Source organism: Sminthopsis crassicaudata, chromosome 3, assembly GCF_048593235.1.
Source record: "Sminthopsis crassicaudata isolate SCR6 chromosome 3, ASM4859323v1, whole genome shotgun sequence".
NCBI classification, from domain to species: domain Eukaryota; kingdom Metazoa; phylum Chordata; class Mammalia; order Dasyuromorphia; family Dasyuridae; genus Sminthopsis; species Sminthopsis crassicaudata.
Window position 1 is genome coordinate 450167642 of NC_133619.1, and position 72089 is coordinate 450239730.

Consider the following 72089-nt stretch of genomic DNA (forward strand, 5'->3'; position numbering starts at 1 on the left):
TGGGCTTGTATCCCAAAGAGATCATTGAAAAGAGTAAAGGACTCACATGTGCAAAAATGTTTGTAGACTTTTTTGTAGTGACAAGGAACTGGAAATTTGGTGCATGTCATTCAGTAGGAGAATGGATGAGTAAGTTATGGTATATGAATGTTATAGAATATTATTGTTCTGTAAGAAACAACCAGCAGGATGATTTCAGAGAAATCTGAAGAGACTTATGTGAACTGATGCTGAGTGAAATGAGTAAAACCAGGAGAGCATTGAACACAACTTCAAGATTATATGATGATCAATTTTGTTGAACACGACTTTTCAACAGTGAATTGGTTCAGGCTAGTTCCAATGGACCTGTGGTGGAGAGAGCCATTTGTACTCAGAGAGAGGTTCATAAGGTCTGAGTATGGATCACAACATAGTATTTTCACTTTGTTGTTGTTGTTTGCTTACCTTTTGTTTTCTTTCTCATTTTTTTTCCTTTTTGATTTTGTTTTTCTTGTTCAGCATGATAATTGTGGCAATATATATAGAAGAATTGCACTTGTTTAACATATATTGTATTACTTGACATCTAGGGGAGGAGTGGGGAAAGAGAGGGAGAAAAAGTTTTGCAAGAGTGAATGTTGAAAACTATATATGCATATATTTTGAAAATAAAAAACTTAAAAAAAAGAAGTCTGTTAAGAAGATCAAATAAGATAATGTATGTACTTTCCAAACCTTAAAAAAAGTCCATGTAACACATTGAACATAGTGCTGGCCTGAATTAAAATCTAAGTTACATACTTTCTAGCTATGTGACATTAGGTAAGTCACTTAATCTTGGTTTGCCTCAGTCTTATCAACTGTAAAATGGGGATAATAGTGGCACCTAATGATTTTGATTATATTAAGTTTAAAAGTTTTTGCACAAACAAAACTAATACAGACAAGATTAGAAGGGAAGCAATAAACTGGGAAGACATTTTTATATTCAAGGATTCTGATAAAGGCCTCATTTCTAAAATATAGAGAGATTTACCTGAATTTATAAGAATTCAAGCTATTCTCTAATTGACAAATGGTCAAGGGATATGAACAATTTTCATATGAAGAAACTGAAACCAGCACTAGTCATATAAAAAGATGCTCTAAATCATTATTGATCAGAGAAATGCAAATTAAGACAACTTTGAGATAGCATTATATACCTCTCAGATTGGCTAAGATGACAGGAAAAGATAATGATGAATGTTGGAGGGTATAGGGAAAAACCAGGACACTAATATATTGTTGTTGGAATTGTGAACAGATCCAACCTTCTGGAGAGCAGTTTGGAACTATGCCCAAAGAGTTATCAAACTATGCATACCCTTTAATCCAGCAGTATTTCTACTGGGCTTATATCCCAAAGAGATCTTAAAGAAGGGAAAGGGACCCACGTGTGCAAAAAACTTGCAGTGGCAAGAAACTGGAAATTGAGTGGATGCCCATCAGTTGGAGAATGATTGAATAAATTATGGCAAATGAATGCTATGGAATATTATTGTTCTATAAGAAAAAATAAGCAGTATGATTTCAGAGAGGTCTGGAGAGACTTGCATGAACTGATGCTAACTGTAATGAGCAGAACCAGGACATCATTGTACTTATCTATAGCAATATTAAACAATGATCAATTCTGATGGAGTTACTCTGTTAATGAGATGATTCAGACCAGTTCCAATGGTCTTGTGATTAAAAAAAAAGCCATCTATACTCAGAGAGAGGACTATGGGAACTGAGTATGATTCACAACATAGCATTCTCACTCTTTTTGTTGTTGTTTGCTTGTATTTTATTTCCTTCATCATCTTCTTTTCTGGTTTGATTTGATTTTTCTTGTACAGCAAGATAATTATATAAATATGTATGGATATGTTGGATTTAACACATATTTCTGACATGTTTAACATATATTGGACTACTAGCCATCTAGGGGAGGAAGGTGGGAGAAGGGGGAAAAACTGGAACACAAGATTTTGCAAGGGCTAATGTTGCAGAATTATCGATATATGTCTTTTTGAAAAATAAAAAAGCTTTAATTAAAAAAAAAGAAATCTAGATCAAACTTTTCCAACTCATTAAGCACCTGCCATTCTTCCTAAAACATGGTGCTCTTATGGCACCTGATATTCATTGTTAGCGTGGAAATTAATCTAAAAAACTCATTTATATTAAAGTGTAAAGAATGTATGTAATCTTTTTCAGGAGTGTTTTAAAAGAGAATAGTAGAAGTGTTTGGCACAACAGATATATAATTAAAAGGGAAAACATTTTTGAGCAAATGTCTTCCTAAAGTCTTCAAATCATACAAGTATAGAAGACCACATCTTCTCTTTACATGTAAACTTGGTTATGATCTAGGCATTATCCTAGATGTTAAAGATATAAACACAAACCATGAAAAAAAAATCTCTTTTCTGGATATTCTCTCCTGAGACATCAAAGCTTGGCTCCATAACTGAGTGGAAATTCTTAAGCTGCTAAAAATTTCTTGTTTGCTCTCTCATCTCCCATGCTCTACCTACTTGTCATGATTTTAACGGGATTTCCTTATTAGTCACACATTATGCATATTATGATATCTCATAGAGTCTGACCCCTTCTCAGTTGTGTATATATATGTGTGTGTGTGTATATATATATATATATATGTATGTATATATATACATATATGTATTTCACAGAAGAAAGGCATGTGAGATTTCATAATGCCTGAATCTTATCATTTATGTTTATTAGCCTTCTTCAATCTAACTGTATTTTTTTTTAAGATTTCAAATGCCTGATTTAGGAGTTCTGCCTTAAAAAGCATACAATTCATATTCAGTTAATTAATGTGTTAATTTTTACTTAGAATGTATTTTCCCTCAAATAAAATACTTTGGGGTACTTATCAGTATAGTATGAATCCCTTCTAATCAAAAAGACTAATCAAGGACCACTTGGCAGGTGGAAGATCATTGTTTTTACAAGCTTCCTAGGATTCTTCTAACTTTTTACTCTTTTTACTCAGTAAATAATGATAGAAATAGGGGAATTTCAACTGCAAAACAAAAACTCTACCAAGGATCCTCTTCTCTCTGCTTTAAATTGTACAAAAAGACACAAATTATTGTTCAAATTTCTTTCTTAAGAAAATGAGCTAGGGGCAGGATAGCACAAGCCAATACAGATGGCACATTTAATATTACAGGACTTGTTCAGAGGACCCTCTGTTTTTGTACATAGGTACAAAAAGCACCATACTTACAGAGTTGGTAAACATTTACAATTCATAAAGTGGTCTTTTAAAAAATTTCACTTAAGAAAGTGAGTGCTTAAAGCTTGTTCCTAAAAATATAAAACAAATCAACAAACAAAACGCACATGGCTTCTATTTACATTATAGATACTTGCCTTAGCAGTGACCCTATTTTCAGGCCACTTAGTGCATGCAAAATATTGAATGAGTTGTAATTGAGTAGAATGTGTCTCATGCCCTAAGTAGAGGATAAGAATAGAAGAATGGGAAAAGATAGCCAAATGTTTCACTTCTTACTTCTGGAATTACAATTATTTTCAATCACTAAGTTGACACTTGATGAATTGTGATTGGCAGGTTTTTTGCTCATGTTCCATGGAATTATAGTCCCTTCCAAATGGTATGTTTTTTGACCCACTGAGAACAAAAAATAAATAAATAAACAGAAACAGCATTTTCCAGTTTTGCTTTGCTATCTGCAGTTTCTAACACTGCTTGTGGTTTCTTCAGTTTTTCCCGCTAGCTACCAAGTCCTGGTAAGATTGAAATTGAAACTGTTTGAAGTGAGTACAAGGGATAATGTTGTAAAAAATTACCCATGCATATGTACTGTCAAAAAATTGTAATTAAAAATTAATAAAAAAGGAAATTGAAACTGTTTACAAAATATTTCATCATCTCTTTTCTATAATTATTTTATAATTATTTTTTATGTCTTTTTCCTCTGGTACAACCTTTAACCACTCCATCCTTTTATAATAGTCACTCAAGAACTTCATCCAAAAACATCCAAATATCATACTAAATTAATTTAAAAAGAAATAGTTAAGTGTGAAAGTCAGTATAGCACAAATATTTTACATAAGAAATGGCAATAAAGTATTTAGTTCCATTATTCCTTTTAAGGAGAATAGCTAACTAATTTTATAAAAATCTAGATACTGCATATGTATAGATTTTTACTATCTAGTATTTTAAAACCTCACTTGTGGTCTTTTTGAAATATAGGAACTATTATATACATCATAATCTTTTTTATTGTTGTTGTTCTGAGTTTCCATTAACCAGAGATATATGTGTGCCCTCATCAGAGAAGGTGCTGTGCTTTATTAGCAAAGCAGAATTGAATTATCTTAGAAGAAATGCAAGATGCACAAAGTTAGAGAAGCCACTCCAAATGTTCCTAGGGACTATTTTTATCTGATCTGTGGCAGAGCATTCTGAGCTTCTAATATTCTGATCAGCCAAAGTCAGACACACTGTAACTCGATTCTAGCATAGTGATGTCATTTTGGTCTTGTTTGAGAATGAAAGACAACAGTTAAATCACAATGCAGTACAATATAATATTTATTCAAATTTCTCATTATTATAGTAGAGCTATTTACCAATCCATATTCAGACATGATATACTCTAAGAATCTGTGTAGATCATTAGGGAACCACTTACTCTAAGACAACACTAATTAATGGTAGTCTAGCACTTGTAAGTATTAATTCTTTCTAGTGTTTGAGCTATACCTATGGAATATATCACACTGATAAAGTTAAATTTTATTTGGGAGAATTAGTCAAAATTATTATGATAACCATTTTCAGTATTTTACTGCTATAAGCTTTATAATATCTTGAATTGAGACTCAAAAATCTTCTTTTTTTTTAGCCTTTTAAGATATTTTTAAGGTTGAGTTATCAACATTAACAATTAATGAATGAGTATTTTAACAATATCAAGGAAGATACATAGTCTTGTGTTGTGGGATAATTTTGTTTGCCAGAGGTTAAGAAATGAATTCTTAATAGTGCTATCTAGGTTTCTTGCTGTGCTCTCAGGAATGACTTTATGTAATTGATTAAATAAAATGAAATCCATTACACACTACTGTTTTATTCTATTCATATCCTGATTAAATGCTGCCAATGTTTACTGTAATAGTCATATTCCTTGGGATAACTTAGAGAAAAACTCAGAATTTCCAATATATTTGCAATTGGAAGTTCTAAGTTAGATGTTGGAAGGATATTCTTTTTTTTTTTTTTAATTTCTTAGAGACATTTATTTAACATTTAATTTTTATTAAAAAATTGCCATAACAAATGTCCAAAAGATCTTCAAAACTACCTTACCACTAGATGCCTGATCTCTTAGCCAAATGGAGAGATGTGTTAGTCAAGAAAGTATAATACTAGTTTAAAATTTGTATTCTCATTTGTAAAATATTATGTAAGTGGATGATGGAAGATCATCTCAAAACTTAAGAAGCAATAGAGGACAAAACAAAATAGAAAGGATTGAACTTATGATTTCATAGGGATAAGGCGTTCCTGGATGAGAAAATCTCTAATAATACATGCTGGCAAAATCTTTGTATCTTATTTTTTTTTACTTTATTTTTTTATTAATTTTATAATTATAACATTTTTTGACAGTACATATGCATGGGTAATTTTTTACAACATTATCCCTTGTACTCTCTTCTGTTCTGAATTTTCCCCTCCTTCCCTCTACCCCCTCCCCTAGATGGCAGGCAGTCCCATACATATTAAATATCTTATAGTATATCCTAGATACAATTTATGTGTGCAGAAACTAATTTCTTGTTGCACAGGAAAAATTGGATTCAGAAGGTAAAAATAACCTGGAAAGAAAAACAAAAATGCAAACACTTTACACTCATTTCCCAGTGTTCCTTCTCTGGGTGTAGCTGATTCTGTCCATCATTGATCTATTGGAACTGAATTAGATCTACTCTTTGTTGAAGATATCCACTTCCATCAGAAACATCCTCATACAATATCGTTGTTGAAGTATATAATGATCTCCTGGTTCAGTTCATTTCACTCAGCCTCAGTTGATGTAAGTCTCTCCAAGCCTCTCTGTATTCATCCTGTTGGTCACTTCTTACAGAACAATAATATTCCGTAACATTCATATACCATAATTTATCCAACCATTCTCCAATTGATGGGCATCCATTCATTTTCCAGTTTCTAGCCACTACAAAAAGGGCTGCCACAAACATTTTGGCACACACAGGTCCCTTTCCCCTCTTTAGTTTTTCTTTGGGATATAAGCCCAGTAGTAGCACTGCTGGATCAAAGGGTATGCACAGTTTGATAACTTTTTGGGCATAATTGTTGGAAAGATATTCTAACTAGAAATGTTATATTTGATCTCAATTAGCCATCTATACTATCATGACCAGGTGATGGAACATAGTTTTAGTTTTCTTTTTTTTTTCTGGTGATATTATTAGGGATTAACTCATGGATTCACAATAGATATCTTTGCAACTGGTAAAGGAACTAATCTTCATGGCAACCAATCAGGTTACTGAGAGGTAAGTATGAGGATAATAGAACAGCACCAAACACTCTTATCTCAACCAAATTTAGGCATTAGTAATTAGGAACATTAAAAAAAAACACACACACAAAAAAAAACAAAAAACAAAAACAAAAAAACACTGTTACTGAATCTCACATCATAAAAGAGGAAATAAGTAGGAGAAATTGAAATTGTTTTACTATAATAGTGAATTTAACTACCTATCGTGTGGGGTAAGTAGTAAGTGGGAAATGAAAGGAGAAACTATAGGATCGTCTTTCTAGTCCAACATAATACATTCGACCAATAGAAAAGGGATAAGGATAGAACTATGTAAGAGAGGTAAGCTGGGATAGAATCATGGACTCAGTATTCAGAGATCTTAGCTGGCGCATTGTACTAGTTTGTTCCAAGCAAATCATAGACTCAACTCAAAGCTTCTACTAATAGCCAGGATTTACCAAAAGTTCTGAGTTTGACCACACATTCACACTCAGTCCCTCTCTTTCCCCCCTCCATTTTCACCCACTCAAAAATTTCCAAACTTTTTCTTAGGCCAATAGTCTAATAGTGCCTCGACTCAGTGCCCAGGCATTCAAAGCAGACCAACAATACAAAAGATTCTCAGAGCTGACCATAGACTAAGCTAGCAGTTTGTGCCTGGAGCTCAAACTTAATTTGGGAAGCATACAGAACACATCATGGAATAAGTTAACCTACCCAGTAAAGTGGTGCAGTGTATGGCTCTCCAGAGAAAATTCATTATTTGGAAGAATGACTAAACCAAAATGGGAAAATAGCCATTGTGAGACTAGTGATCCCCAAGACACAAACTCAGAGGAGAATACTTTCATAATCCCTATGAGCAAAGCTTTAAAGAAAACATAGCTTCCCCTCAAGATCAATTAGAATTATTAGAAGAAATGATTCAATGATTTAAAAATAATATTATAGACAAAATTAGAATAATAGAATAACAAAGTTGGAATAAAAATGAGACCTCTGGAAAAGACTTGGAACAAGAATTAATGAGTTGGCATAAGAAATACAAAACCTTATCTAAGCAACACACACAATGAAAATTAGAATGAAGAAAATGGAAGTCAAAAACTCAATAAGATAATGGGAAATATTTTTAAAAGTCAAAATATTGGGAAAAAAGAAGAAATGTAAGATTTTTTTATATCAAAAATAACTGACCTAGAAAACAGATCAAAGATGGAAAAGTTAAGAATCATTGGATTACGTGAAAGTGGTAACAAAATAAAGAGCCCATACATTATATCCCAAGAAATAATGAATCAAAACTGCCCAGATCTCTTAGAACTAGAGAATAGAAAGAATCTATTGGTCACCTCTTTATATATTCAAATGAACATTTGAAAAAGATTTTAAGTATAAAGGATTTTCACACTAATTGGAAGGTGGATGTCAGTGGAAAGTAATAGAGAGATCAAATAAGATGGGGAAAGGGGCAAGGCTGGCATTGATTTTTTGCTATGTTTTGATGGCTTAAATGGAGAAATGAATGGCATGAAGATTCATTAGAGAATTTATTTTTAAAGGAAAATCATAAATTGATAGGATTACTTACTTATACTTCATTTGAAAACTATAATCTGTATCCTTCCAATGAACCAATTTGCTTGTAAATGTAATAAGAAATGTTTTCTTTGATAGATTCCTGAATTTATGGCTGCATTCCATCTAGTCACCCTGCCCATTTCTTCAGGTCAGTTGACTAAACTTTTGTTATTCATCCATCCCTCCATCCTAAGTAAGACAACTAGGGGCACAGTGGATCAAAAGAGTTATGTTTGATTTACTAACTAATTAGTAAATCAAACATTTTAAAACTAGTCACATTAAAATATCAACTAGCAACAATGACTTCTATAACAAAATGTGGTCAAGCTAGGCAAATAGAAGCCAACTGAGGCATGAAGCAGGAAGAACTGATTTCAATTCCATCCCCAGACACTTAGTAGTCATGTGACCTTAGCTAAGTCATTTAAACTTTTGTTTAGGTCAGGTCCTCAATTTTAAATAGGGATGATATTGCACAAACCTCACAGGTAAAATCCAATGAAAATAATATTTATAATGCAACAATAAATATTTATTTCCTTTCCTTTTCTTCCCTTCCTCCTCCTTCCATTCCTTATTCCTCCCTTCCACCTCTTAGAATTTACCCTTCTTTTTCCCATTAGGGTATCTATGAATGTATGAGCTACATTCCCAAAATCAAAAACGGGAGAATGATAGAAATTATCTTGTTTGACAACAATGGGATAAGTAAAAATAATATTCTTGGGAAGATGGAAGTCTTTTTTTCTCCCCCCCCTCCCATCCCCAAACTTCCAGTAATGCATGTCCACCAACCACAGATTTTCTCAGGTCATTTCATACTATTTAGTTCATCTGAAATAGTGTTTTATTTGGCTTCAGTTACCTGATCTGCAGATCTCTTTTTCAACAAAATTGCAATGAAATACAAAAGCTATTCCAAATACTGCAAGGAAGAATAATTCACTGGAAACAGTACTTATAAAAAGAGATCAGAAAAACCAGTGGGATTTTTATTTTGTCAAAACCTTGTTAGTCATGTTTTGGTTTTGGATTTACAGTCTATGGAGTATTTTATGCTTCTCAAATTTCTTATGCTCACTTGTGACTCTCAAACCTAATAGAAATCTCCTTTTCCCCTTCAAGTAATACTTGTCTGCTTCTAGAGCTACCAAGGGAATACTTAATTTTTTTTCCAAACCAGCCTGAGTGGTACAAAAAAAATAGAGCAAATAGGAACCATAAAAAAAAAAATTGTCCAAATAATAGTTCAAAAAATCTAAAAAGCGTGTTGTTAAAAAAAAAAAAAGAGTATCTCAAAACTCACTATTTACATAATCAAACCCAGTTTCAAAATTGGTTTACTATAAACAGTATGTACTTGGATAATACATAATCATCCAATTTCACTTTAATCCAAAGCTTCAACCTTCTCTTCTTTTAAACCTTTTTAACCCATGTTTTGATTTTTTTCTTTTAACTAAATGGCTAGGTTTGAATTTCATTTCATTCTTGGCTTAGTTTTTCTTCTAGAGCAGAAATTCTTAACTTTTTTATATCATGGATCCCTTAGAAATTCCTATAGGCTGATAAAACCTGTTGATCCCTAATCAAAATAATGGGCTTTTAAAAATATCATAATTGAATAAAATGCTTAATTTCAGTTAGGGGTTACTGAAACTAAAGATGTCTTTTTCCTATTCAATCTTCCTAACATCTATCTGTGAACTACAACATAAGAACACTTGCTCAAGAGGAAGCACAGTCTATGAAAAATCCTATGCTACCTCCCTACCATCATTCCTTTCAAAAAGAAGAAACATCAAATACAATGAATAATTACAAATCAGTTTTGAATGACACAACTTAAAAAAGTGAATTTTAAAAGTATCATAGGTACAATAAATGTACCAAGTACAAAGCATATATCCATAGCATATCCTCCTGTCAGTCTTCCCAAAAGGCAATGGAAAGATATATGATAGGTATAAGTAGGCTGCAACCCATTACCAACTTCAAAAGAAATAGAATAAAAGATGCCATCTGAGAAATCTATGCCCAGCAACAAAGGTAGGCCAGCCACATGGAGGGAGCAAAGGATATATAGTAAATGGATAGCTCATATGCTACACTAGTCTCCACACAATGTCAAGAGCCATGGAAGAAGGGCTCTAGCATATTGAGTGCATCTCCTGTGGAGAATTTACAGGAACACATGGATAAGAGTAGTATAGGATATGACTTCATACAGCCTAGATGAATTATGATTTGTACTTCTGGATGGATGAAATTACAGATCTGACAAAGTAAAGAGAATTATAGTCTCTCCTAAGTATATATAGCTCCTAAGTATAGGAGCAAGTTGTTTCAATGTTGAGATGAATAAAGACATGTTTAATACCTTTATACAGTCATGTGTACCTTAATTTCCTAAAAATATATAACATTATAGAATCATAGTTTGAAAATTAGAAAGTACTCAAAGGCTAGTTTATCCAACTCCTTCAAATAATAGATGAAGAAACTGAAGTCCAAGGAGTATAAATGCCTTTCTAAAGGTTACAAATAGAGTAGGAAACATAACAGAGCAGAATAATCAATATGGTTTACTAAAACCTTCAGACTCAGAGTGAATCTGCTATTTCTTTTTGTATCACTTAACAGTACATGCCACAAGTTTCTTCACACAACAAGGGCTCAATCAATGCTCAAAGATCACTTGCTGAGTATATTCCCTTAACAGTAGGAAAATTGTACAGCAATTTTGATAAATTATTTAAAGAATTAAAAAAATTAATATTTGATCCCTTTTTACTTTTCTTTCCCTTTTTATGTCATGCTTATTTCTGGGTATGTTCATTCACTGAGATTTCCCTTGTTATGAAAAAAGCAATACAATTTGACACAGCAATTATGACTAATATGTGTATTATTCCATAACTATAATTCCTTACCTCTCCAGACAAAGAAGAAATCCATATTTTCTCAACTTGGTTTGATAACAACTAAAGTTGTGTTTGTTTTTTTTAATTACACAATTTGGTATTTGTTTCATTTACTTTGCTGCAGCCATTTTGTATATATTTTTTCCTTTTCCTCCTAATTTCATTAAGCACTAGTTCAGACAATTCTTCTTATACTTCTCTGAAATCCTATTTATTTCTTGATAAGCCACAATAATATTCCATTCATGTTCAAAAATGTAAGCCATTTCATAATTAATAGATTCATGTTGTTTCTAGTTTAAATAGTCTTTGTGTAGTCTACCTAGAGAAAAGCAGCCTTTACCTTTCTATATAAAGCCACGACACACCTCTGTCTGTCTCTGTCTCTGTCTCTGTTTCTACTTCTCTTCTCTCCTCTCCTCTCCTCTCTTTCTCTCTCTCTCTCTCTCTCTCTCTCTCTCTCTCTCTCTCTCTCTCTCTCTCTCTCTCTCTCTCTCTCTCTCTCTCTCTCTCTCTCTCTGTTGTCTCTGTCTATCTGCTATCTGTCTCTTTAAAGGTATGCAATTTGGGGCTTTTTTTTTGTCTTTTAGAATATTTGAAGTTTTCAAGTCCCAGAAAATATTACCTATCACATTACCAGAGTATTCAGAGAGGACTAGCACCATTTATGTAAAGGCCTGTTGAGCTGTTTACAAAGCTGTTCATTCATTTGCTGTCAAATTGTTACCTAACTCTCACCTGTAGCTCTAAGAGGCTATACCACATCCCAACTAAAACCACCTCCCCAAATAAGCCAAATCAGGTTGAGGGTAACCAAAAGTCCTCAAACCATTGGTAAGTTGGGGGAAGTTTTACTCAAGCATGTAAAGACTTTCTCTTGTAGATTGAGCAGATAGTAACAATTTGTTCCTGTGGCCTTGAAAGTGGCTGAAGCAAGCCACATGAAGTGATTAAAGCTTGATCAGCAATCAATGATATCAAGGTTATCCACTACATCCCAGATCATTGCTAATCAGCCTGAGCTTTTGTCTTTTTTTTATTAATTTTATAATTATAATTTTTTGACAGTACATATGCATAGGTAATTTTTACGACATTGTTCCTTATACTCACTTCTGTTCCGAATTTTCCCCCCCCTTCCCTCCACTCTCTCCCCTAGATGACAGGCAGTTCCATACATGTTAAATGTGTTATAGTATATCCTAGATACAATATATGTGTGCAGAACTGAATTTCTTGTTGCACAGGAAGAATTGTATTCAGAAGATAAAAATTACCTGTGAAGAAAGATAAAAGTGTGAAGATGACAGGAACAAATAACGATGAATGTTGGAAGGGCTGTGGGAAAACTGGGACACTGATGCATTGTTGGTGGAGTTGTGAAAGAATCCAACCATTCTGGAGAGCAATCTGGAACTATGCCCAAAAAGTTATCAAAATGTGCATACTCTATGACCCAGCCGTACTACTACTGGGCTTATATCCCAAGGAAATACTAAAGAAGGGAAAGGGACCTGTATGTGCCAAAATGTTTGTGGCAGCCCTTTTCATAGTGGCTAGAAACTGGAAAATGAATGGATGTCCATCAATTGAAGAATGGTTGGGTAAATTATGGTATATGAATGTTATGGAATATTATTGCTCTGTAAGAAATGACCAACAGAAGGAATACAGAGAGGCTTGGAGAGACATCAACTGATGCTGAGTGAAACGAGCAGAACTAGGGGATCATTACACACTTCAACAATGATACTGTATGAGGATATATTCTGATGGAAGTGGATATCTTCAACATAGAGAAGAGCTAATCCAATTCCAATTGATCAAGGATGGACAGAATCAGCTACATCCAGAAAAGGAACACTGGGAAATGAGTGTAAACTGTGAGCATTATTTTTTTGTTTTTTGTTTTGTTTTGTTTTGTTTTGTTTTGTTTTGTTTCTCTTCCCAGATTATTTTTACCTTGCTAATACAATCCTTCCTTTGCAACAACAACAACAACAAAATTCGGTTCTACACATATATACCTAGGATATACTATAAGATATTTAATATGTATGGGAATGCCTGCCATCTAGGGGAGGGGGTAGAGGGAAGGAGGGGAAAATTCAGAACAGAAGAGTACAAGGGATAATGTTGTAAAAAAAAAATTACCTATGCATATGTACTGTCAAAGAAAATGTTATAATTATAAAAATTACTAAAAATAAATAAATAAATAAATAAATAAGGAAAAAAAAAAAGAAAGATAAAAGTGTGTAAACAGTTTACACTCATTTCCCATTGTTCCTTCTCTGGGTGTAGCTGATTTTGTCTATCATTGATCAGCTGGAACTGAATTAGATCTTTTCTTTGTTGAAGATATCCACTTCCATCAGAATACATCTTCACATAGTATCATTGTTGAAGTGTATAATAACCTCCTGGTTTTGCTCATTTCACTCAGCATCAGTTCATGCAAGTCTCTTCAAGCTTTTCTGTATTCATCCTGCTGGTCATTTCTTACAGAAAAAATAATATTCCATAACATTCATATACCATAATTTACCCAACCCTTCTCCAATTGATGGGCATCCATTCATTTTCCAGTTTCTAGCCACTACAAAAAGGGCTGACACAAACATTTTGGCACATACAGGTCCCTTTCTATTTCTTTGGGATATAAGCCCAGTAGTAGCACTACTGGATCAAACGGTATGCATAGTTTGAGAACTTTTTGGGCATAATTCCAGATTGCTCTCCAGAATGGTTGAATTCTTTCACAACTTCACCAACAATGCATCAGTGTCCCAGTTTTCCCACAGCCCCTCCAACATTCATCATTATTTTTTCCTGTCATCTTAGCCTATCTGACAGGAGTCTAGTGGTATTTCAGAGTTGTCTTAATTTGCATTTCTCTAATCAACAGTGATTTGGAACACTCTTTCATATGAATGGAAATAGTTTCAATTTCATCATCTGAAAATTGTCTGTTCATATCCTTTGATCATTTATCAATTGGAGAATGGCTTGATTTCTTATAAATTAGAGTCAGTTGTCTATATATTTTGGAAATGAGGCCTTTATCAGAGCCTTTAACTGTAAAAATATTTTCCCAATTTGTTACTTTCCTTCTAATCTTGTTTGCATTAGTTTTGTTTGTACAAAAGCTTTTTTAATTTGATATAATCAAAATTTTCTATTTTGTGATCAATAATGATATCTAGTTCTCCTTTGGTCATGAATTCCTTCCTCCTCCACAAGTCTGAGAGGTAAACTATCCTATGTTCCTCTAATCTATTTATGATCTCATTCTTTATGCCTAAATCATGGACCCATTTTGATCTTATCCTGATATATGGTGTTAAGTGTGGGTCCATATCTAATTTCTGCCATACTAATTTCCAGTTTTCCCAGCAGTTTTTGTCAAATAATGAATTCTTATCCCAAAAGTTGGGATCTTTGGGTTTGTCAAACAGTAGATTGCTATAGTTGTACACTATTTTGTCCTGTGAACCTAACTTATTCCACTGATCAACTAGTCTATTTCTTAGCCAATACCAAATGGTTTTGGTGACTGCTGCTTTATAATATAGCTTTAGATCAGGTACAGCTAGGCCACCTTCACTTGATTTTTTTTTTTCATTAATTCCCTTGAAATTCTCGACCTTTTGTTCTTCCATATGAATTTTGTTATTTTTTCTAGATCATTAAAATAGTTTCTTGGGAGTTTGGTTGGTATAGCACTAAATAAATAGATTAGTTTAGGGAGTATTGTCATTTTATTATATTCGCTCGGCCTATCCAAGAGGAATTAATGTCTTTCCAATTATTCCTGACTTTTCTTTTGTAGATAGATTCCCAAATATTTTATACTATCGATATTTGTTTTGGAATTTCTCTTTGTATCTCTTGCTGTTGGATTTTGTTGGTGATGTATAAAAATGCTGAGGATTTATGTGAATTTGTTTTGTATCCTGCAATTGTGCTAAAGTTGTAGATTATTTCTAATAACTTTTTTATTAGAATCTCTGGGGTTCTCTAAGTATACCATCATATCATCTGCAAAGAGTGATAGTTTGATTTCCTCATTACCTCATTCCTTTAATCTCTTTCTCGACTCTTATTGCAGAGGCTAGCATTTCTAATTCGATATTGAATAGTAATGGTGATAGTGAGCAACCTTGTTTCATTCCATCTTATTGGGAAAGGTTCCAGTTTATCCCCATTACATATGATGCTTACTGATAGTTTTAAATATATGCTCCTGACTTGAGCTTTTGTCTGGTCACTGTACTTGGATGACTCAGGAAGAGTGAGGCTGACAATTTTGTGCATCTCTGCTTACTTAAATCCAATTCACAAAAAAGTCAAGGCATCATCCTGTGATGTCAATGATCCTCTTTGAGAAAAAACAAACAAACAAACAAACAAAAAAAAACATTGGGTAGGAGATCTCTTTCTTTATCCTCTCCCTTTTCCTCCCCTCTCTCTTTCTCTATTTCTTTCTTTGTGTCTCTGTCTGTCTTTCTGTCTCCCCCACCCCCACATTCACCCATCCCCAAAGGTAGTGCAGGACTTTTAGGACTTGAAATCTACTTCAGAGCTTCTAAAAGACAGCACAGCCAGAATTGCTTACCTTTAAATTGTCATGATTCTATCCTTTTATCTTCACCTTTCTCAAGAAATCCTTATTTTTTTCTAGACAATTTGACTAGTTGTTAATAAAATCCCCCCCCACTAGGCCTCACAAATCATTTTGTATTTTTCTAATGTATTTGCTATGAATTATGATTATTTGTGTCTCTATCATATCTCCCTTCTTGAACAGTCCATAAGGGCAAGATCTCTATGTTCTTTAAAGTTTCTGTCTCTACCCTGAACCACCATTCTACACACAGTTGATATTTGACAAAGATTTGTTGAGTTGAATAACCATTAAACTAGCATTCAATTAACATTATGACCAAAAGTCTTAAAGAGGTTTTTGCATAGCAAAATTTCAGTTTGCTTCCTATCCTGAAATCTGATTATAGTCTTGTCTTCATTTGTACTTCATTTTGTAGAATTAGATTACCTATTTATAATATCTATAATCTATAATTAGATTACCTATCTATAATATCTATCAATAATATAATATAGATATTACCTATCTATAATTGTCACAGCTTAGGAAATTACTCTTAATAGCATTTGGTGTAATAATTAGCTCTGTCAACCTAGAAAAATCGCATAAGCTATCTCTAACCCTCAGTTTTCTCATCTGTAAAATGGGGAGAGTAATACTACCTACTTCCTAAAACCGTAATGAGGAGCAGATGAGATAATGTGTTTTAAATATTTTTTAAACTCTAAAGTATCATTTAAATGTTGGCTGTTGTTATTTGTTATTTTTATCATTATTTCTCTTATTTGTAGATATGAATACATATTACCTACAATTATAAAGAATGTTTTTAGGGGCAGCTAGGTGGTGCAGTGGATAGGGCACCAGCTTTGAATTTAGGAGAACCCGAGTTCAAATCTGGTCTCAGACACTTAACACTTCCTAGCTGTGTGACCCTGGGCAAGTCACTTAACCCCAGCTTCAAAAAAAATAATAAGAAGAAGAATAAATAAGAATAACACTTCATAAATGACTGAAATGATCATATTTTAACTGGAAATTTATCTCTAATATGGAATGTCTTGAGGTAATTACACATTTTACTATATGTCTCAATTTGATTGTTTCTTCTTAAGAGAAATTTTTAATTCCTTTTGCATAAAAATATAATTAGACCTTAAGAAATAAAGCAATGAAAATCTTAAATAAGATATTAGCAAAAAGACTTCAGAAAATCATCTCCAAGATAATACACTATGATCAAGTAGGATTTATTCCAGGAATGCAGGGCTGGTTTAATATTAGGAAAACTATTAATATAATTGACCATATTAATAATCAAATTAATAAGAACCATATGATCATCTCAATAGATGCAGAAAAAGCATTTGACAAAATCCAACATCCATTCCTACTAAAAACTCTTGAGAGTATAGGAATAAATGGATTATTCCTTAGAATAATCAGGAGTATATATTTAAGACCGTCAGTAAGCATAATATGCAATAGAAATAAACTGCAACCTTTCCCAGTAAGATCAGGAGTGAAACAAGGTTGCCCACTATCACCATTACTATTCAATATAGTACTAGAAACGCTAGCCTCGGCAATAAGAGCCGAGAAAGAGATTCAAGGAATTAGAGTAGGAAATGAGGAAATTAAACTATCACTTTTTGCAGATGACATGATGGTATACTTAGAGAACCCCAAAGACTCTGCTAAAAAGCTACTAGAAATAATTCAAAATTTCAGCAAAGTGGCAGGATACAAAATAAATCCACATAAATCCTCGGCATTTTTATATATCACTAACAAAATGCAACAGCAAGAGATACAAAGAGAAATTCCATTCCAAACAAATGTTGAGAGTATAAAATATTTGGGAATCCATCTACCAAAGAAAAGTCAGGAATTATATGAGAAAAATTACAAAACACTTGCCACAAAAATAAAATCAGATTTAAATAATTGGAAAGACATTCAGTGCTCTTGGATAGGCCGAGCGAATATAATAAAGATGACAATACTCCCCAAACTAATCTATTTATTTAGTGCTATACCAATCAGACTCCCAAGAAACTATTTTAATGACCTAGAAAAAATAACAACAAAATTCATATGGAAGAATAAAAGGTCAAGAATTGCAAGGGAACTAATGAAAAAAAAACTCAGAGGAAGGTGGTCTAAGTGTACCTGATCTAAAGCTATATTATATAGCAGCAGTCACCAAAACCATTTGGTATTGGCTACGAAATAGACCGGTAGATCAGTGGAACAGATTAGATACAAAGGACAAAAAAGGGTACATCTATAGCAATCTAATCTTTGACAAACCCAAAGATTCCAACATTAGGGATAAAAATTCATTATTCGGAAAAAACTGTTGGGAAAACTGGAAATTAGTATGGCAGAAATTAGATATGGATCCACACTTAACACCATATACCAAGATAAGATCAAAATGGGTCCATGATTTAGGCATAAAGAGGGAGATAATAAATAGATTAGAGGAACAGAGGATAATCTACCTCTCAGACTTGTGGAGGAGGAAGGAATTTATGACCAGAGGAGAACTAGAGATCATTATTGATCACAAAATAGAAGATTTTGATTACATCAAACTAAAAAGTTTCTGTACAAATAATACTAATGCAAACAAGATTAGAAGGGAAGTAACAAATTGGGAAAATATTTTTAAAAACAAAGGTTCTGACAAAGGTCTCATTTCCAAAATATATAGAGAACTGACCATAATTTATAAGAAACCGAACCATTCTCCAATTGATAAATGGTCAAAGGATATGAACAGACAATTCTCAGAGGAAGAAATTGAAACTATATCCACTCACATGAAAGAGTGTTCCAAATCACTACTGATCAGAGAAATGCAAATTAAGACCACTCTGAGATACCACTACACACCTGTCAGATTGGCTAAGATGACAGGAACAAATAATGACAAATGTTGGAGGGGATGTGGGGAAATTGGGACACTAATACATTGCTGGTGGAGTTGTGAAAGAATCCAGCCATTCTGGAGAGCAATCTGGAATTATGCCCAAAAAGTTATCAAACTGTGCATACCCTTTGACCCAGCAGCGCTACTACTGGGATTATATCCCAAAGAAATACTAAAGAGCGGAAAGAGACATATATGTGCCAAAATGTTTGTGGCAGCTCTTTTTGTTGTAGCTAGAAACTGGAAGATGAATGGATGTCCATCAGTTGGAGAATGGTTGGGTAAATTGTGGTATATGAAAGTTATGGAATATTATTGCTCGGTAAGAAATGACCAGCAGGAGGAATACAGAGAGGGTTGGAGAGACTTAAATCAACTGATACTGAGTGAAATGAGCAGAACCAGAAGATCACTGTATACTTCAACAACAATACTGTATGAGGATGTATTCTGATGGAAGTGGAAATCTTCAACATAAAGAAGATCCAACTCACTTCCAGTTGATCAATGATGGACAGAGGTAGATACACCCAGAGAAGAAACACTGGGAGGGGAATGTAAATTGTTAGCACTAATATCTGTCTGCCCAGGTTGCATGTACCTTCGGATTCTAATGTTTATTGTGCAACAAGAAAATGATACTCACACACATATATTGTACTTAGACTATATTGTAACACATGTAAAATGTATGGTATTGCCTGTCGTCGGGGGGAGGGAATAGAGGGAGGGGGGGTAATTTGGAAAAATGAATACAAGGGATAATATTATAAAATATATATATATATATATATAAAAAAAAGAAATAAAGCAATGAAGTTTATGTAATTAAAATTTTGAAGTTTTTAATTATGCTTCTATATTTCAAAAAAGCAAATCATTTTCGTTAATTCCATGAGGAGAAAAATTACACTGTTACATTGGGAAAAGCCACATGTTCTCCATCCATCCAACCACTTTACAAAAGCAGTTGAAGGCTGAAAACATATGTAGCCTTCAAAAAGGAAATTGGCCCACCTTATTTTTCTTTAATATAAGATGTTTAGGGAGAAACAGAATGAATTTAGAATAAGGCATCTGGAAGGAAAGTATTTTTGTGCATATTTCCTCAGTTGTGACAGGTGCTCAGTCACATGCCTTATTTCTATAGCTACTCATGAATCTTTTAATTTATCTAATCCCAGGAATTATACTATCTCCTCTTGGCAATTTTCAAGTAATAGGAAGTGATCATTGCATTTCCTACTAAGGAGACACACTGTAATGATCTGTTTTGATATGTTATTTGATTTGTTATATTTTAGAACATAAATTGAAGAGGGTGTTTTAGAATCTAAATTACCAATTTTGTGTTTCAAATAATGTTCTATGTTTTATTTGGTAAATATTTTTCTTGCTGTTTTTCCTTCTGGGACTTCTTTTTTATTTAAATTTCACAGAGGACTATTTCTTTCTACTTAAAAAATTCTTTGGTCTTTAGCATAGACATAGCCAATAAAACCGAAATGTTCAGATCAGAAACAATAAAACAGAAATGTTCAGAAATGCTATCAAGGAGGCATTTATGATTCTCAGTACATAATGACATCACAAGACAAGCCCTTTCACATATGTTGTGACTTAAGATCATCATTAATTTATATTCTTTACTGAAGAAAAGCCATAAGAACACACCCAATATAGAGAAATATAAACACAAATACTGAGAGTTAATTCACAGGCTCCTAAATGTCCCAAAACTTCAGATCTCTTCTTAGAACTGCGCTCTCCCACATGAGATTCAGCCAGATAGCATTATACAGAGATAAGCTTTATATGGCTAGTTTAAGAGGTAGAGAGAAGTTGGTGCTCCCATCAGGGTTATTGCTAATAGTTATTGCCTTCCTGTTCTGCCAATCAATTACTCTACCTTCCATAATGTGGTAGCATTCAGATTCCATTATTTGAGGAACATTGTGAGAAGAAAATCTGTAAGGCTTTTTTTTCCTATTGCCAGTCACTAATCTAGGTCACTTGGAGGTATGCCCTTGATATAGCCAGCAGTCTGTTGTCATCCTTGTTGACCTTATTGCCTCCAGTCTTAGAGTCAATCTATTCTATACACAGATATAAAAATGAACTTTTTCTGAAGTTTAATCATTTCTCTGCTCAAAGACTATCCAGGTTCCATTTATGTCTTTCAATAATTCCAGTTTCTTCATCTTTTGTTTCAGAATTTCTACTCCTCAAGCTTATCTAAATATGAAAACACTTTATCTATAAATAAACTATACAAAATAATACCCTGCTTGTTACAACAACTGAGGTGATACAATATCATTTTGTTTCTCTCAATCTCTTCCTCTCTCTGTATGCTTAGAATCAGACCCTTGCTTAGTGAGCAGAAATACCTTGCCCAACATTCTATCTCCAGTAGAAGCATGAAAACACTGCTCAAAATTATAGGACCCATGAAGCTTTTCTGTGAACCTGGGTCCATCCCCACCAAAATGTTATTTACTTTAGAGAGAATTTAATTACATTAAAGAAAATAATATGCATAAGTGAGGAAGTTGGTCTTTAAAAGACCTAATAATAGAAAAGAAATCTGATAACGAGGTGTTAAACTAACTATTAAAATGTGGCAAGACCAGGTGATCTCTTTATGAGGTTTGAATAAGTCCCTAGGGTGAATCAGGAAAACAATTGCCCAAAGATGAAGAAGGATAAGTTGCCCCTCCAGATAACCTAGAAAAATCAGTAGAGTTAGTCCAGGAGAGATTCAAGAAAAGAATCCTGGGTGGATGGGGAGAAGATATGTAGAACTGAAGAAAAAGAAGCATTGAGAAACCATGAGGAGTTGGGAAAGAGAAAGTATGGAAAGATAAAGCTTTAAAAGAATTAAGGCCAGCGCTCCAGAAGTAAGAATTAATGAGCTGATAGGTAAGAGTAAATGGTCTCTGGAGACTGATGCTCTCTTGCTTAAATCCTTTTGGTATATCAAGCCCCAAACCAAAAATCTTATATTCCCTTGTTCCCCTTTGTATCTCTTACAGAAGTCTAAAGGCTTTTCTTCTGGGCATGGGGAAATTTTAGGACTTTTATTTGTTTTAAATAAGTACTTTGTGTTCATATTCTATATTAAACAGGCCATAGATAGTCTGAATTTACTTATTGGAAATAAAAAGGCAATTAAGTATTCCAAAAGAATAAAGAGATATAGATTTAAGACTCAGTTCCATCTCTACTTGGGGGCTGGAAGCTTTAAAAAAAAATAAAAGTGTGCATCTTTTGATAGAATTATTCAGGAAAGAAGAGAAATATCTTGAAAAATTGAAAAAAGGGGCAACTAAGAGTGGCTGACTAATCCAACTTCATCATGACTACATATACATATCAAAATATAAGGGATTTCCTATTACTGGTGGAGGCTCAGGGGCTTTAGAGAGGCCCATCTGAGGATCCACAATGGGGTGGGGCACCCCAGGGCCATCAATCAGCAAAGCCACAAGAGAGAGGCTGCTGTTGGGTCAAAAGCAATGAGCCTCAAGGAACAAATGAAAAACTATTTATTGAAAACTTTTTATGATGGCATAATCCTTCAAAACATGTCTGTGTTCACTCTAACTATTTGATCTTTAGTATGGTTGAGTGAGGTGAAGTGGTCACATGCAATGTATTAATAGATTTAAGTATTTTATTTAGTCCTTGATGTATAATTAATTATATTATGTACATTTTTTTACCAACTTTTCCATGACATTTCAACATGTTTTATATTCAAGGTCAATTATTTGAATTAGATTAGTCGTTATAACCTATATTAGAGCAAAAGTAAAAATTTATATATATGGAAAGTGACAAACATAAACTAAGTCCCATGTACATTTAAGTAAAAATACTTCTCAAGTGAGATTATCATTTAAAATACTGAACTGAAAAACATTGTTCAATTCTTTTTATATGATGGCAATTTGATTTATTAGCCCATCATGCCTCAGTGAGTCCTCCACCTCTAGAGGTAAATGTTGAGAACCCTTGTTATTCAGGCTTGTTTCATATCCCTTGAGCATTTTATCAATAAATAATTCTGGTTTGTTAAATAAAAAAAAATTAAGGGATTTAAGTAATTCTGTTCTTTAAAAAATGGTTCCTTTTTTGAAAAAATCAATAAAAGTGATAAAGAGTTAATGATAGTGTTATGCCACAGTTCTTTTTTATTGTCCTGACTCAGTTTCCCTAATTATTTTGACCCAGTCCTAACTCAGTTTCTCTGCTTCAGTTTATAATCATCAGCTCGAAGCTCAGTCCTGCAAAACCTTTCTTCCCTTTTTATCAGAATATTTGATAAGGACAAAAAATCTTATGTTTTAGAATATAAGAATGCCTCTCCCCATCCCAAGCTATCAGAATGTTAGATACTGTCTTATCAAGATGCCTCTCCCCCTCTCCTAGGTTCTTTCCCCCATTAGGTCATCCCTCTCTGGAGGCTCACCCCACCCTGGCAGAGTCCTGTTCCCACTCTTACTACCCTGACTCTGCCCCCCTGCCTCGCTCCACTCCCTGAGTCTGAGCCACATGTATATAGATCATTGAGAAATCACATCATTTGCTGGATTCTTGGAGATGACAGTCTCATTCAGCCCTGGGACCAAACCATGGATCCATTTGGTCCCAGTAAATCTCTCCCATTTAATAAATTATTAAATACTCTCTATTCTCTATCTTGCCTCAGTTTCTTTGGCATTACAATAGGAACACTAAAAAAGAAAAAAAAATCACAAGTTAAATTTCTGTGATATGATATAAAAATATCATTTTAAAAATCAAAGGAGAAATAAATAAAATTGAAATTAAATATTTTATTGAGCTATCAAGCAAAATAAATTTTAAATGAGTACAAAGTGGGTAAACCCATAAGTAATTTTATTTTTAGAAAGAGGAACCAAATTAATATAATCAATTTTTCAAAAAGTAAGAGGAATTGACATAAATTATTTTTTAAAAATTACTACACTCAATAATATGCCAATCAAACTGAGAATTTAAAGGAAGTAGACGAATAATTATCCTAATTAAGAAAACAGGAAATAAAGAGGTAACTAACTCATAATTCCAGAAAGATGAATTCAGTAAGTCATAAATGAAATAATAAAATGAAAGCAATCTTATAAAATTTTACTTTAATTTGGATAGTTTTATGACCAAATTCTATCAAATGTCTAAATATATTCTTATTCTAATCTTATTTTATATAAAATTTTTCAAATATAGATAAATAAACTTCTCATTTATTAAACTATTTCTATGGTATAAATATATTCTTGAAATCAATACCAGTTCTAGATTCCAATAAAAAAACTCTTAGCAAATATCACTATTAAATGTCAATGTAGAAATTATAAATGAAATTTTAGCAAAAAAATATAATATATTCATTTCCCTCTCACAATCTAGTTAGAAATATATTAAATATGCAAAGTTTTTCCATTACTAGGAAAACAAGTAATAAAAACAATCATATAAATAATCAAATGCACAATTGTTTTAATTGATATACTTCTTGAAAAAATAATATTCATTAATGTTAAAAAAAATCTAAAATCATATCTATATACATATATACGTAATGGTACTGCTTTAATATGTTCAAAAGTATTTAACAACTGAAAACTAATATTGTTTTAACAGTGAAATAAAAACAAAAAAACATAAGTTCAAAGTTGAAAAACGAATGTCTTCCTCACTCCACAATTATTTTACACATTTTTAGAAATGTCATTAATTGTAGTCAGAAAAAAAAGAAATAAATTGAGAGAATTATCACATTTGTGTAATCACAAATGAGATAAAATTATCTCTGCAAATACTGTTAATGGTTACTTAAGAAACCCTAAGGAATAAATAAAGATTAATTTTTAAAAATAGCTTTCACAAAGTATCAAGATAAAAGTAATCCCCCCCAAAATCACTAGAACTTTGATAGTAACAAAAACTATAAGGAAAAGATTAAAAGAAAAATTACATTCAAATAATTATGAAATACATGAATATTTAAGTTAACCTAATAAAACATATACTAGAATTACATTAACAAAACTGTCCAACAATCCTTATTGAATTAAGTGAAAAATAATAAGAAATATTCAATATTCATATTTAGGCAATTCCCATAAAATATGACATGCAATACTAAATTACTTTATAGATATACTGCTTTATCAACATAGGAGGTCCACCCAATATGTTTGAGGTCATCTTCTCAACTTTATACAAATATCAGTGAAATACAGGGATTTTTCATCATATATCCCTCAATCTTACTTAATGACTATGGCCTTTTTTTTTTTCCTATTTGGACATTTCTAAAGACATTCTTTAAATGAGACCAAAATGATAAAGTTCATATTGAAGAACAAATGATCAAGAGTTTCAGGGGAAATGTTGAAAAACAAAAAGAAATGAAAGTGGATTTGTGTTAGCATAGCTCAAACTATAAATTATTCATAGAAGTCTTATTGTATTAGGAGAAACCTAGAGGCAAATTATATGTCCATAATTAATGTGTGATAGAAATAATTCTAGTATGTAGGTATAATTGATCCAAGTTGTGCTATATGGAATTAGGAATATGCAGAATTTAGAGAAATATGGAAAAATTGCATATGCTAATACAGAGTGAAGTTAAGAACCAGAAGAATAAAGTAAACAATGACTCTAATAATGGAAACAAAAAGACATAATGATCAACATCATTTCTGTAGAAGAGTAGGAAATTATATTTGCTGAATGTTATATATGTTGTCAGATATAGTAAATTTGTTAATTTTGCCTAACAGGTCTTTTTTTTTGTTATAATTGAGAATTCTATGGGATTTGGTATACAATGACAAAGATTGTATAAACACAAAAAGAATCAATTAAACTTGGAAAGCTGGAGAAGTGATAAAGTTTAGGAGTAGAATATTATCTTAATCTATTAGTCCCAATTATTGCATTAAATAAATATTTTTACTGAACGTTTTTAAGAGAAGGTCTAATGAGGATGGGCAGCAAATATATATATATATATATATATATATATATATATATATATATATATATATATATATATATATATATATATATATATATATATTATTGAAAAGATTAATGTAGCAAAACAGAATATACTGTTTTTAGTCAAACTTTGGAATTAGAGCAGACTGCATGGAATGGAAAAGTAATAAAATGCTGATAGAAGGAAGGAAATTCTAGGAGGTAAGAAAATGCAGGCAATAATACTAGACAACTCTTTCCAAATATTTGGCAGTGAAAAAAGGAGAGAGGGTATTGGTTGATGTTCCATTCCATTTTAGTTGTTTAGAGATTGAAGAGAAGTCTGACTGATTTCTTCAAACATGAGACTTTTTATAGTACAATTTAACTTACTAAAGGGAAGGCTGGAGGTTTGTTCATACAAAACCCAATTGGGATAACAGAAGCTTGGACAAGAGAAGAATATAACCAGAGGCACAAGTGAATCTCATTTTTTATTCCTGAATATTATTTTCAAACATACATTTTTTGCTATCCTTCTGTATGCCCACTTTTGCATTGAAGTTATTAAATATTACTGTATATACATATTGAATTAAAATGAATGGTTTTGAATTCTTAGAGGAAATTTATTTCATTCTCTGCTATAAACTGCAGTCTTCATGGTGGTGTTTTTGGAAATACCATGAACACTATAAGATGACATGGCCAAGTGTCCCATGCAAAAATGTTCTTTTTCTCTTTGGAAACATGATAAAACTATTTTAATGATGAACAAACAAATGAAATCATTGTTATTAAGTCCCTACCTTGTATAAGGCCTTGTGCGAAGTTGCAGAAAGTTTAATATAGGCAAGCAAGATAGTCCTTGCCCTAAATAATCTTGAATTTAAATAGGGGAAGAAGACACCTATAATGAACTAGATCAGGAAAACAGGGAGCAAAGTAATATGCTTTGGGAAGGGCCAAAAAAGTCATGTGGCAGTTTGGTTCTGTACAAGGTTAAGTGAGAATTCACCTATCAGAATCCAAGTTGTCATCAGTAGGAATACAAATTCCACTGGGAAGAAGACAATGAACTTCCATCACTTCCTTAAATTGCTTCTCTAAGGAGAACTCACAAGACATCCTTCTATTTAAATGTAACCTTTTTATTTTTAGTTTCATTTATAGTGGAATTTTTTTTTCAAAAAAATAAGTCTCCAAAATGAGAAATCTACATAATTCATCAAATGCATATCTTAAATCATATTCATACTAGAATATCATCATTTATTTCACCATGATCATAATTTAATACCAGAAGTAAATAAATTATATGTATACACATATTTTTAAAAATGATTCTTTCCCCTTAATGATATATCTGTGCTTTTGTTAGCTGGACAAGAACTTTACATCTATAGTACTTATGGACAAATTTATTATAGATGATTTCAAAAAAAAAAAGTGATACATTTGTGTGCGTGTATGTCTCTGTGTTGTGTGGTGTGTATGTATGTGTGTGTGTGTGTGTGTGTGTTGTGTGTGTGTGAAATCTTACCCTCTGATGCCTTTTCCTCTACTCTACCACTATCACTTGGGATTCTTTCAAGAAAACTAGTATTCCTGGTGTGAGAACTAATAAACTCAAGTAGAAAGTACTTGATTCACCCAATTCTCATCTGTGACTCTAAGGAGATGTATAATATGCAGTGGCCAAAACCTAGCAAACCACATTAGCAGATGGGACTAAATTAGGTAAAGGGGATAAAGGGTCTCAAATCCTTTAGTGGGTTAGGGGGGAGTCTACACCAAGAAGGTAGATGAGAACAATCTGTTCCAGTAGCCATGAAGACAGCTGAAGCAGGTACTGTGGAGCATGTACACCTTGGTTAGATATCAAGGATGCTAAGATTATGCACTCCATTTTAGCTATTGCCATTTATCTTGACTTTTGTCTTGTCTAAACTTTGATAACTCTGGAAGAGAGTTTGACAATTTTGGGCAACTCTGCTTCACTTAAATCCAATTTATGTGTGAATCAAAAGAGATTAATCTTACCATTTTACCATTTTTATCCATTTTAAAGTGCTATTGTGACAGGCAAGTGCAGGTGCAGACACATGGGAGCTATAGTCACAACCTGGCACACAGATGGCCCAGGCCAGAGAGTCGTCTTCTCACTGGGCTGAAGTGATATTGGGATTCAGCGCTCTCTTGGCTGAGTGAGCAATTTTTTGAAGAGCAACACTGCTCCTGGCATGAAAAAAGGGCTAAAAAAGGTGACCTAAACGTTGCTTGCTTCTCCCAACCCTGACCTGTTTACTGTGGCAGGTGGGGCTTCTAATCTGTAGTCAAAACGCAAAAACAATGTATAAAAACTTTTGCAGAAATAATTCTACTATCCATCATATATGGAATGTGTGCATAATAATGGGATGACGTGAAATCCAGTAGAGTTGAAAGGTGGACAGCTCTTAGAGCAGAGAACTCAGCAGATATTTTATCCAAGTAGCAGTCCTGAGTGAAACAAGGAAGAAAAATGAAGGCTACCTAATCAAAGCTGGAGCTGGATAAACATTTTTTTTTTTTTTTTTCTGAAGTGGCTGCAATGAAAGGAGCACCATGAAGCTGGTGTTGATTTTGCAATAAAAAATAATCTAGTCAAGAAATTTACATATCTACTAAAAGGAGTAAATAATAGGATCATGTCCATGTGATTACCATTTGCAGGAAAGTACCACATTACCATCATTGGGGTATGAATTTCCACCATGACAAATCCTGATGACATGAAAGAAACATTTTTATGAAGACTTGGAGATACTTTCATTAATGCGCTGAAAAAGCACAAGCTTATATAATTCTAAGGGACTTTAACATATTAGGCAAAAACTACCAGATATAATAGGAAATCCTTAGGAGGAATGGAGTTCATAACAGTCATAGCAATGGTCACTTACTACAGAAGACTTGTGCATTTCAAGACTTTCTCATCACCAATACTCTCTTTCATTTACCTAATTGCAATAAAACTTTGTGGATGTAAGGAGAAAAGACAGACAAGTTATGAGAATGACCAAGGCATTATATAGTGCAGAATGCTGGACTGATCATAAACTTATCCTTCTCAAGCCAAGTGTTTTGCATTCAACAAAAGTAGTGGCCTCAAGGCAAGATGACTACCAGAAAACAATGTCAAGCAGAACAGTTTATTGCTAACTTGGAGGGAAAGCTGAACCAACACACAATTGGCAACAGTGGAGCAGCTTTCACAGATATGGTGTACAACACTGCATTTAATAATCTGGACCAGAAAACTCACAAATATTAATATTTGCTTGATGAAAATGATGGAGAAATTCAGAAACGGCTAAACAAAAATATGGAAATTCCAAAGGGTGGCTCACCGTCTTTTAAAATTCAATGTTTAACTCCATCAAAAGTAAAAAGCAAACAAAGCTTAGAGAGATGCAGGATTCTTTGATCAGTAAGAAGGAAGATGAAATTCAGTTTTATGCTGATAAAAACATCCAAAAAAACTTTTATGATGCCCTGAAGTATATTTATGAGCCAAAGAAGACCCATGGCACATTTCAACTTCTCAGTGCTGTTAGAGTCACATTGATTAGTGATAAGTTTATGATTATGGAGACACAGGCTGAGCACTTCCAAAGTGTTCTTAACATATCATCATCAATTGTTACTGAAGCCATTGACCATAAAGCTCAGGTTGAAATCATTCCCTGTTTAGCCAAAGTCCCAACTGAAGAGATTTTGAATAGCTTTCGGTTTTCTTTATGTTGCAAAACACTTCGTGCTTATCATATTCCAGCTGAGGTTTATGGGTGGGGATCCACTGTTTATACAAAAACTAGCTAAAATCTTCTGAGGTATGTGACAAGAGAGAGTGATTCCCTAGGAGTTCAAGGAAACCTTCACTATTTGTTTCTATAAAAGAAAAGTAAATAGTTCAACCTGTGACAATTGTTGGGAAATGGTGGTGGTATCCCTCTTACTTATTACTAATAAGTCCTTCTTCATAGACTGATCCTTCACCTGGAAGATTGTATTCTACCTGAGAGCAAGTGTGGCTTCAGAAAGGGCTGCAGAATGATTAAAATGGTGTTTATTGCCTGACCACCCCAGGAGAAATGCCAGGAGCAGAACAGAGGTCCAAACACAATGTTCAAAGAGCTAATTAAGAACTTCAATAACTGTCAGCCATGAAAGCTTGTGGAAAATATGGCAAAATTTGGGTGTTCAGAGAAGTTCACGAATATTATATATCAGTTTATGACATGCTGGCACAGATTTTGAATGATGAACAATGTCCTTGTACCAGTAGAGTAAAACAGGACTGTGTGCTTGCTCTTGTGCTATTGTGACATGATATTTTCAGTCATTTTCTCAAATATCTTTAATGAAGATAAAAATAGCATTAAGGTCTGATATTATACTGATGTTAATTTACTTAATTTGGAAAGGCTATAACCAAGAATAAAATAGAGAATTGGTGCATGCTTTTTGTTCACAGATGTTGTGTACTTTAGCCTCTGAGTCTGAAATGTTACCAAGTATATATCATTTCTTTATGCTCATACTAATTTTGGCCTATTAACATCAAGAAAACACAGACTATCCATCAGCCAGCAATACACTTTCCATACATGTAACCATTAGTTACAACAAAGGAGAAATGTTGAATGCTGTGGAAAAGTTGACTTGCCTTGATAGTACAGTTTCCAGGGATGTATATAGATAGATGATGAGGTTGATGCAACCTTCACCAGAACTAGCACATTGTTTTGGAGGCTTTGAAAGAAAGTATGAAAAAGAAGAGGTATTAGACTGACTATCAAACTGAAGATTTACAGAGCCCATGTGCTGACTTCATTTTTCTATGCCTACAAAACCTGGACAATATGCCAGTGCCATATCAGAAATTTAAATCGCTTCCATTTGAATTGTCTGAAGATCATCTGGCAAGATAAGCTACCAGATCCTAAGTTTCATATTTTTATGGGGGGAGTGACTTGCCCAGGGTCACACAGCTAGTAAGTATAAGTGTAGAAGGCAGGATTTGTACTCAGGTGTTCCTGACTCCAGGACTGATGCTCTATCTACTGTGCTATCTAGCTGAACCCTCTCTGCCTCCAGTGCTTTCTGGAGATGAACTGACAAACTTTCAAACTCTACTGCAGAGAGCACAATTCCAAAGGACTGGCTACATTGTTTGAATGCCAAAATACATTTATTTAAAAGACTACTTTTTGGAGAATTCACAAAATGTAAATGCTTACATGGAGATCCAAAGAAGTGACACAAAGGTACTCTCAAGGTCTCTCTAAAGAACTCTCTAAATAATTAAAATAAATTGCATGATAATGGAAGACATTCTCAAAGTACCATCCAGCATGGTGTGCCTGCTTGTAGAAGAGTAAAGCAGAATTGTGGTAGTTCACAAGAAACATGCAATATAGAAAGTTAGAGCTGTGTCCACTACAAACGTTTATGTAGTCTATTTCTGCTCATCTTGATCTGAGCAGGCATAATTAGATACTGTACTTGATTCCAATAAATTGATGTCATTTTGGAACTCTGAGAACAAAAGAGAACAACCAACAAACTATTTCACTTCAGAGACAGAAAGACATGACATAAGCATAAGAATCATTTTTACTTTTTTGTTTTTATTTTTAATAGATTGCCTTAGTCATAGATTTTATTTTCAATTGATCAGATTATGGGTGATGAACCTTCTCATATTTTATTATACTGGTCCTCAGAACACTCATAGTCTTTACAACCTGATAGACATTGTTCTCAGCTGGCACAGCCTTCAGGAATCAATTGCCAGCTACAAACCACATATATTGATTAACTTAATGGATTACCACTACAGTTATTTGTCATACTCTGAGTAATATGCATTTTCATCTACTTTGTTATTTTTTTCCTAGTGTGAATGGCTGAGATTCATTGATTTTGAATTAATATGAATTTCATTGAAGAGTCTATGTTGTATTCTAGGGCTTGATATAACATCTTTGTACATTGTTCTCTGTGAATTTATTCATTATACTCAAAGACCTTACTTATTTGGGTAAGGACTCATTATTTGACAAAAATTTTCTGGGAAAACAGGAAAGCTGTTTGGTGATTAGGTATAATCTGATACCTTACAATTCACAAATGCCAAATGGAATTATTACTTAGATCTGAAAGGAGATGTAAACAAATCAAGAGGAGCCAAGGGAAACATATATGGATATAGAAAGAGTTCATGATGTAATAAGAGATATAAAGGATCACAGAAGACAAAATTGACAATTTTGATCATATGATATTAAAAATACTATATATAAATAAAATAAATGAAGTTACATTAGAAGGAAAGATAATTGATTTACAAATCTTTAGTAACTCTGATAAAGAAATTGCATCTAGGATATATATATATATAAAACATTATATAACATTAATTCAAATTTATAGACTAACTCCTATTGATAAATGATAAAGGAGTTTTTAAATGCAAAAACAAATTTTAAAGGAAGAAATCCAAGATCTCAAAAATCAATTAAATATTCCACATCATTAGTAATTAAGAGAAATGTAAATTAAAGAAGTTCTTAGATTCTAGCTCTTATCCTTCAGATTGACAAAGATGATGAAATTTTTAAAAAATGACAGATGTCAGCAGAGTTTAAAAGAAAACAGGAATATTTATATAACCTTGGTAAAGATATGAATTGATCCAGCTTTTTTGAAAAGGGAATTAGAATCATGGTCAAAATATCACTAAATTATCCATATCCTTTAACTTTGCAATGCTTCTACAAGACCTGTCTCTGTTTCCAAAAAGATTTTAAAAACCTGAATGTCCAGTAGAAGGGATACAGGATTCTGAAATACCCCAAAACCACACCAAATAATGTTTGACTGAAGGACTTAGGGATATTTAGCCTGGAAAAAGAGTAATGTGATTTTGTTGCGGTGATTGTCCAATCATGTCTGATTCTTTGTGACTTCACTGACTATACCATTCATGGAGTTTCCATGGCAAAGATACTGAAATATTTTACTATTTTCTTCTCTAGTAGATAAACAGAGGTTAAGTGACTTTCCCAGGCTCACACAGCTAGTAAGTGTCTGAGGACAAATTTAAATCAGTTCCCTTTGACTCCAGGCCCAGTGCCATAGCACTTTCGAGAAAAAAATATTTCTTTTAAAACCATTTTAATATTTCACCATGTGTTTAGTAAATGAGCACAAATAATTTCTGAATCTTGTGAATGAATGCTATAGTCATAAAACATTAGCAACTTCATAATGAAAAAGTTATAATTTACTTTGACCACTAGTACTTACAATTGACAGTATGAATTATACAATCACTTCCCACCAATGATTTTTTATTGAAGCAAAAAATTGTCCAGGAAATATACATTTATAACTCCAGACAAATGTAGTACAGTTACTTTGAGTAGTTGATGAACACTTAAACTTATTGATACTGTGACAGGCAATATAAAATTTCACTATATGGCATTTACGAAAAGGGAAACAAAACTGTATTGACTTGGACAATTAGAAAAAGAAAAGCATACTCGTAAAGAAACATTCAAAATTCATGTAATATATATCAGCATTTATATTTTATTAGAGAAAGAAAATACTTATCAACTTCCCAAGTTTTGTATTGGAGAGAAATTAAAGATTAATTTTGAAAAAAAAGATGATATTTACAAGTCTCTGATATAATGAAGGACTTTTAAATTCAAACATATGACATATCTTGTTATTCCCTTTCTGTAAAGAAAATCTTAACAGATAGCAAAATTGTTTAACAAGGTCCAAATGTTTAAAATATAATGGATCATAATTACTACTTGCTCAAATTATATTTCAAATGAGAAAATGTATCTAAAGTACTTTACAAATCTTTAAAATGCTATATAAGCACATCTTATTAATTATAGTAATAGTTCCTTGTAAAGGTAAAGATCCAAAATGATCTTAATAAATTAAAACACTGACCTGGATATAATAATATAAAATTTAATATGAACATATGTAAAGTATAACATTTGCATTTTTAAAAATTAACAAAAAGTGCTAAAAAAAAAAAAAGAGATATGACTAGTAATAAATAATAAGTGATAAAACCTGGGGCACCCAGATAGAACAGTAAGGTAGAAACCAGAGCTGGAATCTTAAAGATTTGAGTTCAAATACAGCCTTAGACACTTAGAATATATACATTATAGGGCAAGTCACTGTCTGCCTCTTCTTTATCATCTATAAAATGGGAATAATAATAGCATTTATCCCCAGGGTTGTTGTGAGAATAAAATGGAAAAAAAAAGTGTGTAGCACTTTGCAAATCTTTTATAGTGCTACAAGAAAATAGTAAAACATATATTGCTACTGGTCCTAGCTATTATTATCAAGATATTCAGCAGTAAGATGAGTAAGCTGCCAAAAATGTGATTTTTAGGATCTATAGATAAATAGATAAATAGAAGCTGAGAGTCCAGAATGAGAGAAATGATCATCCTACTACAATCTTCCCTGTTTGGGACCATATTATTGTGTTTAGCTTTAGAAATTTCATTTTATTAAAAAAAATTAACAAGAGGAGAGCAACAAGGCTGGTGAGGAAACTAGAAATTTTGCCATATGAAAATTAGTTATAGGAACTTGTTCTGAATGTTAAGTCTAAGGATAAAAGGATAGTGAGACAGGCAAATTATGAAAGCTATCTTCAGGAATCTAAAGGGTGATCATTGAGAAAAGGGGTTCAACTTATTTTTTCTTGGACCCAGTGTGCAGAATAAAGTCTGAAACTGCAGAAGAGTTGATTGTGAATTATGTAAAGAAAAAATTTCATTATAATTAGAGCTATCCCAAAGTGGAATAGATGGCCTTCTCTATCATGGGAGGTCTTTAAGACCTCCTGGACAATCACATACTATGTAAAAGAACATCTTGTGGATTTTACTAGATGAACTCTGAAGTCTTTTCTAATTCTTAGATTTTATGATTTAAACCTCTGATACAAAGAGGCAGTAGGAAAAAGAGAACATCCTTTTTCATGAATAAACATTTATCTGACTTTGAGAGTAAATATTAGTCTGAGTCCTGGAGTTTCCTGGTGAAAGAAAAAGGGAGTAGTCTAGTTAATATTTCACATGTAAATTATTTTTGCTTTTGATGTAATTTTCTCCATGTTTCCCATTGCTTCTTATTTTTTGATTGTTTGAGTTATCCTTGGAGTTCTCTTGATTTTTGTCTTCCCAGATAAGTTCATAATAAAAATAATAATGATTTCCTCACATACAAGTAGAAATGGAATCTACTCTCAAATGACCTTAGAAACATGTATGAACCAATGAATTTTACAAAATTTGGCCCATGGCCCCTTTAAATTTGTTCCTCAGCTAAACAGAATTCTAGTTACTTAGAAAAGAACCCACCCCCTTGTTAGACTAGCTGAGGGACAATCGCCTGTTGTCATTTTTATTGTCTGCCCTGGAGAAGGAGTGAGCATGGGTTGCCTAATGGAATCTTGATTCTATTTCACAGCCACAGAGCACAGCCAGAAGGCCTGTGGAGCTTTTGTGAGCCAGAATCCGTGGAGGCTAATTTTGGCTGAATAGAGGCTAAAGAGAATTCATTTTTCCTTGTTACATTTATTTCACTAAAATTGTTCAAACTCACAAGATATTGCTGGAAGGACACCAGCAAGAGCTTCTTAATTGGGGCCCCATTCAGTAGCAAAACTGACTTTCCAGGTACTGGCCACAGAGGTGATGAGCATTTCAGGAGCCCTAAATACATGGAAATTAACCTTAACACGGGAGACATAAACGTTATCTCTACTTAGATGTGGAATATAATCTCAAGGCTTCTGTTTCACATGCTTGCTGGAAACTGTAGCCCCAGCTCTTGTCTTTCAGTTGCTACAAATGAAAGGTTCATGTCCTGACATCACTAGTGGATTCTGTTAAGCATGCTCAGGGAGATAATTGCTACCCATCCCAAAGACAAAAAGTCTCTGGAGATGTAGCAGACTACCCAATTTTCATGAAGCCAAAATGGATAGTGAGAGGCTAGAGCTATTTCTATGTTTTTCCCCCTCTAAATTTTAATGAGGAAGAGAAATCTTATATTTGTTTTATATTTACTTTTAAGAATAGAGAAGTGAAAGTAAAAGCTATTCAAATGTGATAGCATATTCTAATATTGCTAAACCCTCATTTCTCTCTAATATGAATAGAATGTTATTTCATTTTTGATTAATTATATTTTGAACATTTTAAATAAATAGAAAATAGGAATGTGATTAAAAAGGGGAAATGAATGCTAATTTTAAAAAATCTATTGGAATAATTCTTAAGTATTTATAACATAGTTGTTATTTTCTAAGAGGTCTTCTTTCTTTCCTTAATTGTGACATCAGCCCCAGGAGGTAGATTGGGAGGGAAGCATAATTATCCCCATTTTACAGATGGAGAAATTAAAGTGAGCCAGTGCCAAGGCAGCTAATCTTAGAGTTACTGGTTGCCATTTTTAACTAGAATCCATTGCACTCCACAGCATGAAACTAATCCAATGACATTTCAAAATGAATATAAAATGTATTCCCAATAGATGAAAATTATTGTTTTGTAAAGAAAAACTAGGAATGGTGGTGGAGGAGAAATGGGGTGCTCTATGTTGTTTATTGTCCAGAAGGTACCAAGGATAGTTAACCTAAGTTCACCTGCATTAAATATTGACCCTGAGGGGAAATTTAGGGCCTTACTAATGGGGCAATTTGGGACCTTAATGATGCAAATGAAAAGGTCCACAATGCTACTTGATGAAGTGAAGAGCCTTATTAGCATGATTTTCAAGGGTGGTGCTCAAAGAATTAGCTTGCCAACCAAAGCCATGTCTAAACCAGTCAAATAAAGTGCTCTTCATTTAGCAAGAGTGCTTTATTTGGGCAGTGTCTCCAGTGTTTCTATGAATTTCATTTTATTTTTCCCTGAAGTGTTGAGCTCACCACTCCCTAAATGGACAATGTTGTAGCTTGGTGTTGGTGGTGGTGGTTTTTTTTTTTTTTTTTTTTCTTTTGCTGCAACTTTAATTGTATATCAAAAGGGCTGCATTCAGGAAATTATGCAAAAAGGGTATGCACTGAATCAGGGACTTTCACTATGTCCCTAATGGAACAAATATTCTTCCTGACAGAATTTTATGTCATTTAAACTGATGGTTTGCCAATTAGGTAGCAATTTCTGATTAATAAAGTATAGATTGCAATTTTAGGAGCTACAAACTTCATGCCAAATCAACTTTTCTTTTAAAGCAACTCAACAACAAAAACCATGTTATTTATAAGTTTTAAGTATCGGCCACTTTGTTGGTGCGCAGTTAGGAAAAACTACAGTATAATAATTAGAAAAGATTCCTAAACTCCAGACAGATGCTAACACTGTTAAATAGACAAAGTGATTGTATAGATTCAGAAAACTGCACTCTTAAAAATTGCTATGAATAGCAATGGAAAAAAAAAAAAACCCTGCTTGTTTGTGAAAAAATGTTTTAAACAATTAAAAATATCAATGACTTAATTTTAATTAGTTTAAGTGATTAATGAAATTGAAGTCTTTTTTTTTATTTTTGAGAGCATGTAAATGATATATGCACTAACACTAATGTCATTTTTTCTTAAATGACATATTAAATACATTAATATACTTTCTATTATTTTGTTGGTTCTGATTGAGGTGCCTTAGCTTTGTACTAGAATCTTAAGGCCTCCAGCTAGTAAGTGACTGGCTAAAAAGAAAAATTAAAATTGGGAATACAAAATGGAATATTTTTAAACTAATCAACAAAAAGATAATTTCCTTTCCTACAAGTAAGAGATAGTTTTGCAATTCAACTCTGTGTTTGAGTATAATCTTTGGAATGAACATTTTTTTTTTAAAATTGAATAATGTAATTATTATCAAAACTAATTTGTACCTCAAACAGCCCAAATTAAATTCAATAAGCACAGCTGAACTGCAGTGATTTAAGCACCAATGTTTCAATGTGCTAAATTTTTAATTGTAGCAAATATGTTCTGTGTCTCTGGTGCATAGATAGAAAAGGGTGGGAAAAAGACTCCTGACATTCCTCCATATAAAACTGTTTTGGTAATCACTCTATTTAAATATAACATTTTATTTTTTTAAGCACTTAGTTTCTTGATCAGGATCCATATTCATGGAGGTCCTGCTGTAATCCACTTTACCACTTAATGTTGCAATTCAAATGTTCAGTAAGAAGCAAAGCCCTCCAGAATAAAGCATGAATATTACCGTGTGGGGCTGTAAAGAGAAGACTATTAGAATATATCACCAACACACTAGGGGACCATTTAGTCCACTGCTCTAAATACATCATTTAATTACAATGGAGACATTACTTCATGTTTCTACTGATGTAAGTATTATTAGAATTCATGATATTCGCAGGCTACTGTGGGCCATTACATTGGCCATAAGCTATTCCATAAGATTTACTACTAAAGGCCCGCAAGGGTATTTGAGCATTCATGGATTCTGTGGCAGTAGGCTTTTATCTAAGACACATAAGTGAGGGACAACCAAGTTATTATCTCTAAGAAACATAGCTTAATATTTTGGATTCTAAAGGTTAAGGTACCATAAATCCTGAATTACTCTGAGATATCACATAAAAAGACATTTTTATTTTATTTTACTCTACTCTGCCTCTTAAAATATTTTATGATGGCAGTTTCTAGAGTTGTACCATGTTGTTTACATTCAGACTCTGGATGCATCAAAAACACTGACACAGCATTTCTTTTAAAGTGTTATAATAGAGGCAAAATATATATAGAAAAACATCTCTATCTATTGATCTATTTACTATCTATCTATCTATCTATCTATCTATCTATCTATCTATCTACATTATGCTTGTGATGGGGTTGGGGGCCAGATGAACAGAGGGATTGTTTTTTTTTTTAAGTTTATTTATTTATTTATTTATTTATTTTTAGCTTAGTTTTTAAGAATAGGTAAATTCCACTTTGATTAATCTTTCTCAGTGATTTTTTTAAGTGAAAAGATGATGATGATGCCATTGTGTTTTCTGAACCTTGCTCTACTTTTAGATATGGGCAGTGGGCCTGTTTAGGAGGGACCATGTAAGGGACAGAGAAAAAAAAAAGCCTCAAAAGACTGATTTTTAGACAATGAGAGTTGAAGGCAAAAGAATCAGTTGAGACAGAATAAAATGTTTTGTTACTTTGTCTTCCCTTCAGAGGGAAAGAAAATATATTTACATATACATACACATAAACACGTAGCCCCCTCCAAAAAAAATTCAGTATCCATTAAAGCAAAAATAAATAAATTAAAAGCTCTAAATATCTTCTTTATCAATGAAGGATTTGAAGATTGGGCGAGCAAAGCATTAAATAGGCAGGTGGTGGAATGTGAAATTCTCTCAACAATCTTTTCATGGCTCTCTGTGGAGACATTTCTTATTACGCCATGCATCTTTCTATGTTGTTTTCTGAGTGTTGTATTTGGGATCTTTATCATAAACATTAAATAATTCTCATGTCAATTGCAGGAAAATATCATTAAGATTCCCAAGAAGTTTCTGTTCAACTTGCAATGGAAACATGGCAAGGCCTGAACAAATATCATTAAGCTATTTACAGAGGTGGAGTGGGGTCCAGAGAAAAAAAGCTACAGTCTCCTAGAGACAAAAAAACATAAAACAAAAAGCCAGCTGATTAAGTTGGATAGACAAAACAGATGTTTGATACCCAAATTTGTTTTATGGATATTACACCTTAATTGTCAATTTTTCCTTAGTAGCTACCTTCTCTCTCATCCCTTTTCATCCACCAGGATTCAATAGGACTAGCCATTACTGGTGGTCACAATTATCTATACATGGAAAATTTTGTCAATGCCTTTCAATTTGTCTCTTGAAGAGCAGTGTAGATTGAAGGGAAAAAATCTAGAGATTGAAAGACAGGGGTAATAGTGTAAATATTTTTCTCTGGATGAATGGTTCTTCAAATTTGTATGAAATGTATTTCTGTCATTTTTGCTTCACTTTTTCAGTTGTGTCCAATTCTTTGTGCTCCATTTGGGGTTTTCTTGGTTAAGATATTGGGGCAGGTTGTCTTTTTCTTCTCCTGCTCATTTCACAGAAGAGGAAACTGAGGCAACAGTGTCAAGTAACTTACCCAGGTTCCCCAGATTAAATGGCTTTTTCAGGCTTAGCACTCTAGTCACTGTGTTACTTATCTTCTGTGGCAAGTAGTAGATGCTCTCTTTTTGTATCTTATTACAATAGGCCACAAAACAACATAAGATAAGACCATTCTGAAAATGTTTATCATGGCTATCATATTATAAGGAGATACATTTAAAAAGCAGGCACTACAACATGACAGAAATTGTATCAAACTTTGTTCAGATAAATTTTTGATCACAATCTATTTGGCTAGTCCAAACGTATAAAATATTACCTATATTAACTGAAATATGCACTAATGGTGTATAATACATTATCATTTTTAAATCTTTAAAATAATTAACTTTTAAAAATATTTCCCTTATGAAAATTTTTCAGATTTATCTATAATGTTGTTGATTATTTCCAATTTATTACATTATCTATGTACCTATCTATAACTCGTTTGTTCATAGATTATTTTTTTCAAGCAATTTCACCCACTATTAGAATATGAGGGGGCAAGGGAGGTGGAGCAAAGATGGCAGAGAGTAAAGGTCATTGTCTGAGTTCTTCCTGCCTTCCCTCAGATCAACACCAGCTCAAACCTCTGAACTGGTTTTAGAGTGACAGAACACACAAATATTTGGAGTGTAACAAAATTTTAGCAGAAGATATTTTGGAAGAACTTCAGGAAAAATCTGTTTCAATCAGGAAGGATTGGGGAGGCAGCCAAGTACAAGTGCAGAGCAGGGACCAAGGGCAATGTGGTATCAGCACACTGAAGGAATCTACTTGGAGGCTCTTAGCCAAAATACAAGAGCATTACTTACTCTGTCCTGGTTCAGAAGCCAGTGGATCACCAAAATAACTGTGAGGCATCCAAATTAACTACAAAAGGCAAAGAATGAGCTCCTGAACCCCAGAATAACGTGGGACTTGGCCACGCCCATACAGCATAAGAAGGAAATTAGTAGCACTTACCCTGGACAGCCTGAAGCCTCTATTGACTATAGAGGAAGTTTGGAACAATCTCTACTTTGCTCTAATTGCAGATCTCAACTTTAAAAATGAGCAAAAAAGCAAAAAGATCGTACATAACTTTTATGGAGACAAAGAAGAACAGATTTCAAATACTGAGGATACTAAAGGCAAATTTTCTTCAGATGAAGCTCTAAAGGGTGATAAAGAGTTGGTCTCCATTTTACAAGGATCTTTTGGAAGAGCCTTTGGAAGACATTAAAAGAAAGGTAGAAAGAAAACTGGGAAAGGAAATGAGAACTTTGCAGGAAAGTTTGGAAAAGGAAGCACAGAAATTATCCAATTATCCAAAGAAAACTCCCTTTAAAAAAACCTCTCTAAAAATAGTTAGAAAAATGAAAAAAATCATATAACTCATTACAAAATAGACTTGATGAAATGCATATAACTCTTTAAAAATAGATTTGATAAAGTGGAAGGAGAAGCTAACTTGTTGAAAAACAATATACAAAATGGAAAAAAAATAAAAATCCAGTGAACAAAATAATTCATTTAAAAGGTCATTTGGTCAAAATCAAAATAGGGTAAAAAAGTTAACCCAAGAAAATAATTCACTAAAAATTAGAAATGAAGAAATGGAAGGGAGTAATTCCATGAAATATCAAGAATCAGTCAAACAAAACCAAAACCCAAAATGAAACAAAAAATAGAATATGTAAAATGCTCATTGGAAAAACACATGACTTGGAAAATAGCTCCAAGAAAAACAATCTAAGAATTATTAGACTCCCTGAAAACCATGAAGAAAAAAAGACCCTAGACAACATGTTATAGGAAATCATCAAGGAAAATTGTCCTGCTGTCTAGAAACAGGGTAAAATAGCCATTGAAAGATTCACTGATTACTTCTTGGAAGAGACCCCAAAATGAAAACTTCAAGGAATGTAGTATCTACATTTCAGAATTATCAGATCAAGGAGAAAATATTGCAAACATCCAGAAAGAAACAATTGAAATATCAAAGAGCCACAATCAGGAATGCCCAGGTCCTAGCAATTTCCTCTTCAAAGGATCAAAGATCCTGGAAAATTATATTCTGAAGAGCAAAGGAACTTGGATTGCAGCCAAGAATCAACTATCCATCAAAATTAAGCATTATCTTTCAGGGAAAAAAGATGGACATTCAATGGAATAGGTAAATTTCATTTCCTTCTGATGAAAAGACCAAAGCTGAACAGAAAGTTCAGTTTTCAAAAACAGAACTCAAGAGAAGCATAAAAAGATAAAAAAGGAAAGAAAAATATAACTTTCTTTTAAAAGTTAAAAAGTGTATAACCCTATATGGGTAAATGATAAGTTTAACAATTAAAAATTGTACCTCTTAGGAGTAGAGGGTCTAAGTATAGTTTCATTTTATCGTGATGATATAAAAAAGAAACTAAAGATAGAAAGAGAAGAAGAGGAAAATGGAGCTAAAATGGGAGTAAATTACATCTCATGAAGACACAAAAAAAAGATCTATTACAATTGAGGGAAGAAGGGAGGTGAATGAGCATTGTGTGAACCTTATTCTCATCAGATTTGGCTCAAAGAGAGAACTATCAGACCTATTTAGTTTCACAGAGAAGTTTGTCTCATTCTATAGAGAAATAGGAGTGGCAAGGGGAAAGTAAAGAGTGAGGCTAACTAGGAGAACAGAAGTAGAAGGGAAAGGGATAAGAAAGGGGAGAGGCTATAAAAGGGCAAGAATGTTTGTGGGAGGTGGTGGTCAAAAGAAAAATACTGGGGAGGAGGGAAAGGGGAAAGGAAAAAGAAAAGCATATGTAGCGAGCTGTCGTCTCCAGAAGCTGCTGATCGCTCTCTGGGAAGAGATCTGCTGTGTCAACTCAAATCTCTTGGACAGATTCTTCTTCCTGTAGTGAACCGTTGTCTCCAGGCAGTTGCTGTTAACTCTTATCCAGAGAAGTGACTTCCCTTCCTGCAGAGAGCCCCGTCAGGCCTGTTGTAATGCAGAGACTTCTTCTTGAATCCTGGCTCTGAATCTCCTCCAGCTCTTGTCCTTCCCCAGGCAGACTACTCTCCAGGCCCAATGTTGCCTCTTTTATCCTCCCAGAGAATGGGCATGGGATAATGCAAGGGCTTCTGGGAAGAACCACTTCAGCCAATGAGCTTGCTCCTTCTAGGATTCCTAAGGTGTAAACTTGGGGGAAATAAGATGGTGAGAAATAAAAAGTAATTTTAACTGTGAATGTGAATGGGATGAATTTTTCCATAAAAAGGAAGCAGTTAGCAGACTGGATTAAAAATCAGAATCCTACAAGAAACACATTTAAAGCAGGATGTACATACAGAATAAAAGTAAAAGGCTGAAGCAGAATCTACTGTGCTTAAGCTGATTTTAAAAAAGCAGGAGTAGCAATCCTGATCTCAGATCAAGCAAAAGCAAAATTTGATGTAAGTAAAAAAGATAAGAAAGGAAACTACATTTTGCTAAAGGGTACAATAGATAATGATGTAATATCAGTACTAAACATATATGTACCAAGTAGCATAACATCCAAATTCCTAGAGGAGAAGTTAAGAGAGTTACAAGAAGAATTAGACGAAAAAACCATGACTAGTGGGGGATCTCAACTTTTCTCTCTCAAAATGAGATAAATCAAACCACAAAATAAATAAGAAAAAATAAGGAGGATGTTAGGATTACTAAGTGAGAACTAAGGTTGTCTGGATGGTGACAAGGTGAGAATTCAGGTTTTCTGGACAATTACAAGGTGAGAACTCAGGTTGACTTGATAGAGGGGGCAAGCTCATTGGCTGGGGTGGTTCTTCCCAGAAGCCCTTGCATTATCCCACGCCCATTCTCTGGGAGGATAAAAAGAGACAGCACTGGGCGCAGAGAGCAGATCGGCCTGGAGAAGGATAAGAGCTGGAGGAGATTCAAGAAGAAAGACTCTGAATTGCATCAGGCTTGACGGGGCTCTCTGCAGGAAGGGAAGTCACTTCTAAGGACAAGAGTTAACAGCAACTGCCTGGAGACAACGGTTCGTTACAGGAAGAAGAATCGGAGAGATTTGAGTAGACACAGCAGATCTCTTCCCAGCTTCTTCCTGTAATTAATTCTCTGGGAGAATAAAAGAGAGGACTCTCAGAGAAAGAAGAAGACTTTGCATTACATCTGGCTTGACGGGGCTGGGAAGAGATCTGCTGTGTCTACTCAAATCTCTCTGATTCTTCTTCCTGTAACGAACCGTTGTCTCCAGGCAGTTGCTGTTAACTCTTGTCCTTAGAAGTGACTTCCCTTCCTGCAGAGAGCCCCGTCAAGCCTGATGCAATTCAGAGTCTTTCTTCTTGAATCTCCTCCAGCTCTTATCCTTCTCCAGGCCGATCTGCTCTCTGCGCCCAGTGCTGTCTCTTTTTATCCTCCCAGAGAATGGGCGTGGGATAATGCAAGGGCTTCTGGGAAGAACCACCCCAGCCAATGAGCTTGCCCCCTCTATCAAGTCAACCTGAGTTCTCACCTTGTAATTGTCCAGAAAACCTGAATTCTCACCTTGTCACCATCCAGACAACCTTAGTTCTCACTTAGTAATCCTAACAGGAGGTAAATAGAATTTTAGAAAAGTTAGGTACTTTAGAGAAAGTTGAATGGAAACAGGAATATCTTTTTTTTTTTTTTTTTTCTCTTGGTAGTACATGGAATCTACACAAAAATTGTTCCTGTATTAGGGCATAAAACCCTCAAAATCAAATGCAAAAAAAGCAGAAGTACCAATTATATCTTTTTCAGATCATGATGTAATAAAAGTTACATGTAATAAAGGAACAGCAAAATATAAACCAAAAATTAATTGGAAACTAAATAATCTAATCATAAAGAATGAGTGAGTGAAACAACAAATCATAGATACAATCAATAATTTCACCCAAGAGAATGACAATAATGAGACAACATATTAAAATTTAGGGGATGCAGCCAAATCAATTCTTAGAAGTTTTATATCTCTAAATGTTTACTTGCATAAAATAGAGAAAATGAAGATCAATGAATTGGGCTTGCAACTAAAAAAGTTAGAAAAAGAACAAATTAAATGCCCCCCAATTAGATACCAAATTTGGAATTCTGAAGATAAAAGGGGAGATTAATAAAACTGAAAGTAAAAATATTACTGAATTAATAAGCAAAACTAAGAATTGATTTTATGGGAAAATGAACAAAATAGATAAACCTTTAGTTAATTTGATTAGAAAAAGGAAAAAAAGAAAATCAAATTGTTAGTCTCAAAAATGAAAAGGGTTAACTTTCCACCAATGAAGAGGAAAGTAGAGCAATAATTAGGAGCTATTTTGTCCAACTGTATGCCAATAAATCTGATAATCTAACTGAAATGAATAAATATCTACAAAAATATTGCTCAGATTACCAGAGAGTTCATAAGGGAGGGAAAAGGACCTATAGGTGCAAAAATGTTTGTAGAATATGAGCACCTTGAGACCAAGGGTTTCCCTTTGACATTCTTTATATCCTCAGGGCTTAGCACAGGATCTGGAACATAATAGGCACTTAATAAATCTTTATTCACTGACTAATTATAATGGCAGTGAATCCTTTAAGAAAGTTTGGATTAAATTTACTTTTGGGGGGGAGGGGTGGGACATGTCATTCTAATATGTGATTTTATGACTAGGTCAGTATTAAAATTACCTCCATTGATGAATATGAACAACTAGGCTATAACCTTTAATCTTAGAGGGTTGCTTAGTGCAATAAAAAGTTAAATTTTTTGTCCGTAATTAGACAGCTTTTATTTGGTAGAGGTAGGACTCAAAACAATGCAAGTCTTCTTAACTGGAGATATATCTCTTTATCCACTGCATCATGATACTGTTTTGGAATCTTGTTCGCATAATAGGAGTATCTGCTTATTAAATATATTTACTAATTATTATAAGAATTGTAAAAATTTTTCATATGCTTTTCATTTTTCAAACTGATACAAAAAGAATATGTTTGCTATAGGCTACAAATTTTCATTATGCATATAAAATTTCCTTTCAAAGACAATCAGTAGTTTTTTTTGTTTGTTTTTTGGTTTTTTTTTTTTACTTTTACAAGAACAACTCAAAGTATTCATAAATCAATGTTGAATTTTGAGTTAAATCTCAAATTGTTTAAATTCAGGAATGTTTTGTAGATCTGCATTTAATGAATGATTACTAAAAATTAGAAATCTCTATAAACTCGTAGTCTTACTCAATTTAGATGGATAGTATAATCCTACTTAAAAGTGAGAAAAGTCATAATAATAAAAACCAACATTTTAAGACTCTCGAACAAATGTTAGACAATTTTTTGTATCTTCTCTGGAAAAAGTTTAAGAAGATTTCTGTCATTAACCCAGGGAAATTTCAACTCATACTGTCCTGCTCAAATCAATAATGTCAAATATCATTTGAGACCCATTCTTAAATCACTGATGAATTCCGAAATAAAGCTCAATTATTTATTTAAGTACTCCATGTCTGTTTGTTTTCCCATGTCTTCCTGTTTTCTTTCAATATTGTTCTGAGAATTGTCATCAAATCAAGATCTATTTGTAATAGTATATGATTTATGCAAATCTGTTTGAGGGAACAACATGCTTAAAACATTGCTTTTCTAAAAGTCTTGTCAAAGGATTGGCCTGTTGTTTCAGGCCAATTATTCACCAAGTTATTCACCATCCTTTTGATATCTAATAAACACTTTTCTCTGACCATCACTGCCCTATATGTATTGAAACTATTACATAGAAAGCATTTAGTAAATGCTTTACGTTCTTTCATTCATTTATTCCCTGCACATTTATTCCCCCCACAATTATTTTCATCCTTTTTTCTTGCATTTCTCTAAGACATCAAGTCGTTTCTCCACAATTACAGCAATCAATTATTTAATTATTTATCTAATTATTATTATTATTAATTATTACATTAATAATAATAAATTAATAATTAATTAAATTATTTATTTTAGATTCTCATTATATAAAGTCTTTTAGACTTGCCTCATTTATTCTCATATGATCAAACATTTACTTATTTATTACTTAGAATATATGCATATTTGCTGTTTTTATGATGATGTTTTTATGATGTAATGAAATTGATCAATTCAAATTAATTTGATTCAGTTTGATTACTATTGTCCAATTTCTTTCTCTCATGCCAGTGAGGTTTGGAATTTAAAGGAAAAGACAAAGTCTCAGATGCTTTACTGGTGATATTCATACTTAGACAGAAAGGTCACAAGAAGACATTTGCACACCTTATTTAACAGTGACCACTGAAACCCTGTCTTTGTCTAGTTTGGTAAAATGAAGCCACACATTTGGAGTAGTCTAAAAATCTTAGTAAAGTCTTGCTACCACAATTTAAAATCTTGCTAAAATTTTTGGGACACTCTATATAACTGCTCCCAGAAGGCTGTTCTAACCAAACAAAAATAGTCAAACCTTTTGATATCTTACACTCTCTTTGTAGTTGTTTTATACAGAGTTAAACAATCTTGAGTGGATCAAATAATAAGTGTTGGTAGCATTACTTTAAAGACATAAATTGGATTCATGGTTATCAGTTAGTTGCTCTGTTTGCTTCTAGTTGCATATCCCTTCCATTGAATTTTGAAAAAAGCAGTTGATTTACTAGGTGCATATCAATTTTTTTACATACAAATAGAACCTATTATATCCTATGAAAAATGGATGCTAAATAATTCTCTCCTCTGTATTATTTGCATACTAGGAGTTAGTGAGTTTTCACATGGTTTGCAGAAAGTTCTATACAGATATTTCTTTGAGGTATGAAAGTAAGCAAAGAATGGACATAATATTAAAGAATGAACCACATCAATATTAATATTTTTAATGTAAAAAAATAGAGGAAATGTTAGTTAAATAGAAGTATACAGATTCTTCTTCAATGAGTAAATGAAAGAGTTGACAAAGCTTGTTTTATTGAGCATTCAAAAATAAAGATTACTTCAAAAGATATTTGATTATTTAGTATTGTTGAACTAATGAAATATTCACAATTAGATGATCATAAAAATAATAATGTTTTACCTTCTATCTCTTGAAGGATTGAAGAGATGGAGAAAGCCTGTGGAAAACTCAATCTTGACACTTGATAACTTCATTGCTAAGGTATATATAGTGTTAAGGTATTGAAGTATATGATGGAAAATATAGCTGAGAAGTATGGAAAGAAATGGGCCAAATACTTGAAGATGACATGGACATATTTTATCAAAATATCATTTGCTTCCTTCAGGGATCATACTATTTATCAAATGAAATTATATCATAAAGAAAAAAGTGTGCCTTTAATGGATAGGAGATGTTTTGTTACTAGTGTGAGTGTGTATGTATGTGGGAGTGTGTAAGGATCATTCCTAAATTAATTATCTATATAGTCCATCAATATCTGAGGCCAATCAATAATAATACAAAACTAGAATTCAGAGAATAGAAATGAATAAAACATACTTAATTCAACTAAGTTTTTCCTAGTTTAAAATAATCATTTATTTTAGAACATTGAAACCAACCAGTAAAACATTTTCATCAGAAATTTGTCTTAAATCAATTGCCAATTAAAAAGAGATTAAAAATCATTATCATTGCTGTTTAGTTATTTCAGTAATTTCTGATTTTTTTTTTTTTTTTGTGATTCAATTTGGCAAAGATACTAGAGTAGTTTGCCATTTCCTTCTCCAGTTCATTTTATAGATGAAAAAAAACAGAGATAAACAGGGTAAAGTGACTTGTCCAGGGTCATACAATTAATAAGTATTTGAGACCAGATGGGAATTCAGTTTTTCCTGACTCCAGGTCTGGTATCTATCCACTGTACCATCTAGTTGTCACATTAAAAACCATATAAATCAGCTAATACTTGATTTTCTTTCCAAAGGAAAAGATATGACAGTTGAAAATAATACTGACTTAGAATATAAACCTACATATATATAAATATATATACTATGCTAAATATATATTATATTATAAATATAAATATAATATTAAATATAAATATAAAATATATATTATATGTTGCAAAGAAGAATGACAAAATTATGAGCATTATTGCTTGATAAAATAGGGAACTATTCGAAAGCAAAACAAAGTTTGGCAAAAGACCTATTTAAACAAAGTTATCAGGCTGACACTTAAAAATATAACTAGAACTGTAAGCACATGAAAAAATAGCAGAGATTTCTATAACAAACTTTTCCATCTATAAAAAACAAAGGACTCACCAAATTTCTATTCTGACATTACATAGACTTTTGAGGATGAAGAACATTGAAGGTGACAACACATTAAAGAAAATATGAGCCCAGGGAAGTCAAAGTTGAAATTAAAGAGATCCCCCTAGGTAGTTAGGTTCCTCAAAGTTTCATGACCAAAACATTCAGTCTTTTCCCTTCTGAGAAGACAGCAATATCTGTTTTAAAATTCTGCCTCCAAGGATACCATGGCTTAAATATCCAAGACTAGGAAATATACAACCTGTCCCTAAAACTGAGACTAAAACCCAAAATCATTTTTAGGGTCTGATGAGACAGGGAAGTAGCTCTTCCCCTCATTCCACTTAGATCAAGTTGCCCATACTGAGGATGACTGAAATCCCACTTCTTGAATGCTGCTAGAAAAAGAAAGATGGTCACACTCTGGTATATGTAGAGTTATAGCTTATTTTGACTTTACAAGTTGTGGTATAAAGAAACTACTTTCCACATGATAGAGGAACACTGGATACCTTTTCGAAAAATTAGGTCCTTGTTGATTCCCACATGAATGCTTCTATTTTAGGTGATTTAGACATGGACAACAAAGTACTTTTACCTTCATATTAAGGCAAATATTTTGCATAGTTTCAATAGAGGACTGGAACTCTGAATAGGTGTACTTGAATCTGAAAATGCAGAGTAGTTAAGGCTAATTACCTATTTGATGTGAGACAATGGATTTATTAGCATATATTTGGATTATGGCTCTCCTCAGCTTTGGTGCTTGCTGAATGTTTGGTCATAAGATAATCATAGGCAAGGATTGAGGGGCAGAGTGAGAGAAGGGAGAGTGACTTGGTGGCAAGAGGAGGAGAACAGAGGCTGGTGACTCTGGACTCCAGAATCCAGGACAGGATAGATCTTTGGCAAATCTTGTGGCAGCTTGCCTGCCTCCTTCATTTCTCCCCCTAAAAACCAAGGACTTTGATTTATCCTGACTCTGGCTGACCCTGAAGCCCTCCAGGGAGTTAGCCCATACTTTACAAGTTTCCTTTGCAAATACTTTAGCATAATATCATGAACAAACAACTATTTACTTAATATTTTTGTTTGATTATTTGATATAATACAAGTAACTTTTAATCATTTCAATTGAGCATATACCTAGTAGAAGTTCAAAAGTATAAAGGCCCCATGTGTATTAATATATTCATTGCTCTACTTGTTTTTATTTTATTTTATTTTTTTATGATAACTACTGGAAACAAAGTAGATATGCAGTAATTAAGAGAAGGGTTCATGAATTGTAGTATATGAAAGTTTCTTATGTGGATAAGGAATTCAGAGAACCATGGGAAAATTTATATGAGCTGATATGAGAAGAAATGTGAAAAATCGGGTAAACAATGTATAGATACTTCACATAATGAATTCAAAGGAGGCTAAATTCTGAGTCACTCTAATGGCTACATTTGTTCTTAAAGATGATGAAGTAGATCTTCTGGGGGCAGAGTCAAGGTAGCAGAGACTACACATATTTCTCTCTGACCTCCTCTAAAATCTAAAAATAATTATGAAATTCAGCCTCTGTGTTAGCTCTGGACTGGTAGAACCCACAAATATTGAAGAGTGCAACAAATTATCATCAGAAAATAATTTTGAAGATCACCAAAAAAGGTCTATCTCAATTGGAAACGGGAGGGAAGCAGCCAGCACAACCAGCTGAATACAAATGACAGCCCAGATAGCACAGATTTCTGGGGTGGTGCAGTCTTAGTGTGGTGGTGCAGATTTCACATGGCAGAGAATCTATGGGAGAAAACAAACCAGAAAAAGTCTGTTTTAATCTGAAATGGGAAGGAGGCAGCCTAACACAAACAGCTTCCTATTTCAATGCCTGACTGCACCAGCATTGCTGACTCTGTGAGGTGGTGCAGACTCCATGTGGCAGAGAACCTACAGGGACGAATCTACAGCAGTGTTGGCCACTCTGCTCTTGTTGCAAACCAGTAGATCATCAGAGAAGTTGTAAAACATCCAACACAAATACAAAAAGATCAATAGTGAACTTCAAAATGCCAGAATCTCTTGGGACCTGGCCATGCCCACCCAGAACTGGGAGTGAATCAGCATTGACCTAGCACAGCTGCTGCCACTTGGAAAACCTCCCCAACCCCAAAGGCAGATCTTAACTTTAAAAAAATGACTAAAAAAGTAAAGATTGACAGCTTTTATGGCAAAAGAGAACAGATTTCAAAACCTAAGGAAACTAAAGGCAGATTATCTCCAAATGAAGCTCCAAAAGGTGATATAATCTGGTCCTCATCACACAAGGCTCTCCTAGAAGAAATGTAAAAGAATCTTAAAAGAGGGCTAGAAGAAAAATGGGGAAAGGAAATGAAAAAATTGCAAGAGAGTTTGGAAAAGGCAACACAGAAACTATCTGAAGAAAGTTCACTACAAAATAGACTTAGTGAAATGGAAAAAAAAAACCATATAATCATTAAAAGATAAATTTGATAAAATGGAAAAAGAAAGTAACTCCCACAAAAATGGAATTGGTGAATCAAAAAAAGAGAATAATTACTTAAAAAACAGAATTTGTGAAATGGAAAAAAAAAAACAGAACAAAAGCAACTCATTTAAAAACTCAACTGGGCAAATACAAAGAGTAGTTTAAAAAAGTAAATAAAAAACTCACTAAAATTCAGAATTGAATAAATGGAAATGAATGACTCAATGAGACAATAAGAATCAGTCAAGCAAAGACAAAAAAAGAAACAATAGAAAAAATGTAAAATACCTAATTGGGAAAAAAACCAACATGGAAAATAGATCTAGGAGAGACAATCTAAGGATTATTGGACTCCCTGAAATACATGATGAAAAAAAGATCCTAGACAGTATCTTTCAGGAAACCATCAAAGAGAATGCCTGGATATCATAGAAACATAGAAACATAGAAACATTGAAAGAATTCACTGAATGCCTCCTGAAAGAGACTCCAAAATTAAAACCCCAAGGAACATCATGGCTAAATTTGACCAAGGAAAAAATATTACAAGCAGCCAGAAAGAAACAATTCAAATACCAAGGAGCCACAATAAGGATTACTCAGGACCTAGAAGCTTCCACTTTAAAGAATGGAAGGGCTTGGAATCTGATATTTTGAAAGGCAAAGGAACTTGGAATGCAGTCAAGAATAAATTACCTTGATAAACTAAGTATTTTCTTTCAGGGAAGAAGATGGACATTCAATGAAACTGGTGAATTCCATTTATTTTTGATGAAAAGACCAGAGCTAAACAAAAAAAATTTGACCTCTAAATATAGAACTCAAGGGAAGCACAAAAAGGTTAAAAGAAAAAAAAGTCTTCAAAACTCTGTTTCTATTATGGATATACATAGAGAATACATAAATAATCTGATTTTACTGTTAACTATAAAAAAAAACAAGATGTAAAGGGGAAAAGTGAAGGTAAAATGAGGGAAATTACATCTCAGGAAGAGGCAAAGAAAACATATTATAATTGAGGGAAAGAAGGGAGGGTGAAGAATATTGTGTGAATCTTACTCTCATCAGATTTGGCCCAAAGAAAGAATATGATATATAATTTGTTTCACTGAGGAACATCTATCTTTTAGAAAAGTGGGAGGGGAAAGAGAAAAGGTAAGGAGCAGGTTAAAAAGATGATAAAAGAGAAATAGTAGGAGAAAGCTATAAGAAAAGGGGAGAGTCTCTAAAGCGGGAGGACTGCTTGAGGCAAATAGTGCTCATAAGTAAATACTGTGGAGGAGTGAAAGGGGAAAAGAAAAGAGAAAATTACAATTTGGGGTTAATAAAATGGCAGGAAATACAGAATTAGTAGATTTAACTGTAAATGTGAATGGGGTAAATGCTCCCATAAAAGGTAAACGAATAGCAGACTGGATTAAAAGTCAGAATCCTACAATATGTTGTTTACAAGAAACACATTTAAAGGAGAGTGATACATGCAGAATAAAGGTAAAAGGCTGGAGCAGAATCTATTATGATTCAGGTGAAGTAAAAAAAAAATGCAAGGGTAGCCATCCTTATCTCAGATCAAGCAAAAGCAAAAATTGATCTAATTAAAAGAGATAAGGAAGGAAACTATATCTTGCTAAAGGGTACCATAGATAATTAAGCAATATCAATATTAAACATATATGCAACCAAGTGGTATAGCATCTAAATTACTAAAGGAGAAGTTAAGAAAGTTTCAAGAAGTAATAGATAGCAAACTCTAATGGGGGAAAATCTAAATCTTCCTCTCTCAGAAGTAGATAAATCAAATCACAAAATAAATAAGAAAGAAGTAGAAGAGGTAACAGAATACTAGAAAAGCTAGATATGATAGTTCTTTGGAGAAAATTGAATGGAGAAAGAAAGGACTACACTTTCTTCTCAGCAGTTCAAGGAATCAATATTAAAAACTGATCTTATATTAGAACATAAAGACCTCAAAATTAAATGAAGAAAGGCAGAAATAGTAATTTTTTTTTTCAGATCACGATGCAATAAAAATGACATTAAATAAAAGACCAGGGGAAAATAGACCAAAAAATAATGGGAAACTAAATAATTTCATCCTAAAGAATGAATGGGTGAACCAGCAAACCATAGACACAATCAATAATTTCATCCAAGAGAATAACAATAATGAGATAACATATCAAAATTTGTGGGATGCAGCCAAAGCGTTAGAAAGAGGAATTTTTATTTCTCTAGATGCATACTTGTATAAAATAGAGAAAAAGAAGATCAGTGAATTGGGCTTGTAACTAAAAAAGCTAAAAAAAAGAAAAAATTAAAAATCCCTAATCAAATACCAAACTTGAAATTCTAAAAATAAAAACAGAGATCAATAAAATTGAAACTAAAAAAAAACCACTATTTTATAAATAAAACTAAGAATTGGTTTTATGAAAAAACTAACAAAATTGACAAACCTTTAATTTATTTGATTAGAAAAAGGAAAGAAGAAAATAAAATTGTTAGTGTCAAAATGAAAATGGAGAACTATCCACCAATGAAGAGGAAATTAGAACAATTATTAGGAGTTACTTTGCCCAACTTTATGCAATAAATTTGACAACCTAAGTGAAATGGAGGAATATCTACAAAAATATAGATTTCCCAGATTAACAGAAGAGGAAATAAATTACTTAAATAGTTTCATTTTAGAAAAAGAAATAGAACAAGCTATTAATCAGCTCCCTAAAAAAAAATCCCCAGGACTAGATGGATTTACATGTGAATTTTACCAAACATTTAATAAACAATTAACTTCAGTATTATATAAATTATTTGAAAAAATAGGGAATGAAGGACTCCTACCAAATTCCTTTTATGGCACGGATATGGTACTGATACCTAAAGCAGGTAGGATGAAAGCAGAAAAAGAAAATTATAGACTAATCTCCTTAATGAATATTCGTGCAAAATTCTTAAACAAAATATTAGCAAAGAGACTACAGAAAATCATCCCTAGGATAATATATCATGACCAAGTAGGATTTATATCAGGAATGCAGGGTTAGTTCAATATTAGGAAAACTATTAGCATAATTGATTATATCAATAACCAAATTAACAAAAAACATATGATTATCTCAATGGATGCAGAAAAAGCATTTAATAAAATCCAACATCCATTCCTAATATAAACACTAGAGAGTATAGGAATAAATGGAATTTTCCTTAAAACAGTCAGTAGCATCTATTTAAAACCACCAACAAATATATTAATGTGGATAAACCAGAACCATTTTCAATAAGATCAGGAGTGAAACAAGGTTGCTCACTAACACCATTACTACTCAATATTGAATTAGAAATGCTAGCTTTGGCAATAAGAAAAGAAAAGGTGATTAAAGGAATTAGAGTAGGTAATGAGGAAACGAAATTATTACTTTTTGCAGAAGGTATGATGGTATACATAGAGAACCCTAGAGAATCAACTAAAACACTATTAGAAATAATCTACAACTTTAGCAAAGTTGCAGGATACAAAATAAATCCACATAAATCAACAGCATTTTTATATATCACTAACAAAATCCAACAGCAAGAGATACAAAGAGAAATTCCATTTAAAATAACAGATGATAATATAAAATATTTGGGAATCCATCTGCCAAGGGAAAGTCAAGAACTATATAATGAAAGCTACAAATACTTTCCACACAAATAAAATCAGATCTAAGCAACTGGAAAAATATGAAATATTTTGCGATAGGTCAAGCAAATATAATAAAGATGACACTACTCCTTAAACTAATCTTTTTATTTAGTGCTATACCAATCAAACGCCCAAGAAAGTATTTTACTGACCTATAAAAAATAATAACAAAATTCATCTGGAAGAACAAAAGGTCAAGAATTTCAAAGGAATTAATGAAGAGAAAAGCAAATGAAAATGGCCAAGCTGTACCAGATCTAAAACTATGTTATAAAGCAGCAGTCATCAAAATAATTTGGTACTGGCTAAGAAATAGAGAAGTTGATCAGTGGAACAGGTTAGATTCACAGAACAAAAGAGTCAATGAGTGTAATAATCTAGTATTTGACAAACCTAAAGGCATGATATCCCCTTTTGGGATAAGAATTCACTATTTGATAAAAACTGCTGGGAAAATTGGAAACTAGTATGGCAAAAAGTAGGCATAGATGCACACCTAAAATTGTATACCAAAATAAGGTTGAAATGGGTTCATGATCAAGACATAAAGAATGAGATTAGAAACAAATCAGAAAAACATAGGATAGTTTACCTCTCAAATTTGTGGACCAGAAAGGAATTTTGACCACAGAAGAATTAGAGACCATTATTGATCACAAAAGAGATAATTTTGATTATATTAATTTAAAAAGTTTTTTTGTACAAACAAAACTAAGACAGACAAGATTAGAAAGGTAAGCAATAAAATGGAAAACATTTTTATATCCAAAGAATTTGATAAAGGCCTCATTTCTAAAATATATAGAGAATTGACTCAAATTTATAATAGTTCAAGCCATTCTTCAATTGATAAATGGTCAAAGGATATGAACAATTTTTAGATGAGGAAATTAAAACTATATGTAGTCACATGAAAAGGTGTTCCAAATCACTATTGATCAGAGAAATGCAAATTAAGACAATTCTGAGATACCAGGACACACTTGTCAGATTGGCTATGATGACAGAAAAATATAATGACAAATGTTGGATGGGGATGTGGAAAAACTGGGATACTGATGCATTGTTGGTGGAACTCTGAAAATATCCAATCATTCTGGAGAGCAGTTTGTAACTATTCTCAAAAAGTTGTCATTCTGTGCATACCCTTTGATCCAGCAGTGTTACTATTGGGCCTATATCCCAAAGAGATCTTAAAGGAAAGGTTAGAATATGCTATTATATTCCTTCTTGATTTTTTCTGATGGGTGCTAAATAGTCTTATATTACTCAAATTTTCTTTCTTTTATATTTGAAGTTTTTCCTGGCCACTTAATAATTTCTTATTGTTGAATTGAATTGTTAAATTTAACTATTATGTGACTTGAAGTTCAAACTCTTCATTTTACTCCACCCCCAGGTGGTGATCTATGCATTCTTTCCACTGACTCTCTGTGTTCAAAAGTTCTGGACAGTTTTCTTGTATTACTTCTTGCACTATAGTATTTGGTTTTTAATTTGTTACATTCTGTTTTGTGAGTTTTATATTCCTTAGGTTATCTCTATGTATACTTTATTCAAGATCAGTATGTTTTGCTTGGGATAGAGAGCATGTTTTCTTTTTTATGACACTGTTTTTTTTTCCCCTCCTAGTTTGTCTTTCACTTCTGAATATTTGCATTCCCAATCAGTAGTCCTATTTTTTTTGTGTGATGCTTTCCATCAAAATTTTTTTTCTATTTTGCCAATTATTTCTGTTCTACAATTCACAAATTCTGCTCTGATAATTCACATTTCTCTCTTAAGCCATCCAGAAGCATGGTTCCATGTTCTCAAATTCCATAATCCTCTGCTTCAAGTCATTTTCCTTTATTTTTCCAAATTTATAAGTATAGGCCTGGATTTGTTTACTATATCTGAAGATTGTATTTCCTTCTGCTATTAATGTTTTCCCTGTTGATTTATCTTCTAATGCTTAAGGTTTTATATTTGATAATTTCAGTCTCCCCCTCCTTTACTTTGCCCCACTGCTTATTTCTAATTCTCTACCTATAATGGTGTTTTTTCTTGGGGCTGGATTCACCCATATTAGACAATTCAGTTTGCCAATCTTGTTTTGCTCTAAGTGGCATTTTCAGGGACACAATTGGCCTTACCTTGATGCTGAACTCTTTTCTTTGGGCTTAGTGGAGTGCTACACTATTTCCTAAACACATAACATTCTATTCCAGTGTTGTTTCATGTTCCCTCTGTTCTTTAGTTCTCTGGCTGTGGAGTTAAGAGCACTGTCATGCTGGTATGCTTAAAGTCTGGAATGGTTTCTGATATTTGGAAGTTAGATAGTTGATGCTCTGGTTACAAAGGCCTCTGCAAAATCTTGCTGTTTGGAGACTGGAACTCCATGTTACTGGAAGAGAGAAATAGGGACCATGGTATGAAGTTCTGTTTTGTTGCAAGTCTGTTGGTTGGGTGGGCTACTCTGACCCCAGCTGCCAGAACTATATAATTAGGTATTGAAGGAGAGGGTGCTGAGGGAGAACAAGTTGGGCAAAAATTTATGTTGTTTTTTTTTTATTATTTGTTTGTTTTTTGTCTTTTAACTTTTTGAATTTCTGGTGTCCTAGACCATGAAGAAAGCTAAAGCTTCTTTATCCTTTACATACAATAATTGTTTTAGAGAGAATTTAGAAGTCATAAGGATCAAAGAAAATGTCTAGAATTCCATGTTTTTGATTAAGTAACTGGAAGTCTATAATAATGATTTTTTTTTGAAATTTTATTTTTAATTTATGGAATAAAATAAGCATTTCCATAACATAGTACAATAAAAAAGATAATTGCTCAGGAAAGTGCAAATCTATTGTGCACAATATGATACTTTTCAAATATACAATAAAATTATCATGCAAATGTCTTTTCTTCCCTTCTCTCTATCATTAGACACAAATAACTGTAAGCATACACACTTATGGGGCAGCTAGGTGGCACAGTGGATAGAGTACCAGCCCTGAATTCAGGAGGACCAGAGTTCAAATCTGATCTCAGATACTTAACACTTCCTAGCTGTGTGACCCTGAGCAAGTCACTTAACCCCAGCCTCAGAAAAAGAAAAAAAAAAAGCATACACACTTATGTAAAATTGTTCTACATATACAGATATTTATCAGTTCTTTCTTTGGATGAAGAGAAAATCTTTCTTCACATGTCCTTATAGTTAACTTGTATATTTATCATAATCAGATTAACTTATTGGTACAAAGTCATTCTTAAAACAATATTGATGTCACTATCTTTCCCCCATGCTACTTCATCCACTTATCTTACTTTCTTTGTTCACCCTATCCATCCTCAAAAATGTTTTGCTTCTGACTATTGTACCTCTCCAATCTGTGCTCTTTTCTTTCAATATACCCTCTATCATTTCCTTCCCCTCCTATTTTCTTGTGGGCTAAGATATATTTCTATATCCAAATGAATGTGTATATTATTCCATCTTTGAGCCAATTTTGACAAAAATAAGGTTCAAATGCTCCTCCCCACAAACCCCATCTTGTTTCCACTATAAAAACTTTCATACCTCTTTTATGTGAGATAATTTATCCCATTCAATCTCTCCCTTTCCTCCTCTCAGTGCATTCCCTTCTTCTACTCCCTTAATTTTATTTTTTTTAAATATCATACCATCAGAGTCAACTTACACTCATATTCTCTGTCTATTTTTTCCACCTATCCCAATAATGATAAAACATTTTAGGAATTAATGTATCATCTTCCCATGGAGGAATATAAACTGTTCAACCTCATTAAATCCCTTATGATTTCTCTTTCTTGTTTATCTTTTTATACTTTTCCTAAGTTTTGTATTTGCAAGTCTAATTTCTATTCCCTTCTGGTCTTTTCATTTGGAATATCCAAACTTCAATTTCATTGAATATCCTTTTTCTTCTGAAAGGATTATTCTCAGCCTTGCTGGGCAAATGATTCTTGGTTAAAATCTCAGCTCCCCTGAACTCTGGGATATCATATTCTAAGCCTGCCTATCCTTTTATGTAGAAGTTGCTATTACTTCTATTATCTTGATTGTGACTCCATGATATTTGAATTGTTTTTTCTGGCTGCTTGCAATACTCTTGTCTTGAACTGAGAGCTTTGGAATTTGGCTATAATATTCCTGGGAGCTTTTATTTTGAGATTTCCCTCAGAAGGTGATAAGTAGATTCCTTCACCCTCTATTTTACTCTTTGATTCTAGAACATCAGGGTTATTTTCTTGATCATTTCTTGAAAGATAATATCTATTATATTCCTAGGGAGAAAAATCTGGAAAGATGGCAGAATAGGTAAGAAAATTCTAAACTCTTTAGATTTTCCCTCCAAAACAAAACAAAATTGGGCCTCAGGGTAAGTATAGACTAGTGAAAAAAACCAAATAAGACTTGGGGCAGAATAGGAGACCTCTTGGGACAATGGAAGAAGAGCTGAAGAAAGACCATAGGACCAAGGTAACACTTCAAGGCCAGCTGCCCAGCAAGCAGGGAACCCAGGGGGTAGCTGTGGTCAAAGGGAGGCTCAACCACAGCTAAGGAACTTTCACTTCCTGAATTGTGTGGGGAGTTAGGGAAGGAAATTAGGAAGATTAAGGAAAACTCCCTTGATTAGGAATGCCTGGCCCATAGGTGATATAAAGAAAGATGAGTCTCTGAGTGAGAATAAGTCAGTATACCTAATAATATCACTAATAAGTTTTCAAAAGAAAAATAGCAAGCAAAGAAGCAAAAACTGAACCATAGAAACTTGTTATGGAAACAGGGAAGAGTGGAGTTTATCTTCAAAGGAGGACACTGAAATACAATAAATGAAATGAAATACAATAAACCCCAAAGAATAATATGAAATGGCCACCTCCCCCCCCCAATAAAAAGACTTTTAAAATCAAATAAGAGAGATTGAAGAAAATCTAAGAAAATTATAGTTCACTAACAGCTAATTTAAATCTTGCTGAAACCATCTCTCTCAATTTCTTCTCTCTGACTGGAGGACTGGGAGGAAGAATGCCAAACTTCTCTCAGGGTTTTCCTATATATATGGCAGAAACTAGCCTTTCACTCCACTTTGCATCTGCTTCTTTATCTGATTTCAACTCCATGAAACAAGATACCTTGTATTGTCCCATTACATGCTCTTTCACTTTTCCTGTCTTTTGTGTTTATCTGTTACCCACGTTAGACTGTAAACTTATGAGGGTAGGAATTGTCTTTTTATAAACTGTATTTCCAGAATACAGTAGCAAAACAAAGTATCTCCTTAATGTTCATTGGATTGGATTGGATCAGAGGAGCTAAGATAGGGACATGCCTATTATGATATACAGAAAGAGACATTATTAGAATACTTTATGGATGAGATGGCTTTAAACAAGAACTTGAATGATGTGGAAGCTGGGATAAAAGAGCATGCTGGTGGAAGAAATAGTATGAAAAAGAGGCCTTGTTATGATTCAAGACACTTTCAGATATGCAAACAGAATTTGTTAATTTTGATATTGGGGTAAAGGCACTGAAAGTGATTTAATTTTAGAAAACTTAGTGATAGCTAGATGAAATTAAGCTGAGGACTAAACTAAGTTTATAAGTTACAGAGTCTAAACCCTGCTATATACTAATAAATCAAACATTAACCTAAACTAGCCAAGAAGTGTATGTTTGCGAGAGTTTGGAGTTGTATAATTAATCTTCTTTAGAATGGTGAAATAAAATAGAGGCAACCCTAAAACAGTTTGTTTTAACTGCTTACTATTCATGGATTTACATTTCTTTGTGACTTACCAGAAACTTAGATAATATTAAGTCCAGTAAAATTTTTCACTTACAAGGCCACATACGAGGTGGGATTTAATGGTTCCTATACTTGATTGTTTTTTAATGTGATTTCTAAATAGACAGAAAAGAATAAAACTAGCTTTTAGTTGTCAAGGATTTCCCACCAAATCCAAGAAAGGCCAGACACATAAATGCCTACTTGAAAGCACAAATTACAGGCACACTCTCCCCATTTCCTTTCATTTTTCTTTTACCCCCATATTTTGAATGCCTTTTAAAGCCAAATATAAATGGATCCAGATTCCAGATTATATATATATATATATATATATATATATATATATTTTTCATTGTAAGTTTCCATCTTGACAAATATTCAAAAATTTATTCTATGAAATTTAATTGCAAAATGTATATATTTATCTGGGTACTGTACTGCTCTGTTCACCAAAAGATTTGGAGCAGAGGGGTTAGACCTTTAAGATTGAGCCTAAAATATCAGGAATAAAGAGAAGAAAAAATCCCCCCCCATATTGTGTTTCATTTGTCCCATTTATTCTCAGCCTCTCTCCTATATGTATTTTATTATCTATCCAGAAGAAAATTATATATCTTATTTACTTGGATCCAAATCTAGTGATTGAAAGCAAAGCTGTCTCCAATGGAGGTTTAGCAAAGCAATTCACGTATTTGTACAATGGCAAACGTAATTCATGTGTTTGTACAATGGCAAACACTTTTTTTTTTGAACCATATAAGTTGAAAGCTTTATTGAAGACTATGCATATCTTGCAGCACTTAGTAATTAAGAGGTAGCTCTGGGCACTATAAACTGAGAAACATATTCATATAAAATTAAAATGACAAAGTCTGTCCCTTCACATCAGGTTTCTGGTTTTTTTTTTTCTTCTTAATGAAATGTAACTCAATAACTTAATGAAATTGACTTAACTGAATATAATTTGTCCTTATGTACATTACTACTGTCATATATTACTGATACTTACTATCACACCTTTTCTCCAGCTAGCCAGATATACTTATTGCCCTCCAAATAGAATTCACACTTTCCTACTTCCTCTTCCTTATTCATTTGTGCCATTGTCCTTATAGAATACTTTCCCCACTTTGTCTACAATAATCCAAATCTCTTTCATTTGAATGCTTAGTTTAAGTTGCAGCTCCCTCATGAAATCTTCTCTATTTAGGAGAGAAAGTAACACAAGCTATAACTCTTAATTATAGGGAAGGACATATGGTGTTTGCCTGGGTTACAAAATCTGAAGTGACAACTCTGAAGATCTTTCAAAGATAATTAAGGAGCAAAGAATTACTCTCCCATCATCATTTAAAGAATGCTCAGAGAAGCTAACTTTTCATTTCCTACTAGTCACACTCCTTTGTAAACTCTAACATCACCATGTTCCCAGAAGATCTCTTCACCAGAAAACCCATCCTCCTGGGAGATTGCATTACTTTTGATACTCAAAACTCTTAAATATCTTCAATAATTTCTCCTTTCCTTTTGAAGAGTGGAGCAAGGAACTCCTCCCCACACTTCCCTTTAAAGAGGTCTTAGAGATTTGCCAACTCTTTAATTTCCCACTCTTTAGAGTAGACTCTATTATGCCCCTCACAGGGTACTATCTTGCCTCTCCCCATCTTTTCCATGTCTCTTTTGTATTCTTTCTTCCCTCATTAGACTGTAAGATCCTTGAGAATAGGCACCATCTTTATTTTTCTTATTTGTATCCATATCATTTAGCACAGTGTCGGGGGCAGAGAATAAGTGCCAGGGACTGTACTTAAATATTATCTCATTTGATAACTAAAATTTCTCTGGGAGTTAAGTACTGTTTCTATTCTTATATTATAGTTGAGGAAACTGAGGCAACAGAGGTTAAGTGAATTATCTAGGATCACACAGTGAATAAGTGTCTAAAGTCACATTTGAATTCAGATCTTTCTGACTCCAGGACTAGAAATCTATTCACTGGGCCACCTAGCTATCATATGCTGATATATAGTAGGCATGTGACAAATGTTTATTGATTGATTGACTTACACAATGAGTTCTCCTTTTTCTGAAATTCCTTAGCATTGTTTGACACGTTGAATACTGCTTTATATTGCCATTGATCCTCTTTTCATTTGTATCATAAACTTATTTTGGACGGAAAACACATCTAATTATTTTATGAACTCCTTTCAGGGCCTGGCAGAATACCATACACATTGTAGATCACCAGTAAATCTTTTTGATTATTTAAATAATTACATCTTATAGAGATTGTCTTCCCATTTAACTCACTGTTACTTTTTCTGCATCTAAATCTTGACTAATAATGAGGAAATTTTGGGCAAGGTTTATATGAGTAGCATCCAGTAATCTTGAAAATGAAAATGTCATTAAGGCTATGTTGTTTAAAATGAAAATGGGATTGAATGTATAATTTGATATGCTATATATTGAGGTTAAAGGTATTTTTCTCTTGAAATTATAAAGTTCGTCATTTATATTTAATAAAAACAAATCTCCTCTGTTTCCAGGATAGTTTTTTAGTTTTTTTGGTTTGGTTGGTTTGGTTTGGATCGCTATGATTTCTTTGATGTAGGGAACTTATGTGAGGAAATTTCCTTCACTAATAGTTATCTGCAATTTTTCTGCAATTCTAGTCCTAAAGAATTATTTGGAACTTTATGAGACTAAGTGCCTTATCCAGAGTTACACAGTAAGTATGTATCAGAGGAGGCAATCAAATCCAAATCTTTCTGATGCCTAAATTTCTCTCTTTTCATTGTGTCATGCCTGGTATAGCCTATATCTTCATATAGTTCCCCCCAAATGATTCAGATATATGGAAGGAAAAAAAGTATAAACCAGCCAGAGAAGAAGGAATGATATAGTCTGGAAATAAAACATGATTTTGTTTTGTTTTATTTTGTTTTTTGGGTTAGTCATTGGAGATCTATTAAGTTGTCCATTCCCTAGCTACATATGTCCCTTCATATATTTAATGTTTAGTATCACCTTCTTTCTCCTGTGCTAGTTCAGACTCCTAGATGATTGAATTTTTTTTTTATTTTATTATTATTATTATTATTATTACTATTATTTTTGCCTTTCATCTTATGGTTGGTAAACCAATAGGACTCATCTCAATAGCCTACTTCCTCTTTTAGTAAAAGACCTAAAAAGCTTTGGCTGCCATGATTCTCTCTCTTTTTTAAAAAAATTATTTATTTTTAATGCTCATTGCTTTATGAATCATGTTGGGAAGGAAAAATCAGAACAAAGGGGAGAAACATGGGAGAAAGAAAGAAAAAAAAAGAAGTATTTATTTACATTCAGTCTCCAATTGTTTTTCTGGATGCAGATATTTTCTGTCCAAAGTCTATTGGGATTGCTTTGGATCACTGAACCACTGAAAACAAACAAGCCTTTCATAGTTAATCATTGCACATTCTTGCTGTTCTGCTTGTTTCTCTCAGCATCAGTTCAGGTAAATCTTTCAAGGCCTTTCTAAAATCAGCTTGTTCATCATTTTTTTATGGAATGATAATATTCCATTATCTTCATATATTACAATTTATTCAGCCATTTCCCAGTTAATGGACACCTACTCATTTTATAATTCTCTATTACCACAAAAAGAGCCGCTACAAATACCTTTGTATGTATGAGTCCTTTTCTCCCCTTTATGATTTTCTTGGGAAACAGATCAGTAATGGCATTGCTGGTTTAAAGAGTATGCATAGTTTTATAATCCAGAATGGTTGGATCATTTCACAACTCCACTAATAAGGTTCACATTAGTTTTCCAGTTTTCCCACATCCCTTCCAAGATTTATTATCATTTTTTCCCTGTTATTTTAGGTATGAGATAGTACCTCAGAGTGATTTTAATTTGCATTTCTCTAATTGAGAGTGTTTTAGAAAATTTTTTTCATATGAAAGGTGGCCATGATTCTTGAACTGAATGAGCTCTTTGAAACATGAACCTGTGAATTTTATACATGCATATATACTATTTTTCTTCTATTATTCCCAAAGTGTTGAAAACCATTGTACTTGAGGTTCTCCTATTGATGTTCTTCCTGTGTCCCTTTCCAGTGCACTTTTGAAAGAGTCAATCCTAATCTTAGTGTAAAGAAGTTGAGAGGCAATCCAAATTTGGAAATTTCATTCTTGAAGTACAACAGGATTGTGGAGTTTTTCTAGTATCTGGTTCATGTTGTCTCTAACTTCTACTATGGGTTTCTTCAGTCAGTCTTTATGGATTTTCCCTTAGGATTTTGCTTTAAATACACTAAATGCAAGGAAACTTTGATTTCAGCAATGGGGTTGACTTATCTGATTTTTTTTTCAAAGCTCCTATAGTGACAGCAGTGTGTTTTGAGAGAGAACAAGGGGGAAATGGAGTTTGTCCTGTCATATTCTGAAAGGTAGGTAGAAAGAGGAGAGAACAAAGTTTTCTCTATTGACAGATTAAAAGGTATGACAAATATGGGTCCTGATAAAATCTTTCTAATAAATTCCTTCTAAATTTCTTGAAGATTACTTTTAGTAGCATCGCAAAATGAGAAGAGAATTTTAGATAGAATTACAATCTGCATGATTGTAATAAGAGGATGTAGTAAGGAGAAGAAATCACATATCTGTGAACTGGAAAAAAAATTTCCTTTGATTCTTCTTTACTTGACTTCCATTTCATCAAATGACCTTGATTAATTAAATTGGTGCCTTACTAGTGCTTTGGGATATCAACCAATGAGATCTGCCATTTTTGTGTAAACGGATTTTCAGAGGCATGCAAAAACACACAGGGCATGTGCAGAATCCCTAGACCTATGATAGGAAAGAAGACTGGAAACTAAAATACTGACATATGGAATAATGTAGCTAACTATAAGATTTTTTACAAATCATTTAACCTCTTTCTTTTTGAATTTTTTTTTCAACAGCAGTCCAGTCTCCCTCAATTCTCTCTGTTGCTAGTTATTAATATTCAGTTAATACAGAATGAGCTGTGTGATTTATTTGGTCCAGAATTCCTGCCCTGATTATTTCTCTATAAGCTTAGATTGGACTGGAAGCTGAAACTAAGATCCCACTAATCATCCCCTAGGGTCCAATCTATACTTCTACTCCTGGCTTCTGAAATTGTTTAGGTTAAGGCTTATGACCATTCCCTACCCTGGAACATCTCACCTATGTAGAATCCCCCCTCCCCCAAGCTTGGTCTACTCTGAATCTGTGATCAGGAATTTAGTAGAGAAAAACAAAGACAATTGGCATCTGCTCCTATACCTGATCCCAGTTTTATATAAGTTTACACAAATTTAGAACCTATGCTGCAATTGGGACCTCTTCTTGCCCTATTCCATTGCCTCTCCCTTATCTGAAATGGTCTGTGTGGGACCTCTTGATTAGACTCAATCCCTAATGTCCCTAAATATACTTGTCTATATGTTTTCGTATGCAGATCTAGACTAGAAAAATGACTCACTGTGATATTTTCTTAGGTATCCTCATTCAGATTCAATATGGTGCATTTTCTAGATCTGTTTTTCTTTGTTTCTATATCTGATTTTCTAGAACTGAGGGAAACTCAAAATACTTGTTCCTATCACTCTGTCATCTTGGCTCTTCCTTCACTTAACTTCTTAATGGCTCAACTTTTTCCCCTTTCTCTTTTAGAGTATGTAAATAATAATTTATACCTTGATTATTGAGAAGATATACAGAGCAATGCTGTGGGATGGTCAACTTAGATAAACTTAACTCTTCTCATTAATACAATAGTGTAAGACAATTCCAAAAAACTAATGATGGATAATGTTGCCCACATCCAAAGAAGGACCTTTGGAGTCTGAATGCGGATCAAAACATATTATTATCACCTATTTCTTTCTTATGGTTTTTCCTTTTTGTTGTGATTCTTTTTTTTCACAATATGACTAATGTGGAAATATATTTAATATGATCATATATGTATAACTTTTATCAGATCAATTATCTTCTTGGGGAGAGGGAAAGAAAAGGATGGAAGCAGAAAAAATAGAAATGATTTTATAAAAGTAAATGTTTAAAACTCTATATGTAATTGAAAAAAATACTACTAAGTGGAAAAATAAAAACTGCACAGTTAGGGTAAAATGTGTTATATTGTGTCTTCTACAGCTACTTTTGATCATAGATTTAGAATGTGACTGTAAAAGTCATTTTGTCAAATTCCTTTATTTTTCAGATGAGAAAATTAAGGCTCGGAGATAATAAATGACAATATTCATATGATAAATATGTGTTGATTTGAAAGGTTTCAGTACTTCAGTATTTCTATGAAAATACAAGGCGAATTTTTTGTTTTTTTAAGAATGGTCCTGTATTTCGTTAGTAGGGAACCTCCTACAAATCAAAACTCATAAGAGTTTTATCTAGTTATTTGAAGGCTCTAAGAGATTACCTTATTCACTCGTGATTCCATTACTTGTAAATGTCAGAGGTAAGGCTTATAACCCAGGCATTTCAAACCACAAGGCCAGCTCTTTGACTACTCCACAAGGCTGCTTCTCACAAGGTAGATTACTGGTGAGATAATCTACATGAAGGAGATTTACCCCCCAAGTGATGTATCTTCTTTTTTTTTTTTTTTAAACCTGATAAAGGGCTCTAACAATTTCAGTTTTGGAAAATACCAGAACATAGTCATCACCTCACAGAAGTTCCTGGATTTTTAATGCTGAACATGAATCTGTTTAGTTGAAAATGTTTCCCAGAGGACCAGAAATATATTCCAACACCAGATTTCATTTCCCTCATTGTGTCCTTGAGCACTGTTGAATAAAATACAATAAGTAATTCTGGACTCAGCTTCATTCCATTGGTGACTAAATATGGACTGAATATTATAAATCCTGAAGAAGCCATTAAGTTACCTTTGTTAATATCTGTAGATTTCTCTGAAGGTTATGTTGTCCACTAGCTGGGCATATCAGAATTTATTCAGAATTCCACATAGTCAAGTAGATCAATAATAATAATAATAATAATCATTTTAGTCATATCTAACTCTTCATGACCTTTTATGGGGTTTTCTTGGCAGAGATACTGGAGTATTTTGCCATTTCCTTCTCCAGGTCATTTTTAAAATAAAGAAACTAAGGCAAATAGGGTTAAGGGATTAAATGGGGACTTGACTAAGGCCAGGCAGAATGGAACTCACATCTTCCTGATACAAGGCCTAGCAATCTGTCTATTGTGCCATTAAGTTGCACAATAATATTGATAATTGACTGCTTTTTAAATGGTGCTTTAAAGTTGCAAATGACTTTACCCTTATCTTCTCACTCAAATTTCATTGCAATCCCATAAGGTCAGTTCTATAGAAATTATTATCTCCATTTTACAAATAGAAATACTGAGGCTCAGAGAAGTTACATAAATTACCTATGGTTGTACAACTATTAAGTATCATAGGAATGATTCATATCATCAACTCCGAGGCCAGGACTTCTTTTCAATCCTATGTTTCCTCTCAGGAAAAACAGTGAAGAAATTTGATCTTCTTGTTCATTCACTAAGTTCATAAAGTAAGTATGTCCAGGACTGAGAGGTCAGAGAAAGATACTGATGTTTGTGGGAAGTGAATGACTTTTGGCAGTCAGTGAACTGGAATCAGTGCTATGCTGACAAATGTTTAACAACCAGATCTCAAGAGGCAGGTGGGGCAAAGTAAACACATGACATATTTTTAAATTTAATCTGTATTATTAGCATTTTCTCTGCCACTTTCTTAAATCTAAACAATCAATAAAACTATAAATCAAATCTTGATGGACAGTGTTTGCTGACTTCCAGAGTGAAAATGCTTATGCTAAAAAATGTATTTTTAATCTAAATAGTATTCTATTTTTTTCCAATTACATATAAAAATTATTTTTATAAGATTTTGAGCTTCAAATTTTCCTTCTCCCTTCCCTCCTGCATATCCCAAAGCAATGGGGCAGATAATCTGGATTCTCAGCTAGCATGAAAAAAACATGAATTTTAATACTCTGAGGAAAGAAATACTGAAGCAGAAGCTCTATGAGTTTTCTTAGGTATTTGAGACTGTAAAGTTGATATCTAAAAAATTATGACACCAATGTTGTAAGCCTTCAAAAAAATCAACAACTATATGGTATGTCCACCTAATGGGGCAGTTGAGTTATACAGGGGACAGAACACTGGACTTGGACCAAAAAAAACCTCATTTTCATGAATTCAAATCTAATCTCAAAAACTTACTATCTTTGGGATCTTGGGCAAGTCATTTAAGCCTATTTGTAAATAGGCTATTTGTAAGTCATTTGTAAAATGATCTGGAAAAGGAAATGGCAAATCATTCCAATATTTCTGCCAAGTAAAACCTAAATGGGGTCACAGAAACTTGGACAACTAATTCTAAAGAATGAGTGAGTCAAACAAAAAAATCACAGAAACAATCCATAATTTCATCCAAGAAAATGATAGTAGTGAGACAACATAACAAAACCATGCAGCCACAGCAGTTAGGGGAAATTTTACATCTCTAAATAGCTACACAAATAACATAGAGAAAGAGGAGATCAATGAATTAGACATGCAAACAAAAAAGGTAGAAAAAGAACAAATTAAAAACCCAATTAAATACCAAATTAGAAATTTTGAAACTCAAATAACAATAAATAATAATTAAATAATAAAACTGAAACCAAGAAAACTATTAAACTAATAGACAAAACCAAGAGTTGGTTTCATGAAAAAACCAACAAAATAGATAAGCCTTTGGTTAATTTTATCAGAAAAAGCAAAGAAAAAAATCAAGTCACCAGCATCAAAAATGAAAGGGTTGCTTACCACCAATGAAAAAGAAATTAGAGAAATAATTAGGAGCTATTCTGCCCAACTCTATGGCAGCAAGTCTGATAATTTAAGTGAAATGGATATTTACAAAAAAATATAAATTGCCCAGGTTAACAGAAGAGGAAATAAAATACTTAAATAATCCCATTTTAGAAAAAGAATTGAACAAGTTATTAGTGAACTCCCTTAAAAAAATCATCAGGGCCAGATGGATTCACAAGTGAATTCTACCAAACATGTAAAGAAAAATTAATTCCAATACAATGTAAACTATTTGGAAAATTAGGTAATGAAGAAGTACTGCCAAATTCATTTTATGACATAAATATGGCATTGATACCTAAATCAGGAAGCACCAAAATAGAAAAAGAAAATTATAAACCAATCTCCCTAATGAATATTAATACAAAATTTTAAATAAAACATTAGCAAAGAGATTATAGTAACTTATCAGCAGGATAATACACTATGACTAAGTGAGATTTTTTACTGGGCATGCAGGACTAGTTCAATATCAGGAAAATTGTTAAACAGAATTGGCTATATCAATAGCAAAACCAACAGAAATCATATGATAATTTCAATAGATATTTTGACAAAATACACTATCAATTCCTATTAAAACCCCTAAATAGCATATGGATAAAGAGAGCTTTAGTTAAAATAATAAACAGAATCTATCTAAAACGTACAGCAAGCATTCTTTGTAATGGAAAGAAGTTGGATGCATTCCCAGGAGTGAAATTAGGATGAGAAATAAGGATCAGCAGTAAAATAAGGATGCACATTATTACCACCATTATTCAACATTATACTAGAAATATTGAATTTAGCAATAAGAAAAAAAATAAATTAAAGGAATTAGAAAAGGGCAGTGAGGAAATAAAAGTATCACTTTTTGCAGATGATATGATGATATACTTTGAGAATCCTAGAAAAACATCTAACAATCTACATGAAACAATATACAGCTTTAGCAAAGTTGCAGGATATAAAATAAACCCACACAAATCTTCAGTATTTTTATATATTTCTGATAAAGCCCATCAGTAAGAGATAGAAAGAGAAATTCAATTTAATATTTTTGTAGACAAAATAAAATACTTGTAGGTCTACCTGCCAAGAGGAACCCAAGAACTATATGAACACAATTATAAAATACTTTTCACATAAGGTCAGATCTAAACAATTGAAAAAATATTAATTGTTCATGGATGGGTCGAGCTAATATAATAAAAATGACAATTCAGCCTGAATTGGTCTATTTGTTCAGTGCCATACCAATCAAACTGCCTAAATATTATTTTATAGAACTAGAAAAAATAATAATCAACTTCATTTGGAAGAACAAAAGGTCAATAATATCCAGGGAATTAATGAAAAAAATACAAAGATTATTGGCTTAGCAGTATCAAACCTAAAACTATATTATAAAGCAGCAATAATCAAAACTATTTGGTACAGGTTAAGAAATAGAGTGGTAGATCAGTGGAATAGATTAGATACACATGATTCAATAATCAATGCCTATAGCAATCTATTATTTGAGAAACCCCCAAACACCAGCTTAAGAATAAGAACTCACTATTTGACACAAATTGTCAGGAAACCTGGAAAATAATATGTCAGAAACTTGCCATAGACCTACATTTCACACCCCATACCAAAATAAGGCCAAAATGAATATATGATTTGGGTATCAAATAGGATACCATAAAAAAATAAACAAAAAAACCCAAACAAACAAAAAAACCCAAACAAACAAAAAAACCTCAGGAGAACAAGGGATAATTTACCTATCAGATCTTTGGAGAAGAGAGAAATTTATGACCAAAGAACAAGAGAACATTATTAAAAGCAAAATGGATAACTTTGATTACTTTAAATTAAAAAGTTTTTGCATAAACAAAGTCAATCAAAATAAGATTAAAAGGGAAATTACAAAGCTAGGAAAAATCTTCATAGCCAGTATTTCTGATAGAAGTCTCATTCTAAAATATATAAAAAATGGTGCCAAATTTATAAGAATACAAGGCA